The sequence below is a fragment of the Labeo rohita genome, chromosome 19 (assembly GCF_022985175.1).
Source record: "Labeo rohita strain BAU-BD-2019 chromosome 19, IGBB_LRoh.1.0, whole genome shotgun sequence".
Taxonomy (NCBI): Eukaryota; Metazoa; Chordata; class Actinopteri; order Cypriniformes; family Cyprinidae; genus Labeo; species Labeo rohita.
Window position 1 is genome coordinate 12,003,841 of NC_066887.1, and position 72,089 is coordinate 12,075,929.

The 72,089-nt window shown below is 36.5% G+C and overlaps 1 protein-coding gene across 1 annotated transcript; it reads right to left on the bottom strand.

Moving 5' to 3' along the window:
• Positions 1-219: 219 nt before the first annotated feature.
• On the bottom strand, positions 220-46,875 carry hpca (hippocalcin). Its single transcript, XM_051137415.1, has 5 exons — positions 46,670-46,875; positions 12,457-12,603; positions 10,063-10,344; positions 4,128-4,233; positions 220-1,914 (listed from the first exon to the last, which is right to left on the bottom strand). The coding sequence occupies exons 2-5, from the start codon at positions 12,550-12,552 to the stop codon at positions 1,817-1,819; spliced, it is 582 nt and encodes a 193-aa protein (XP_050993372.1). The 5' UTR covers positions 12,553-12,603; positions 46,670-46,875; the 3' UTR covers positions 220-1,816.
• Between the last annotated feature and the right edge of the window lie 25,214 nt (positions 46,876-72,089).

A 72,089-nucleotide genomic window follows, 5' to 3' on the forward strand; every position in this document is an offset into this window, starting at 1 on the left:
CATTTTAGGTTCTTTACAATTCCTATTCACATTGAAATTTTGCATTGTTTTTTGTTACCTTCAATCCAAAATCAGGAATCTTATGCGAATTTACAAGGCATTTTCAAATCCTGCTTAATACATTTGCTCTTAATGATCACATGACCAGGTTGATCAATAAGACACAACATTAAGTGTACGTACAGGTCAGCATTGTGTAAGAATCACTCTCAGGCGACATTCTAAACACAGAAGTATATTTTCAACGTCAGTAAAAGGGGACAATCATTATGTCCTCGCATGAGGTTTTCATGCAACATAATAGAGGAAAGTTGCCATAGAGGGTGCAGCATCAAATATGGTCTCGGTACAAATATGGAAGCAACATGGATGCCAGCAAAGTGAGAGGAGCTACACATGTATCGAGAGTGGGCATGTATGGAGTTCACGAGCCAATACTGTATGTTACAAAAGCAGGAGCACCTGGAGAATTCAGGTCATGGAATGTCATTTGTCGCATACAACGAAAAGAAAAACCAAAGCAGTGGCGTTCTCCTTAAACCTGTTCATTCAAGAGTGGAAATAAGCCCTTAGTGATCGCTTTCAGTATTCAGACTCTTTATCTAAAGGTGAGACATGATCATAAATTATAGCGTTGTACATTCCTGTCTATGTTTTTGATGGAAACCTAAGATTTGGAGTACCATATGACGCAGGGTAAAGGTGTCATGAGTTTGCTGCTTCGAATCGGGGTTCAAAAACTTACTTGCATACAAAGATATCGTATTGAACTACACAAAGTGATACTATAAAGTTAGCACAGACGCATACATACACCAAAACATGCAAACTGTCACTCTTGCGTACATACAAACGCGCATAACCGCACGCACACAAATGAAGCGCTTCAAATGATATGTGCTACCAGTGTCTTCCATTCAACGGAATGTGTCCCCTGATGCAAAAAATTCCCACGATGCACTGAAAAAGCCCCGAATGACTAACAACTTACTCCAAACGGCATAATACATTACCATGCGTCTCACGTCTCGGTTCGACAGTAATAAAATCACCCTTGGTAAAATAAACACCATAAAAATGCAAAAAATAAATAACGAAATAATGGAAGCAAACCACATATTTACAACAACAACAACAGAATCAAATGAACAGAATTCAAGAATGGGATCCTCAGCCTTCTCTTTGTAAAATAAAGATCATGAGCGCCAGAGCGGAAAAATCCCAACATTCAGTCCATCAGTCCACTGGGTCAACTGGAGGCTAAGATTTGGATACTGCCTGAAGCTACATAATACTGCCGTAAGATGCATGTGAGTAAAAAGACGTCTATATCTGCCTTCCTTTGTAGTCCTAACATGTCTCTATATGCATTTATACTTTATATACACATAAATATCAATATAAAAAGTAGATGGGGAACTGTGCCCTCACAAAACAATGGGGAAGAGAAACAAAACAGCACAGATATTAAACACAAGAGTGGTGGGGAAGGTCAAGAGCGCATGCACGATTCCTAAAAAGGAACATTCTTTTCCAAAAATCTGGATTCTGGAACACGATCGGCCGCTTTTTTTATCTATTTTTTGGAGTCGAGTGCTCCATCAGCTTCTGCAGAGACAAGACGGATGACACGCAGCAGACAGAGAATGTCCTGACAGGTGTTGTCTTTGTTCTTCAGATGTACGCATGTCCTTTCTGGGAAATAGTGAAAGTAAAATTGTTGCACGTTTTTTTCTTAAAACTCTTCCGTCTGGAACACAAAGAAGAATGAGATATAAGAGCTTTCATGCATTGGGCGCCGCTTGTCGGGAGCGACTCAAAACTGCGAGGCGCTGCTGGGGTCGCACTGCAGTAGCCGCACAATGGAGGGATCACTTTTGGCACCTTTTATGAACTCTTCCAAAGACAGCTTGCCTAGAATGAGAAGACAGAAATGGTGGAGAGATAAAAGTTGAGAGAACTGACACTTTATCTGATCTGATATTTGCTAGGAATTGGGGTGCATGGTTTTTTATTTTTTCCTTTGTTTGTAGGGTCTATTTACAGTGCAAATAGCCTGCCTTGTTGGCAGAGGCTATTTACACTAACTCCGCCCACCAACGTGTGGTTGGGCTAGACAACGTTACAAAAGCCACCTGTTAAACAAAAGCTCCAGCGTTGTAGGTAGTAAATCGCATAACAATGACTTTTTGACACAATCGACCCAAGTTCAAATCCACCTTTTTGCCAAACTCACTTTTCTCCCTTTTCACATCACATATTAGATCGGAAAGGCATTTATTTTCAATAAAATGAAGGAAATTATCTAAAAGTTGGAAACAAAGTGCCTCATGGGTGTTTATTGGTTAGGGTTAGGGGTAGGTGTAGGGAAGGCTTTACTGTCTCAATAAGACGGAATCCATTTAATAATTTTAATAAAAATTATAATTTACACTCAATGCGTTATTGCATACGGTTTTTGTGTTTTATAACGTACTATAATACGGAGGTGCAAATATCATAATGTAGTAGTATAAATAGTATCTAAGATACTGCTATTTTTACATAGTGAATATAGAGTCTTTTGCTATTTTCACTTAGTGCAAATGGCTGCTACCCTATTTATTTATTTATTTTTAATATTGACATTTGACTTGAACTCGATATGATAAAAGTTCAACATAAAAGTGAATTTTTGGTCAACTTTATAGTATGCAGTCAAGGTATTGTTGCATATATTATTGTAATATAATGTTGAGTTATTGCTGGTAATTGCTGCTAATTTTAATATTATTATTGGAAGTTAATTTGTAATTAATAAATATATTTCTGTTGTAATTTCTTCATTTGTAAGTACACTACCATTCAAAGGTTTAAGGTCAGTAAGAATTTTAAATGTTTTGAAAGAAGTCTCTTATGCTTACCAAGACTTCATTTATTTAGTTAAAAAAAAATACAGTAATATCAGTAATAATTTGAAATATTATTACAATTTAAAAATAACTGTTTTCTATTACAATATATTTGAAAATTTAATTTATTCTTGTGATGCAAAGCTGAATTTTCATTAGCCATTACTAATCTTCAGTGCCATATGATCTTTCATAAATCTTTCTGTTGGTTTATTATTTTAATTATCAATGCTGAAACAGTAGTGCACTGTAAAAAAAAGTTGTTTCAACTTAAAAAAGTAAGTGTTCATGCTGCCTTAAAATTTTAAGTTTAGTCAACATGAAATGTTAAAACCTGTGATTTGATGAATAAAAAGTTAAAAAAGAACAGCATTTAATCAAAATAAAAGTCTTTTCTAGAAATTTAAGTCTTTTTATCAATTTAACACATGAATAAAAGTATTAATTTCTTAAAAAAAAAAAAAAAAAAAAAAAACATTTTTAACGGTAGTTTATATTCTTTTAAAAGATTTATATTTCCAATAAATGCTGTTCTTTTTAACTTTTTAATTATTAAAGAATCCTGAATAAAGTATCACAGGGTCCAAAAAATATTAAGCAGCACAACTGTTTCCAACATTGATATTAAATCAGCATATTAGAATGCTTTCTGAAGGCTCATGTGAAACTGAAGACTGGAGTAATGATGCTGAAAATTCAGCTTTGCATCACAGGAATATATTACATTTTAAAATATATTCACACAGAAAACAGATATTTTACATTGAAATAATATTTCACAATATTACTGTTTTTATCTGGATTTTTGATCAAATAAATGCAGCCTTGATGAGCATAAGAAACCTTACTGATCCTAAGCTTTTGAATGCCTGTGTGTTTGTATATATTTTTGTTTGTATTTTGTACACCAGTGTCACACACCAGTATTAATTTCTTACAAAAAAAAAATATTTTTTTTACACCTGTATTTTGTACACCAGCACTGTTTTTATATTATTTTCATTTATATAGCTATATATAATTTATATAGCTTTTTGCAAGTTATTCAGTAATTGAAGCATTCTTATGGACCACCTTGAGATTGCTGAAAATGCATTTTCATGAGGCCTGCACATGCTCTGAATGGTAAATATTTAATTAAATCACACACTGTTGCTATTTAATAATCACATCAGGTCGTTTTGTGATTTCAATACGAAATGTATTCAAACAGTCAAGAACTGGTCCACATCTTACCGTCATTGTTCAGGTCCATTTGTCTGAATATCTTATCTGTCCTCTTCTCTGGTGTGGATTCATCCTCAGGCATTTTCATCACCGATGACACCATCTTATAAATGGCCTGTTAAAGATATGAATAATGAACCAGGTTAAAAGATCAGTAGACCACCTTTATCTGGCCCTCACAGGTTCAGCTTATCCAATATTCTGTTCCATTAGTATTTCATCCTGCACTGAGGTTCACCATGAGCCGTGAAGCAGAAAGCAAACCCGAGCAGGGAAACTTCACAGGCTTTTTCAGCTCATTTACCAGCCATACCCACTAAATCAGAGATGTCAGTTTTAAGTCAATCAATTTTGTGATGTTTTTGAGGGATAATGGTATTCACAGTTGGGCAGACTGCTGGTGCCGTACTCACGGCTTAGCCCTCCACCTTTAAAAGCAGCCGTCGCTGTGATAAAATATGCAATGTGCTGCAATCTCCGAGTGCCAGCCAACTGTAACCTCCATGAGCTAGTGGATAATCCCGCCGTTCTGCACACACAGGGATAAACCCCGGTTAAATTTAACTTGTTAATCCAACAGAGAAGAGAGCCAACGTGGGCGCTACGGCCCTCCCCCATCTCGGCGATCTTCCTCCCCACAGGCTCTGCTAGTCGAGGGGCATCGCGCAGACTGGAGCTTTGCCAAACCTAGCTGAGGGAGACTGGTACCAACTGAGCATGCTAAGCACATGCTAATAGCTTCTCTACTCCCACAGCACAGGCTGACAGGGGAGCGATCATCTGGGACAGTGCGCTAATGTTTGTGTTTGATCTCTCCAGCAGGGGTCAGGCTGCTCATCTCTGTGCTTTCTGCAAATTATGAAGACTTGTACTGTGTGTGCACTTCTGTACCAGCGGCTGCTGGTATAGAAGGAGAATATTTGGCTGTGTGCAGAATGGAAGCGCACAGTATAGTACTTGTTGTTTGTCATATTTGCTTTCAAAACTGTAATTGTAATTTTGTATAGTCAGAATTCACATGCTACTTTTTTAAAACCAGATGGTGTAGTATATACACTGTAGACATTTATACTGTAGAAATAGTAAGAGTATATGCTAGCTGTCTAGCTCAAAATCACTTGAATGCTGAATAAATAAGCTTTGCATTGATGTATGGTTTGTTAGGATAGGACAATATTTGGCCGAGATACAATTTAAAAATCTGGAATCTGAGGGTGCAAAAAAAAATCCAAATATTGAGAACATCGCCTTTACAGTTGTCCAAATGAAGTTCTTAGCAATGCACATTATTAATCAAAAATTAAGTTTTGATATATTTAAAGTAGGAAAAATTTACTAAATATCTTCATGGGACATGATCTTTACTTAATATCCTAATGACTTTTTAGGATAATTTTGACCCATACAATGTATTTGCTATTTGCTATTTGCTATTGCTACAAATATTCCCGCGCTACTTAAGATTGGTTTTGTGGTCCAGGGTCACATATTGTCTATGTCTCTTAAATATCAATTCTGATCTGATTAATCATTTCACACACATCAAAGGAGAAAAAATATTAAGGTGTGCTGCAATGAGAAGAGCATGAAAGGCTATGGCTGCACTGTTAATAAGTAATATATTAGGTGGGTAAAAAGAGACATGAATTAAAAATCGAGTCTGTTTCCTTCAAGTATTTTGATTCTTTCATTTCTTCAGGGATAAAAGCAAGCATTTTTCTTTCATCTGACATTATAAGGACACAGAGTCACTACAGAAGTCGACCAACAGGAGGATTTCTTGTGCTTGCGTGCTCAAAAAGCCTGAACTTTTAGAAATCACAAATCCTTGCTGAAAGCCTTGCTTGAAAGGTGAGCAGATTTCTGAAATAGAAACCGGGGACATTTTCTAGGTCAATGGTCAAAATCTCTTTGAAATGTCATGATATTATCTATGATTCTTTTTTTAAAATGGGTAAAATACTTGTTTTTAAATTGTCATAGCTTCCTTATACTATTATTATAATTAACAATTATTACATAGTTCGCTGATCAAACTGACCCAAACTGATTTTAATAAAATTCACCAAAAATCACATGCTGAAAAACAGACCTGAAGAGTATTATAATAGAAAACTTGTGACTTTACAAGGACACATTACAAAAATTTGACAGAAAATAAATAACACACGATAAATAAAACTGTATTTAGCTAATAGGTAACACTTTACAATAAGGTTCATTAGTTAACATTAGTTAACATGAACTAAGAATGAGCAATACTTCTACAGCAATCTTAGTTTCTGTTAATTTCAGCATTTACTAATGCATTATTAAAATCACAAGTTGTGTTTGTTAACATTAATGCACTAACATGAACAAACAATGAACAAATATCGAACAAAATATTCCATTTTGAACTTATTTTATTTATATAATTCTATGCAAAAAGTTTGGGAACCCCTTGCAGAATCTGTGTAAATGTGAATATTTTAACAAAATAAAAGAGATCATACAAAATGCATGTTATTTTTTATTTAGTACTGTCCTGAGTAAGATATTTTACATAAAATATGTTTACATATAGCCTACAAGACAAAAAAAAAAGCTGAAATTATTAAAATAACCCACTGCAAAAGTGTGGAAACTCTTGGGTCTTAATACTGTGTGTGGTTACCTGGATGATCAATGACTGCTTTTTTGTTTTGTGATGGTTGTTCCTTTGTTTGTTCTAAACAGTTAAACTGAGCACTGTTCTTCAGAAAAATCCTCTTCTTTTCACACTGAGGACAACTAAGGGACTCAAACACAACTATTAGAAAAGGTTCAAATATTCACTGATGCTCCAGAAGGAAACACGATGTGTTAAGCCGGGGGGGTGAAAATTTTTTGAATTTGAAGATTAAGGTGAATTGTACTTAATTTGTCTTCCGGGAAACATGCATGTATCTTCTGTTGCTTCCGAAGGGCAGTACTAAATGGAAAAAAATGATATTTCAACAAAATAAGAAAAATCTTCATCCTGTTCAAAAGTTTTCACCCCTCGGCTCATAATGCATTGTGTTTCCTTCTGGAGCATCAGTGAGTGTTTGCACCTTTTTTAATAGTTGTTTGAGTCCCTCAGTTGTCCTCAGTGTGCAAAGATGGATCTCAAATCATACAGTCACTGCTAATCTCTCTATGATCTCTGTTATTTTGTTAAAATTATTCACCTTTTCACAGATTCTGCAAGGGGTTCCAAAACTTTTGCATAAAACTGTATATATTCCATTTTTAACTGAATTTAATAACTACTGTAATTTTAGTTACAACTTCTTTTAAATTTTATGTTTGCGCTTTTAGAAAAGGATCTTTACTATGCCTAATTAGGCTTATTATTTTAGACTCATTTTAGGCACAGTGGATGGATAGTTATGTGAACACCTGGCAAATAGGTAGTATGTCTTGGTGTTTTGACACTATTTGCCTTTAATAAAGCTTCCAACCTTCTTAGAATAGATTCATGCAACTTTTGAATAGTCTCCAGTGAAATAGTGTCTATCAGAACATCTGTCAGATCTGAGATGTTTAAGAAGGGAATTGGCTTCTCACTCTTCTCACCAAAACTGCCCACAGTGGTTTAATAATATTCAAGTCAGGTGATTGTTGCAAGTGTAATTGTTTAGTTTTCTTCATATTTATTCATATCATGGTGTACTTTCTCCCATGTGGTATAATTAAAATTTTCATGTGGGAATTACACCATTGTGACTGCAGAAACTTCAGAAATGTTTACAAAATTCTGTGCAAAACAATCCCGTAAGATGTTCAGGCCCTGTTATATAGTGGAAAATAATCACTAAAGGACTGCTTTGGTAACCAGCGTATTTGTGGAGTGTTTCAATGGTCATTAGAGCTGCACGATTAATCGTAAAAAATCACGATCTCAATTCAAACACCCACGCAATCTTATTTTTAAATGACAGTGATTCGTCTGTCTATTAATCTGTGTTCGCGCTGCTGACAGAGAGAGCAGTTAGTATGTTTAAAGGGGTCATGGGATGCCCATTTTCCACAAGTTGATATGATTCTTAATAAAAAGTCTATAATATACTTTGGTTAAAAATTCTCAATGGTTGTGTAAAACAACACCCTTTTTACCTTGTCAAAATGAACTCTGCAAAAATCATCCCATTCTGAGGGATTTTTCCTTTAAATGCAAATGAGCTCTGCTTGCCCCGCCCCTCTTTTCTCTCTGCTGCTCTGAGAGATTGTTTACTTTAGCCGCATTTAGCCGTAAAACTTGCTAACTAGCACGTTATTAGGAAAGGTTATTGCAGAGATTCATAAAAAACCTTATACTCACTTCTACTGTAAGTGAAGCTGGATCACGAATGATTTGCGCGAACATAGACGCATTTATGTAGATCAGGAGGTGCACTCCCTTCACATCAAATGTAATCCACTCCATCTTCAGCGGCTCAGATGTTGGGAGTAAATGATGACCACTATGTTCATTATTACATCCAGCAACACAACACCTCAATCTGAGATATTCTTGTCTAACTTACATCCCTGCTCCGGCAGCGAAGCAATGGGGGTCGGACTGTTACAGCTGATCTGAGGTAAAACGTTCATGTCAATCAACTATCGTGGGAGCGGCCTCTGTCGGTGTGACGCTTCACAAACAGTCTTTTCAGCTATTTATAGTTCTGATATAAACACTGATGTCTATGGTAGCGATCAAAGTAGGCCACAGCAAAACATCTTTTGAAAGTAATTGGTGCTTCAAATAACGTTAGTTGATTACAATGTTGATTACGTTGTTGATTACATTGTTTCGCCACTAGGTTGCGAGATGTGATTGTTAAAAATGTATTTGTCACTGAATCATTCATTCAAGAGATTCGTTTAAACACGCTGATTCATTCAGTAATGAAACAAGTGACGTATTTATGAGTAAGTCGTTGAATCATTCATTCAAACATTACATTCAAATTAAACATTTTTGAATAGACTGCAGCGATTAATATTTTGTCACAGCCTCTAGTAAATTACGTTATTTTGCTTAGTTCAGAATCGTGGGAAAATTGTGATCTTCATTTGAAACAAAAAATCGTGATTCTCATTTTATCCAGAATCATGCGGCTCTAATGGTCACCCTACTGCAAAAGCCTAAGGCTGTTAGCTGGTCTTTCAGCCTGCCCAATCTGGATAGGCCAGTCTGTTTTAGTAGGCTAGTTGGGAGACCAACTGGTAAACCAGGTAAACATCTATTTGACCAAAAAGTTTGATCAAAAGTTGAGGATTACTGAGCACACTCTCCATGACAGTTAAAGGAACACTCCACTTTTTTTGAAAATAGGCTGATTTTCCAACTCCCCTAGAGTTAAACAGTTCAGTTTTACCGTTTTCAAATGCATTCAGTCGATCTCCGGGTCTGGCGGTAACACTCTTAGCATAGCTTAGCATAGATCATTCAATCAGACTAGCTTTTGTTAACTTTGCTGCCGTACCATGATTATACAGTGATTATTACACCATAACGAGAGTATAGTTCCTAGCCATATCTGCCTAGAAAATCGCAACTTTTCATTTTCCGGTAGTCTTAGTACACTATGTAATTACAGAAGTGTCAACTTTTAAAAAGGAAAAATATCTAAACTCTTTGGTCATTTTTGAGCGAGATGCTAACGGTCCAATCAGATTCAATGATCTATGCTAAGCTTTGCTAAAAGTGTTAGCGCCAGACCCGGAGATCGGCTGAATGGATTCGAAAATGGTAAAACTCAACTGTTTAACTCTGGGGGAGTTGTAAAATGAGCCTATTTTCAAAACAAGTGAAGTGTTCCTTTAACAGTTAGCATCTAACATCCAAAGTTTACATAAACCATTTATTTTTGTCAAAATCATTATAGCAGTGAGAAAATTAGTGTATGGATGCAATACACAGACTTTAGCACAAGCGGCCCAGAATGCCACTGACCTGCACAATCTCTAGCATTTCCTCACGGCTGATGTAACCGTTGCCGTCCAGATCATACATGCTGAAGGCCCACTTCAGCTTCTGCTCCAGTTTTCCCCGTGATGTCACACTTAGAGCAATGATGAACTCCCGGAAGTCGATGGTCCCGTCGTTGTTGGTGTCAAACGTACGAAAGACGTGCTCAGCGAACTTAGAGGCATCACCGTATGGAAAGAAGTTGGCATAGATCTTCTTAAATTCCTCAACGTTCAAATGCCCACTGGGGCAGTCTTTCAGGAACCCCTGTTTAGAGTGAACAACATATATTAGCATTACTGGCTTGCTTTAAGAGGTTCATTTATTAGAATATGACATCTCAGGTCAGATACAAGCATCCCAAAACCCCCAAACTCATAAATGATGTCTCATGATGGTGCTGTAATTTCCACTTAAGTCCTTAAGTTCTTCACAATCAGCCAAGGTATTTTCAGGTTTACTATCAAGAGGGAACATAGTCCTGGGAAGTTATGAATTATGATCTGATGTGTCTTCAAATGATTTACTAAACTATTAAAATAGACTCTGGAGACAGTTTCATATTTCTGTCTCTTTTTTACTTTCCAATAAAGGCAGGAACTGTTTTCAGTGCTAATGCAATTATATAATTAGTTTTTTTGTTTGTTTTTTTATCATTCTTGTGCTGCCATAGAAAATGATGAGAAAGTGGTTTGGTCAGCTCATAAATTCTGCATCAAAAGTACACAAAGTGTATACAAATTAATGTTACAGTCATTTCCAACAGCACTTGAATGCACAATGTGATCTGCTCTTTTTCAGCCCCAGGGCCACTGTGGCCCATAACAGAGTAGCTCAAATTTACATACATGTAGATACACATGGGTCCTTAACCTTCTTTTACAAGAAGCATTCATGTCTCCTCTGAGGCAACCAACTCTGGGATACATAATTTAGTAAAGTCATTTCCCATGACCTCCACTTATAGAGACATACATTAAATGCTATATTTAACAGTCTTTTTGGGTGGGGCTGACTTTTTTCATGCTCAAATATGCATATAGTCCAATACCATATAGGCCTACCTGCAAAATTTGTATCTTTGGGGTTTGTCACTGGGACAGTAACCTTAAAGGGACAACGTTGCACCTTTTTTTTTTTTTTTTACCTCTAAAAGGTTTATAGTAGTACCTTAAAGATTTCTTTGAAATTAATATTCTGATAGTGAAGTTCAATCATTTACACTTCATTTACAGTAAACATGGGCCCCAAAAAGTGTTTGGACTAAAGGCATCCACTGCAAAATATGACTTTTCCTACTTAGCATTTTTATGTTGCTTTTCCAGTACATCTAAATATATTCTCATATTCTTAATATCTTAAGCCATGATTTAAGAATGTTTAAATATTTTTTGGGAAAACAAAAGTATTTTTGCTGTACGTCACTGCATTAGCACACTACCAATCTAAGTGGCATTTATAATAAACATTTTTTAAGCAAGAAAAAAGAATATAATATTAATACCTTCAAATTAATACAAAAAATGCTAAATGCCTCAGTAATGTAAACAGTTCTGAGAAAATATTTAGAATAATTTGTAAATGCCACTTGGTGTGATATTTTGTTTGCAATTCAATGAAATTCAAATATTTTGTGTTGCTTAAAGGGAATCCCGGGGTATTATGACTTGTATGGCTTAATATAATGAAAATGATGCCTCTTACTGAAATATGTAGTAGAAAACCCATGAAAGACTTACTCTATTTACCACATTGTTTTATACATATTTTGGCTATTATTTCGATGATGTCAAATGGTTGCACTTGGTGAGCTACTGGTGCTACCTGTTGCTATGTTTACTGCAACACAACTCGGAAAACAAAATACTGATACAATGACCACAGCTACTGAAAGAGCTTACAGGTGGTGATGGATATAAGCGTAGGCTTAAACCAAATGCCACACAATCGATTTTCCCCATGAGGTGTCTTTAGGAAGTTTTATTCGTCCACAGGCGTCTTCCCATTCTTTTCTTCTCTTCTTATCGCTAGTAAAGCAGTGAAGACTTACACTGCTTCTCTTGTTGCCCTTCGACTGAAAATTACAACTGAAAGCCACACAATGTGGCATCATATCAGCAGTAGTTATTTTCCGAGTTGGGTTGTAAAAATAGCAACAGGTAGCAACCATTGCACAATTGCGCCCCCCTATAGTCCAAAATCTGTATAAAATTATGTGGATTTTTGAAATAACTTCAAACTCTTCAATGGGTTTTCTACTACATATTTCAATATGAGACATCATTTATGTTATATTAAGCCATACAAGTCTTAATAGCCAGGGTTCCCTTTAAGTGCACAGATACATGGCACCCGTGCATGTGCTAAGATGTTCCCCACCTTGTACCACTCTTGCAGCTCGTGGTCAGTGAACTCTGTGTTCTCCCTCAGGTCCTGTAGCATCTCGGGCCTGAGTTTGCTGTTCTGTTTTCCCATGATGATACGTATCTGTGTGTGCAATGACAACGCCGAGGCCCCGGGTCAGACCTGTCGGCAAAAATGATACGAGGACCAATGAGGTGAGACCTGAAAACATTTTAGAGTAGGTTACAAGTTCAAGTGGTGAGACAGAGTTTTAGTTATGAGGCCAGGGGTCAAGTGATTAGACGCCGTCACGGCATTGTGAACATGAAATTTCAGCTAATTAAAAACCACAGGCTTCTTCCAAATCATAACAACGTGTGTTTGAACTCTCTTGCTCTGGTGTGACACCCATCAGGGCTCACTGAACTCTAATGTCTCCCCTGACATTACATGGATAATTAGAGCCAGTGTGTTTGTGTGCGAACGCGTGTTCGTATATGTGTGTGTATGAACATATCCATTAGTGAATTAATAGTACCCTTCTGAGCTGACTCATTCTCACTTCCTGGGCACGAAAAGTGCTCTGATAAAAATACATAAACGTCTGTAATGCTGCAAAAGGAAATGCACAAATTAATTGGTCCAAATGTGAGGCAGAAAAACAGCCGTTCTCTCGTGATGTTTCGAGAACACAGTTAGCTATCTGAGCTAATTAATAACAGAGCCACCCACAATTACTGCGAGATGGGCAACGATCCGAGGCCGTGCAGTGCACCGCGGTAAAAACACTGAAGGAGGATCAGTACACACAAACAAGACTCTCCAAGATATATGAAAGCATCCAACACTGAGCACTAGGCGCATTTATCTCTAACGCACAGGGAGAAGTACGAGCTCAATGAAGAAAGATTATCTGACAGTATTTGACAGAGACAAAGCCCAGTCTGAGTTTAAGCTAAATTACCTTACATAAGCATTGAGAAAAAGAACATCCTCCAAACTGTATCACTTTCAGGGATGCTAATTTTTGCACGATTACGGCTGATAGCAGTCTGTCTGATTTGATTTTCCTACCCCATGCTGAGTGCATGTACTCTCGAGGGAGAAATAAACCCCAGCGGAGAAGGATCAGATGAGGAAAACCTAATTTAAAATCATTTTTGAGCTCCCAGATGCATGATCTCAGGAAGGAGTCATTGTTTTATGAAACAACACTCATCAAGTTCAGATTAGTTTAGGGGTGTAGCTAGAGGTGGGTCTGCAATAAAAACAGCCAAAAAAAGTTCTTGAAAATATCTTGTATTATGTTCCATAGAAGAAAGGAAACAATTTGCCAGGTAGGAAACAATTTGAGGGTGAGTAATTAATGACAAAATGAACATTTTGTCATTAATTACTCACCCTAATTTCATTCAAAACCTGTAAAACCATCACTTATCTTTGGAACACAAATTAAGATATTTTTGATGAAATCTGAGAGCTTTCTGACCCTGAACAGACAGCAACACAACAATCATGTTCAAGGCCCAGAAAGGTAGTAAGGACATTGTTAAAACAGTCCATGTGACAACAGTCAAGAAAACAAAAATAATTACTTTATTCAACAATTTCTTTTCTTCCATGGCAGTCTCCACCACCATTCATGAGAGTACCACCATGTATACGTGTGGTGCTGGTGACGCAGGAGCCGGCGTTCTGACATAGTACCTGGATATGCTACGCCTTGTTTGCAAGTGGAAGAATTGACATGCATGCATCATGTTGCTGTCGTGAAGAAAATAATTTGTTGAATTAAGTCGTTATTTTTATTTCACTCCCATCCGGATCACGGCACCAATTAGGGCTGTCACTAACATTAGTGACCCGTGCTGACAAAATGAGTTGAAATGCACACAGTGAAATGTTTTGGTCGATTTTAGTCATATTTAAGGTTTTCAGAAAAATGAGTTCAGTAACTCATCTAGCAATCCCAATGCACCAAATAGTAATTAAACATCTTAAATTGTCTTTATTTGTACATTTTCTGAGAGGAAAGCGCGTACATAAAGATGACACAGATTGCACGCAATCCCGATACATACACACATACACACAGAATTACAGTATTTAAGTATTAAAGGGGTCATTGGATGCCCATTTTCCACAAGTTGATATGATTCTTTAGGGTCTTAATGAAAAGTCTATAACATACTTTGGTAAAAAATTCTCGATGGTAGTGTAAAAAAACACCCTTTTTACCTTGTCAAAATCACCTCTGCAGAAATAAGCCCATTCTGTTGCATGTTCCTTTAAATGCTAATGAGCTCTGCTCACCCCGCCCCTCTCTTCTCTCTGTGGAGTGCTGAGCCGATCTTTGAGGCTGTTTACTTCAGCCACATTTAGCCACGAAGCTTGCTAACAAGCACATCATTAACAATGGCGATTTGCAAAGATGCATAAAAAACCCTTATACTCACTTCTGCTGTAGGTGAAGCTAGATCACGAATGAGTCGCGTGAACATAGACGCATTTATGTAGATCAAGATTAATCCTCTGTGTCCACAGCGGCTCAGATGTCGGAAGTAAATGATGACTGTTTTGTTCATTATTACATCCAACAACAGAACACCTCAATCAAAGACATGCTTGTCTTCACCTGCACCGGAGTCATCAGGGCGGGTCTAAGGTAAGACGCCAGTGTCGATCACTATCGTGGGAGCGGCCTCTGTCGGTGTTACGTCACACAGACAAGAAGCTGAGAATGGCTTCATTTGAAAAAGGGGATATTATTTCTACAAATTAAATAAAAACCACTGGGTGGATTTGTATCATTAAAGGGTGGATGTGTACACACACTGCCAACACACATTTATGTTCAAACAACATGTAAAAGTGAATTTTGCATCCAATGACCCCTTCAACACACATAATCTGTTATGTCTTAAGTGAACATTTGGGGAACTGTTGGGGAAAATCATCTAAGGTGTAACATTTTATTAGATCCATGCATTACAGTGAGTCTGTCCGTCTGTCACATTAATGTAATCTAACAATTAAAGAAAAGAGAATCACTCGCTACAGTTGACTGAACTGCTTTTGTAGCTATCATAATTAATTCATTTGTAATGAAGATACTAAAGTGATTTTTACAGTTAGTTATGTTTTTCTTACTTGAGTGCTTTCGCTTAGGTGTAAAATGAATAAAGTAATACACTATACACGTTTCCTTCTTATATTTGTTCTTTTTTGCATCTGTTCTTATTTAGTTATTTATTAACTGACTTTGCTCACTCTGTCGACTTCAAACGTGTAGCTCAGTCATTTATTTCTTCAATTCAAACAACTCATACATCATTTTGAAAGTCTTTTAGAGACCTTAAATATAAAAACAACTAATATGTTAGAAATTGCTCATTGTGATTCATTTTACCAGCACAGGTCACAATTATTTTGGTAATCCAGTAACCGGTCAGTTATTCTGAAGATCAACTGAGTAATCGGATCATTATAGTCAAGTTTTTAGTGGAAATAAAAATTGACCTAAGTGAACAATACACTTTAAAATTACATGCAAAACTGCGTAACATTAATTACATGAACAGAGCTGCTCTAACATGCCTGTAAACTACAAGCATGTAAATGCACTTATATTAAACCTGCATCACATATATTTATTTATTTAATTGAATCGTAGCATTTGTGAATTCACAATAGTATTATGCTATATTATGATTTTTAAATGGGTTTAATATTTAATGTAGCTTTGGAAAATGGTGTAATAATGCGTTTCATGGATTGTTGTCCGTGGAATGCACTACTTCCTGTATTTGACACTTACTTGACACAGGCAAACTGTACTCGAATTTAATCAATGAATCATGACACCCATGCTTAAGGCCTCCATTACGTAATGAGTGCTACACAATTCATCAAAATAAATCTGCAATGTCATTACATTTATTCAAAGTGAGGCATGGCACTGTGTTCATTTGCACGTGAGCAACTCATGTTTTTAGTTTCTTGGTGAGGCTTGGTTGACAGTAAATGCTGCTCCACACAAACTCCATCTGCTCTGTATTTGGGGTGCCTGTAACGTGCATTTGGGAACACAACATGCACTGATCATCTTGCCAAACTTGTAATGAGGAGCACTTAAAAACCGGCTGTTGTCAACAAAAGAGAAGCTATAATTACTCTCTGCAGTTTTCCACCAAAACTAATGCTTGATGTTTAATGTTCGAAAAAGAATAAAATTGTCTAGCTATAATTATTAATACTGTAATATTACAGCTGTATTATCATTATAATACAGAAAACTGTTTTATCACAATTGCAATTTTCCCCCAAAATTGCACAGCCCTAACTGCAATTATAGTGATTGTACATTTACAAGTTAATATGTGTTGTTCCTTGCAAAATCAAAAGGCCCCCACAGGATGTCATCCGAATAATGCCATTGGTTTTTGTCCCCCCGCTTCATCAGGCTCCAAGATTCAAAGTCTTTAACCTCAGCTGAGTCTTGTGATTATATGTCCCAAACACTTTATACTTATAGCTTGAGGCTGAACTCCAGACTTAGCCATTTAGGGTTGAAGCTACAGCAAATGATTTAGCACAGGGATCACAACAAGGCCAGCGAGGGAGTATGGGTGGGGAGGGCTGATGGGAAAGAAAAAAATAACAACAATGGCAAGAATGCAGAGCAGGAGCAGCTTACACTGGCGGCAGGCCCAGTGGTGATGAAAGAGCATCACCGCCGAGTGTTGGTGTTGGACTGACCAGCAGACGCGCAAGTGGCTCTGTGCCGTGCATGTTGTTTTCATTAAGCCGCTCGATTATGTGCCTTAACCAGCCCTTTGGATATTTGCTGCATTTCTTTAGCATTTGTGTTCTATGTTGCCTTCTGTAGAAACCAGATAACAAGGCAACATAAAACTGAAACTACAGGATGAAGTAACTGTGTCTGCATCTGCACCTGAAAAAACTCCAACTGGGTAGCAGTGCAATGTCAAGCGACATGTCTCTCTTTCTCTGTGTAGCAGACACCTTGCTTATATACTGGAAGGACTGCCGTTCCCCAGGGCTTGAATGTCATCACTCACACCGAGACATGTCACGCTAGTTTTAGCACTCTACGCTCATTAGACTTTATAAAAGAAGGCTGAACCGAGCCTGCCTAAAAAAATGTCTTCAGCTCCAGCCAAGAAGACTGGAACAAAAGACATCTGGAGTAAGACGAGGGCAATATATAAAGAATGAAATGACTTCATCCACTTACACTTTCTCACGTAACTGTCCCTTGGCCAATCCCAAAGGGAAAATCACGAGTGAGAGCTTTTAAATATCTTGTGTCTCCTTAGAAAAGAGGGTTAAATATCCTGCTTCTTATAATTTTCACTTGCAATAACACCCTAATTGTCTTCCCTAGGGTTTTCAGCAAGCCTTCAAACTATGCTTAGAGTAGCCAAGATCGCACTCAGCATGATAAGAACTGTCTTTTATGCTATTCTCAATTGTGTTATTACCAAATTTGGGGTCAATATGATTTTTTGATGTTTTTTAACCTCTTATGCTCAAGTCTGCATTTATTTTCTCAAAAATACAGTAAAAACAGCTATATTGTGAAATTCAATATTTTATTAATATATTTTATAGGGTACCCTGGGTATTAAGACTTGTATGGCTTACTATAACATAAATTATGTCAGTTGTATTAAAATATGTGGTAGAAAACCCACAAAAGATTTTTGCCTGTGGACGAATAAAACTTCCTAAAGACCCGCGTCTTTGTTCTCTCCACTTTAGCCCTGATGCCTTTGAGGCTTTTAGTAGACCACAGCTACTGAAAGAGCTTACAAACGGCAGAGACAAGAAATGCTAGATGCCATCCTGGCAGGATGTAAATATGTTGATGCTTGTCATGTTTTCAGTGCAGCCACTGAAAGAGTTTCCCAGCATGGATTTCACTCGATAGCCATGGGTGTTTAAACTCCTTGTGGGGAAAAATAAATGGTACGGCATTTGGTTTAAGCCTACACTTATACGCTTTTATCCATTGCCACTGTAAGCTCTTTCCGTAGCTGCGGTCATCGTATCAGTTTTTTATTTTCCGAGTTGTGTATTTCAAGTTGTGTTGCGGTAAAAATAGCAAAAGGTAGCGCCAGTAGCTCACAGAGTGCAACCTTTTGGCTCCCCCCATAGTCCAAAATAAGTATAAAACAATGAGGATATGTTAAATAAAGTAAGTCTTTTATGGGTTTTCTACTACATGTTTCAATATGAAACATTTATGTTATATTAACATTTATGTTATGTTATATACAAGTCTTAATACCTTGGGATCCCTTTAAAGTCAAATTAATTCCTTTCTTGGCAAAGTGTCAGTCAATGTCACACAATCCTTCAGAAATCATTCTAATATGCTAAAGTGATGCTTAAGAAACATTACAGTTCCTTCCTAATATTCGTATGCAAACCATGACATTTTTTTCAGGTTTCTTTGATTAATCTTTTCAAAGGACAGCATTTATTAACATAGAAAAAAGACATCTATTATAAAAGTCTTTACTTTGTGGAATACTGTACACCGATAAATCATTCTCTGTGATACCAGACAAGAGCATGAAAAAAGTAAATGGAATAATATCTGATTCGTGTTGACTTTAAGCCTCCTGTGTTATGAAAGAGCAACCTCTGAGCAATAAAATGTTCATCTGGAAAAGCCTGCAAATACAAAAGTGCACAAAAAACGAAATTATACACAGAGCTTATTTATGACACAGAAATGGGACAAGTGCTCTTGAAAACCCCTGATGGCAGCATATATAAGAAAGTCGAGTATGCCGAAGCACGTTGGCGTGCACACCCCCTCGCAACCTCAAACAGAATTTCTCCTTTTCTTGTTCTTTGCAGTTTCTCTTGTTCCTCCCTCTGGATGTTTGGGCTTAAGGGGTAATCCTCTCTCTCTCCACAGTATCCCACATGTGTTAGTGGTTGTTCTGACTGTTAAAATCCAGGACAGCCTTCCCACCCCATCCTGGAGACAGCTGTTCCTCTCCTCTATGTGGGTCAGCAACATCTGGACTGCTAATCCAACTGTGGATGGATGGATGAAAAGCAGAGTAATGCTGTGCTCTCTGGGAAAAAGGGAAACTGCATTGTTTGCTTTGCGTTTGCACAACGTTGCATCCGCACCACCAGGTGTCAGTATAGTAGCAACGGCAGAATCGGTCAGCACAACATAAACAAAAAAAATCTATAAGGAGCCATATTTGTGCTGACAAAAAAAATGCTTCATTTAAATAATCAGCGCATTTAGCAGCCGTTTAAAGTGGATTGTGAACACTCAAAAGTGCCGCAACTGTTCAGTGAAATCGCCCCAGTGTTGTTTTTGTTGTGTGGGAAAGCCTGAGGGCTGAGGAGGCTGAATATCTGAAACACAAGAGCCTCATTAAAATCCCTGCCAGCAAGAGAGCGGAGAGTGAATGAGCCACTGCACACCAGTGAAATAAAAGTGCAAGGCCGAGAGGAGAAAAAAGAAATGAAAGGAGGGAGTTAGAGTGCATCAGAGGAGGGGAGAAAGAGCCAAAAGATGAATCTCACAACAAGAGTATCTTATTCCTGCATCTATAAAAAGGCAGAGGAAAGAGGATGACAGAATTGATTTTTCTCCCCGCTCCTGCGTTTCTATCTCTCATCCATTTATGAGAAACAGAGGTAATCAGAGAATCAATCTGACCCGACAAGCGACTTTTGATCTCTCCAAATCAGCCGCCATCTCTTTCTCTGCCTCTTCCTTTATAATCCGCCAGCTATATCCCTTCCTTCATTTCATTTGCCTAAGACCCTTTTAATTCCTCTAAAGTTTAATTCTAATTGCGCAACCTTTGCATGAACCATCTCCCTTTTTAAATTCTCTCTCTCTCCTTTTTCCCAAAAGTCCTGTTCCAAAACCTATTGAGTTGTCTCTGTAGGCAGCATTTTAAGAAATCATAGCTGCCCAGCTGTTCGAAAAAGAAGATCACATAATTATGCTGCCTGTTAATAAACCACCATTTTGGGATGCATCCCTTGTGAGGAAGGCAATCCCATACTGAGGCTGTCAATTGAAACCGTTGTAATCTATTTAATAACATCACTACATACAGCATTTCAATATTTGAAGATCAATAGACAACACATCATTAAAGATGGATAAAATCAATGAACAGACATTATAAAGTAGCTTTAAAAGTCTATTATTATTTTTTATTTTCATTTCATTGCACATAAGTCTATTACTGGCCCACAGTTTACAATCAACCAAAATTTACATTTTACAATTAAGTTATGTTTATTAATATGTTTGATGGGGACTTCTACACTGTAAAAAAAAAAAAAATGTTGAGTCAACTTAAAATAATGTTACCTGCTGCTAATTTTAAGTTCAGTCAACTCAAAAAATGTTAAGTTGTAATTTTAAGGCAGCTGGGTAACAAGCCCAGCTTTTAAGTTTAACAAACCAAAGTTTCAAGTTAACATGAACTTAAAATTTTAGTTTAGACAGCAGGGTAACAAATTATTTTAAGTTGACTCAACAAATTGTGTTTTTTTTTACAGTGTATATAACTGATCAAATTAAATTAACAAATTATTAAATGATTATAAATATATTTCATTCAAAAAAGAAAACTATTCCATTTAAAACAGAAAATTATAGGGCTGCAAAACAATTAATCACAATTAATCACATTCAAAATAAAAGTTTCTGTTTACATACTATATGTGTGTATATATAAATACACACACATACATGTTTAGTATATATTAAGGAAAACTGTTAGATTTATACATAAAATATTTATATATGATACAAATTATAAATATATATACATACAAATATTTTTAAAATATATATACATGTATGTCTGTGTATTTATATATAGATAATATATGCAGTACACACAAACATATAGGTTTAGAAACTATATAGAAACTTTTATTTTGAATGTGATTAATCATGATTAATCATTTTGCAGCCCTAGTAAATTATCATTCAAAGTGGTCTATATTGCAATATTTGTGGGTGCTTTGTATTTTTAACATTTTTATTCCCCCAAACCAGTTAAGCGTAAACCCACCGTGCACCTGATTCTCAATATTTCAGTCACAGCGATTGTCGACATAATGCTGAAACAAATACTAAACCTTATCCCTAACCTTAACCTTAGTATAGCATTGGTAGCACATCCTGATAAGTAGTATTACTGTTTGTCACGACTGGATGTTTTTTCTAAGCTCTGAGTTGAGTCCATGAAGTCTGACCTTTTCTTGACAGGTAACTACGTGATTGAGCTAACCAATGAAAACGAATGAGGAGTGGGGTTTGCACTTATCTGGTTTGGATAAAAAAATTTTTTTAGAACACTATTTGAGTGGCTGGCATTGTAGAGTGTTCCAGATCATTCAGGTCAATCAGTCGGAAGTTCCATGAGGTTAGTATGCATTCTTAGAATGCAAGTAGTAGACAATAAGGTAGCTCATTGTGTTTTGGAACAGAGCCATTTTCTCTTTTTTCCAGTCTTTCCCCCCTTCTGTGTGGTAGTGAGGAGAGAAATTACAACCTGTTTTTTTCACCTCGCACACACATACACACCTCACAAAATGAAACCTTGCGCTGACATTTTGACAGTATACAAGAACATCTCCCATGAGCCAAAGGACAGACCTTCTCCTTAAAAACACTGTGCTGAAATCCCCAATCCATCAAATTTCGGAGCTTACAGAGGCTAAAGGCTGCCTGCCAATCTCATTCCACAAGTGTAGTACTACACGGTAAATCACTATATCTAAATGCAGATTTCAAATCACGGTTTAGCAGCTAAACAATCCTGTGATGTGACATCGGTGTCTGAAAAGACTCTAAAGCCATTTCTAGATGTTTCCAGCTTTGGTTTAACATTTGAGCGTAGCATTACACAGCAGCGCTCCGTTCATACAGCTGTCAGGTATGGCTTTTAATAAAGACAGCAGGGGTCAAGCCCTGACCTGAATCAATGAATCGTCTTCACGCTACTCAAGAGAGAAGGAGGAGCTAGAGGACATAATGACAAGAACAGACTGAGAAAAAGAAAGAGAGAGAGCGAGAGGAAAATGGAGAAAGAAAAAGAAAATGAGAGGAAGATGGAGAAAGGACGCTAATGAAGGAGGTAAAAATAAGAATGAGGCTGTGTCCTCGGTGAGTGAGGTCCCTTCAGTCAGCTCACATTGTAGACGTCATTTCATACCTCTTGCCAACAGGGAATTCAGCTGATCTCAGCTGGCTGTCCATCAGAGAGATGGAGGAGCACTGGCTGAGTCTGTATGGAGAGACATTTGGCCTTTTTACCATTTTTATTGATGGGACAGTAGAGAGAGGACAGGAAATGATGAAGAGAAGAGAGGAGAATAGCATTGGGAAATGACGCAAACTGCTGTTGTACCATATCCAAGTCTCTGTCATAACCCCAGCCTCACTGAATGGAAGATTCCACTGACTGAAAGTACATATATATTTGAACAACAGTTATTTCTGCTTCTCGAATCTAATCGGATGAAAGCTTTTTCCAGGCGTGTGATATTCTAGTGATAACAGCACTCCAACCATTTCACCATTTGTATCACTGTCACGACATTTGCCCAAATCTGCTATAATTGTAAGAAAAATACTGTTTTTGTGTCACGGAATGTAGTTTTCAGAGTTTTTTAAGGCGAGAATGTACTTGTTTATACTTCAAATATGTGTTTTTCAGTAAAGATAACGTCTATTTGAAAATTTGCTTTGAAGTTTTCAGAGATGTGAGCACCAGGGTGTCAGCAGCCATTCAGTGCTCATGAACCCGCTGAGAGCAGCTTCACCTCGGCCAGATCTTCTGGAATTTTCCACTGGCTCTGATGTCTCTATAGTGGTTAAACATGAGATATAATTTGTTTTGGGTAAAACTAACGGCCAGTCTTTAGTCTCATTAATACGGAAGAGGATTAGGGCCACGCAATAAAAAAAAAATAAAACCATCTCGAGATTAAAGTCGTTAAATTGCGAGAAAAAAAGTCGAGATTAAATGTTGAGATTAAACTCGTTAAATTGCGAGAAAAAAGTCGTTAAATTGCGAGAATAAAAGTCGTTAAATTGCGAGAAAAAAAGTCATTCAATTTCGAGAAAAAAGTCGTTAAATTTCGAGAAAAAAGTCGTTAAATTTCGAGAAAAATGTCGTTAAATTTCGAGAAAAAAGTCGTTAAATTGCGAGAATAAACACACTTGTGTCATGTTCATTTCATCTGGTCGGAGAGAGTCTAGCAGTGTCTGCAGTGGCGTAGTTTGTAGAGCGATGCACACAGATTTGGCGCATGGTGCGATCGACTGTGGTTCAAACCCGACTTTTGCAGAACTCGCTTTTCTTCCTTTTCTCATCACGTCACATCGGAAAAGTGGGAATCAACTGCTTAACGAGCGTTTTATAATAATGTATTAATAAGGGGTAGGTTTAAGCAAATCCACTGTAAATAGCTATCGATTTGTGCGTTTAAAAGGATTCTTGCTGTCGCAGTGTTTCTGCTGTTTTCCGCGTCAGTGTTGTTGAGAATAGCAGCCCTTTTTCATCTGCCTTAAAACTAGTTGAAATCTGTTTAGTGGTCGTCTGATCGAGACCTGCGAGTAAACGCATTTGCTCTGAGTTGGCGCTGCGCTGTCTTTAGGCAGAGAGAACAATATAACGGTCCGTGCAGCGCTGTTCTGCTGTGCGCTTAAGTCATGACAGGAGCTCGTGAGTTAGCAAATTGTTGTCACTCGGGTTTTACTGACACATGATCTGGCTGTCACCTTAACGGCGTAGCCCTGTACCCACTTCTTTATCAGTCTGCTTTGCGTATACCCACTTCTAAATCCCCTCTGATGCGCATTATTCAGTAGTGCCCTGCATTAGCCAAATCACCAGAGTCCACCACATCCAGTCATATGTGAATAAATAAAACCCAGTAAAGACAGTGATGATGCGGTCAGGACCGTGGCGCCGGCTTCCTTTGAAATATGTTCGCCTGATGCGCCCGCGCCCGCTCCTTCTCCCGCAGTCCAGATGTTAATAAAATAATAATAATTATTGATTACTGATTTGAATCAGTACACAATAACGAAAACAATACCTTACAAATACAAATAAGCAGTTTTTACGATCCAATATTTCTTAAACCAGTGAACCCCAAACGTTTCAGTCAAAGGATCCAGTAAACGAAATCGTTCAAATAGTAAGTTCAAAACAGAGAAATACAGAGAAAACCTGACTGATTTAATCAGAGATTGCGGAGAGTCACGTCCAGAAGTCCAGCCGGCTTCGTTTAAAATAGGCTGTATTTGATAAATGCGCCTGATGCGCCTGATGCGCCCGCGCCCGCCCCAGTGGTGGTAAATACGTTATAACGAAGACAATAGCTTAAAATGAAAAGAAGCTGTTTTTCTAAACATCCTGCTGTTGTCATTTAGTGTAGCCTATACATATCACTATTTTCACTTTAAATAGCATTGGCGGGTGCAAATCTGGCCGCGGACCAAATACGTCTCGTTGTTGAATTTCAAACGAACCGCATCTTGTCTTGGAATGTAGGAAATTATAAGTGGCCCAGCGGTCATAATATACAAATCATGAAGTTTCACGATGTCAACTCGAGGTGACAGCCAGATCATGTATCAGTAAAACCCGAGTGACAACAATTTGCTAACTCACGAGCAACTGTCATGACTTAAGCGCACAGCAGAACAGCGCTGCACGGACCGTTATATTGTTCTCTCTGCCTAAAGACAGCGCAGCGCCAACTCAGAGCAAATGCGTTTACTCGCAGGTCTCGATCAGACGACCACTAAACAGATTTCAACTAGTTTTAAGGCAGATGAAAAAGGGCTGCTATTCTCAACAACACTGACGCGGAAAACAGCAGAAACACTGCGACAGCAAGAATCCTTTTAAACGCACAAATCGATAGCTATTTACAGTGGATTTGCTTAAACCTACCCCTTATTAATACATTATTATAAAACGCTCGTTAAGCAGTTGATTCCCACTTTTCCGATGTGACGTGATGAGAAAAAGAAGAAAAGCGAGTTCTGCAAAAGTCAGGTTTGAACCGCAGTCGATCGCACCATGCGCCAAATCTGTGTGCATCGCTCTACAAACTACGCCACTGCAGACACTGCTAGACTCTCTCCGACCAGATGAAATGAACATGACACAAGTGTGTTTATTCTCGCAATTTAACGACTTTTTTCTCGCAAATTAACAATTTTCTCGAAATTTAACGACTTTTTCCACGCAATTTAACGACTTTATTCTCGCAATTTAACGACTTTTTTCTCGCAAATTAACGACATTTTTCTCGAAATTTAACGACTTTTTTTCTCGCAATTTAACGACTTTTTTTTTTAGCAATTTAACGACTTTTTTCTCGCAAATTAACGACATTTTTCTCGAAGTTTAACGACTTTTTTCTCGCAATTTAACGACTTTTTTCTCGCAAATTAACGACTTTTTTCTCGAAATTTAACGACTTTTTTCTCGAAATTGAATGACTTTTTTTCTCGCAATTTAACGACTTTTATTCTCGCAATTTAACGATTTTTTTCTCGCAATTTAACGAGTTTAATCTCAACATTTAATCTGGACTTTTTTTCTCGCAATTTAACGACTTTAATCTCGAGATGGTTTTATTTTTTTGTTTTATTGCGTGGCCCTAATCTTCTTCCGTACATTAATCTATTAGCCTGTATGTTCCCCACTGCGCAATGTGACGTCGTAGTGACGTCTTTTCCATGTCATTTTTGGACGTCCAATTTCCGTCCATTGATGGGGTTGTTTTGTAACGCCAGACGACGTCTTTTTTCGACGTCTACCGCACGTCTAATGTTGACGTCGGTGGGACCTCCATGTTTATTTATAGTCCAAAAGTGGTCGTTTGTGGACATCTTTTCAACATAAAATTTTGACTTAACACGTCATTTTTATACAACTTCTATGTAGTCCTATGTTTCAAGAGGGTGGATGACATGTTTTCTGTATCATGTATTCATTTTCCTGTACCTTTGTTTGGCTCAGCAGTTTGAACTGGAAATGCATTACACCTTAGTATGCTTATCACCTGCTGTTTACAATAAAACGTATAATGTTAATTTCATGAACGATTAAAGTGACTAAGAGACGGTAACATCAACCAACCTTGCATTATCTGTAAACCCCGTAGCTAGCACAAGTAACAAGCTAATGTAAGACGAAAAAATGCGTGCTGTGACCCTTGACCATTCGCAGCTTTATTGTAAGACAATAACGCCAAAGACTATACGTACACATGGCCATTGAAATAAATGCTGACCGAACTTAGCTTCAATTTCTAGGAAACGGGTTCACCAGTGATCTGAAGACCTGTGCCGTCCAGAACACTACGGCTTGACTTTGCCTCGTCTTGCCTCGGCCAATCAGAGTGGCGTTTATGATGATGTGCTCGTTTCAGCCAATCAGAGTGATGCTGACTGGTTTTTGCCTGGTTGAAATCCTCCTTGATCAAAGAACTTATATTGTTGCCTAGCTTGATAGAGAGCTGTCTGTCCTTGACTTTTTTGCAGCTGTTGGTTCTTTTTAAGATAGGAATAAGGTGGATAGGCTAGGCTACCATGATTTTTTTAAATATAAAATATATAAATTCATACAAATATAATTTATATATATATATATATATATATATATATAATAATACAATATAAAATAAAAATAAATAAATAACTTGATTATAGGCTTGATATATAGGATTATAGGCTTTAAATAAAATAAAAACTGTTAAAGGAAAACAGGAAAATGTAAAACAAACAAACAAAAAAAAAAAAAAACATATGGGCTACCAAATAAATAAATAGTAATACAGATAATAAATCTTGTTTGTTTATAAATAATCTGTATTCATATATATAATCATGTTGATAGGCTCTATTTTGTAAAACACATTTACTGCAACTGCCATAGACGTCCATATGACGTCCAAAAAAACCCAGATCAAATGTTGAACGTCAAAATGACGTCCAAGTTGGGTCATGGTTGGACGTCCAAATAGTGGACCTAGTTTGGACGTCGAATAGATGTCCATAATTGGTCATGGACCGACGGACCCAATATAGACATGATCTGCACGTCTATCCGACGTCCAATGTTTAGTGGGTCCAGAACAAATAGTTCTGGCTAAGAGCAAAGTCTCGTATTTTATATAACTTTAATGCTGTATATCAGAGTGCTGCCTTTGCACTTCTGACTGAATTGCCTTGCAACTTTTACAATGGCTGGTATTGTTTATTAAATATTATGCAATAATATTTAATAATAGTATTTAGTATTAAGAAACGGTGTGTGTTCGTGATGTGATTTTAGTTACATTTTTATGAGTGAGTCAGCAGTAAAGACTTATACTGAAAGAGACTGAAACATGGTTGTAAACAAGTAAGTTATTTTTACTTTCAACAACACATTGTAAAACACAGCCAACAGATGCACTGAGCAAGCGCTGTCATCAGAAATCACCCTTAAAGGGACAATATGTATGATTTTTTTATTAATATATCCAAAAACCACTAGAACACACTCAAATCTATCTAGTATGATAAAACAGCATTGCTTTTTCCTACATATGCAGGGCTCAACGCTAAGGATTTTTTCTACTGGCCCTGCCACAAAAAAAAAAACAGTTGCTATTATTATGGTTTTTGACTCATGTTATCTTTTATTTTAATAAATAAGCTTATATGACACCAAAATGTTACATACCAATTGAACTGTACAATTCCCAGTTCCAATTTTGATACCACATCAAAACCTACTAGCCTAACAAATATAAAGTTCAAACATTATTTGTTTGTTCAAAATTCCTTTATTATCATTGATATTTTATTATAAATGAAAAGATGCTTTACGGAAAAACAGCAGATATAATGCAAACTCAGTCTTTGTCAGCAGGTGGCGCTTATGGAATAACAGTGATATTACGTTTCTCTTTTGCTGGAATAGATCGGCTGAAATATGTCTGGTCAATCGGTCATCTGTACTCCATTGTGAATCAAATATAAATTAATCATTGTTAAAGCTACAAAGTTACTCATCAAGATGGGTATTTTGACATTTGGCTATCTCAGAGACATGTCCCTGTAATCGCTTGAATTTTTCAATTAACAAGGCTTAAAAACATATGCAAATGATAAACCTTCATGACGACATGGCAGTGGCCCGATTGGGCCAGTGACAAATCCGTCAACTGTCCCGAGCGTCTTTCACGTCTTTCAGCAATCACGTTGTCTTCATTTTGCTTCCACGATTTTTATCCCCACCCTGCATACTCTCATACTACATTGACCTTAATAAGTCTTTAATACATCATCAATGAACATAATTTCTGCCGATTCCTGTCGGATTGCATTGGCTGTGAGGATGAAGACAACAACTCCCATGATTCCACATTCAATTACGGGGTCATCAAACTATCCCTTTGTTTCTTGTTTGTTTTAAATATGCGCCCTCTAGTGACAAAAAACATATATTGTGCCTTTAAGATATGAAAGGATAGTATGACAAAGATATTGCTTTCCTCAGGGAACATTCAAACTAATGTTTTAATGTGAATATGAGATTGATCTGAATAATGAATGCTGTAGCAGATGCAGGTAATCACACTCGTTCAGTCCATCTCTCTCTCATAATACTCTAACTTACTCTACATAATACAGCTTGTAATACAGCAATACAATAAGATTTCAATAAAGCAACTCAACGTTCCTTCGTTACAAGTTCTAAACTGACGTTTTTGAATTAGTAACAGAGGCCTGGGCTCAGCTGTTAAACTGTCAGGTTAAAATTGTAATTAATGGTGGAAAAACGCAGTTCTGCACAAAATAGGGTTTTTAAAAGATTCTCTGTTGTTTCTTATTTTATTTACACACTCTTGCTGTCGAACTGTTGTATATAAACTGTTGTATTTTGCATGGTAAAGCAGCACTCACAATTTCCTAAAACAAAATGAATAAACATTAAAAAATAAAAATCTACAAATTATATCTCACATCATCTAACTGATGATCTAACTCCAAACAATCAAATTTACCACATTTGTGTGTTTCAGTTTCCAAGTTAACCACAGGACAAGCGCTCTGACACTAGTGTTGTTTTCAGTCATGACAGTTAATGAGGGTCACACAGAAATCACACACTTATCTCTCAGTCTGATTACAGTAGGGCCATATGATGGCACGAGCATTGTAGATATTACTGTGTGCTAGAGATAAAGAGAGAGAGAGTGAGAAAAGAGATTATATGCAGGAAAAATATGGCATAAGCAGACAGATGGACACACGCGCTATGAGCATCTCCCCCAGCGTATGACCTACACCTCCATTAACAAGCTTTCAGACACGTCGGCTATAGTGTGCCGTTATTACACTATCCCTCCTCCACCCTCACGAGAGATGCATAAAGAAAGTCCTGCCATCTCTGCCAGCATACTGTAGGCAGATCGCTTGATCATAATAAACAAAAGCGACTAGGACTCGCTCTGAGCGTGTAAGCCTGATAATCATCGGAGACGGGATGACCTCTGCGACCCCTGCGTGAGCGCGTGTGTGTGTCCACACGTGCATATACAGTATGTGTGTGTGTTGCATCATAAGCTGGATAGAGTTGCAGATGGTGCTGAAAGAGTATAACTGCTCATCTGTCGTTTATTGTTTCAGGAACAATAATTTGGTTTCACTGTGGCTGCAGAAGAAATGCAGTCTATTATATACAATGATGGAGTATTATTCTATTCAACAAAAGACAATATTGACTAGGCTTTAAATGAAATGCTTTCTTGCAGTGACTCAGTGAGTAAGTTGTACATGCACATCTCTCAATTACAAGAATGATACGATAATGAGTAAATGATGACTGAATTCTCATTTATGTGTGAAAAATAGTATCTAAATATAAGCAACAGCGATGCTTGTGTTAGTAAGCATTGCTAAAGCATGAAAAAAAACACTCACTGTTGTAAACACCTACAGTTATCAAGTTGGCCTGAGCCTTAGAGATTGAGGAGATTGAGTGTGTGAAAAAGTGGTACATCAAGGTCAACCCTGAGCACGTCTCCTTAGAGGAACTCAGGCTTTTAGAAGCACTTATGGTTATGTGGGTCACACAAAAAGGGACCAGCGGCCTTCATCCACGTTGGCACAGCATCAGAGCACAAGAGGAAAGAATAGAGACATGAGAGAAGGACACACGCACAAAAGCTCAAAAAAACTATTTCACATTCCACTTCAAATGAGTTAAGTGCTTCTTTGAATATACATAGCAGCATAAATTACTAATGTAACTGAGAGCTGACATATGAAATCGAGATCTTAACCTATAAAACATTTGGGCTGAAGTGTGAACACCAGATCATGACGTTGAAAGACAATAGACAGGCACCTATTGGAAAGGAATGCTGTTTATGACCAGCTGTACACTCATGATCACTACAGTCTAATTTATTACACTGGTACTGGCTTTAAACAGCATACACTTAAGGGAAATTAAACTAGTGATGCACAATATATTAGTACTATGACTATTATTGGTTAATATTGGATTTTATATTTACTTTTTTTTGTACTGGTCAACATTGTATACTTAATTGTTTATACCCATCTGACAGTTTAAATGGATAGTTCAACCAAAAATGAAAATTACCCCAAGATATACTTATCCTGAAGTCATCCTAGGTATATATGAAAAATGCAAGTTTTAAATAAGGATATTTTTCTTACACAAACGCATTGATGAGCTTCAGAAGGCCTTTTTTTTAGCCATGTGGAGTACTTTTTATGATGGATGGATGCACTTTTTTTTGGCTTCAAAATCTTAACAGCCATTCACTGCTATTATAAAGCTTGGAAGAGCCAAGACATTTTTTAATATAACTCCGATTGTATTTGTCTGAAAGACAATGGCTATGATGGCTTGAGTGTGAGTAGATCTTTTTGACACTGAGGACAACTGAGGGACTCATATGCAACTATTACAGAAGGTTCAAACTCTCACTGATGCTCCAGAAGGAAACAAAAAAAAGATGATATTTTGGCAAAATAAGAAAAATGTACACATTCCGTTCAAAAGCTTTCACCCCCGGCTCTTAATGCATCGTTTTTCCCTCTGAAGCATCAGTGAGCGTTTGAACCTTTTGTAATAGTTGCATATGAGTCCCTCAGTTGTCCTCAGTGTCAAAAGATGGATCTCAAAATCATACAGTCATTGTTAGAAAGGGTTCAAATACACAAAATGGCTAAAAAACCAAAGAATTTGTGGGACCTGAAGGATTTTTATGAAGAACAGCTGGCAGTTTAACTGTTCAGGACAAACAACGGATTCATGAACAACTACCACTAAGCAAAAAAAAAACACCGAATTAAGAATCAAGTGTATGTTAACTTTTGAAAAGGGTAATATTTCACATAAAATGTCTTTTTTGTATTTTTTTGCATTTTGTATGATCCCACTTATTTTGGTAAAATAATTCACATTTTGCAGATTCTGCAAGGTGTATGTAAACTTTCGACCTCAAATCTATACATATATATATATATATATAATTCCGACTTTAAAAGAACATTTCAGGCTAACATATGTGAAAATGTAAGTTAAAATAATTATAATAGTAATATAATTGAGTCTGCTGAGTTAAAATAATTATATATGAACAAAAGCAAAAGGTATCATGAAAGTTATTATTGACTTACAGTATCTTTATCGGCCTGAATTTTAATATCAGTGCATCTCTAAATGAAAGTCTTCAAGAATAAAGTATTTCTCCAAACAGACGTCAACCTTTTTGAATTCTTTGAAATACCTTTTATGCCACAAGCAAAAGCCCAGATGGAACAGCAGTGTTTAAAGGCTGTTTAAAGCATTCGGTTTCAAAGAATTCAAGAGCATTGAGATGTTCACATTCATGAAAAATTCATTCTCAGGGACTAATCAAGGTTCGCCTCTTTAGCGTTGCTCGTTATAGATGTGGAATTCAATAGATAACAATAGGACCTCTTAACAGCTTGTTGACCTGAGTCTGTAGCTTTATTACCTGCCATCTTACTAAAGTGTATTTGGCAGGAGCTTTTACGTCGCAATATACAATTTATAAGGAGTCTGGAAGTGCCAATCCTATCCTCCATACATCTGCCTCATACTCAGGCCAAAACATAATTCATCTTGTTATGTCAGGTCCCAAACTTTCCTGTGCAGTCTGTAAAGATTGCAAACACACACACACACAAATACTGCAGCACTGCAATGGCACTCATAAAAGTCAGCTTATCTACTTCCACTGAAACACTGTTCTGAAATACTGCACAGATGAGCAACCCCTCGACCTGAAATCTCTCTAAATGTGTTTTAAAATTCAGATAATATGCGCGTTTGCTCTCAGCCGGAAAATAAACATTGATCACGTTTAACTGGAAGAAATGCTCTTTGACAGAAGCCACTGGAGCTGCGAGAGAACCACACCTAAATAGCAGCTGGACCACGACCACAGTTTGACTCCCAGCCCCTCAGGATCTCTTCCCGAAGTGGAGATAATGTGTAAAGGAGTAGGAAACAACATAAAGGTTTAGCATTTGTCTAACGACCCCTCAGGCAGTAGCCTAAATAGAAAGAGTATGTATTAGATTTCATTCCATTGTTTTCCCAAAGGGTATAGAGTGGTGATATCTTTTACAGAGTGCCTAAAAGGAACAAATGAATGATGGCTAAATTACCGACACAGACACTGGAAGTAACCTAAGGACTTATTTAAACTACAGAGATGTTAAAAACTACAGTGAGTGTGAAAGGAAAAAATACTGCAATTCTAAGACTCTTTAAAGCTATTTATTTGTGTTATTGAGCTACGTTTCTTGATGCACAGGTACTAAAATGTGCTTAATTTCAAAACAGATATCACTGAGAGTAATCATTATTTACTGATTAAAGGCCTGTTTAGACACAGAATGATAATTATAATGATAACCATCCACATCAATGCAAGATAACATTCTGTTTGTTAAAAGCATGCTGCAGTCGTTGTCTGCCACTTTAAAGGTATAGTTTACCCAAAAATTTAAATTCTGTCATTAATTACTCATCCTCAAGAACTTTGTTCATCTTCGGAAGACAAATTAAGATATTTTTGATGAAATCCGAGAGTTTTCTGACCCTGCATAGACAGCAATGCAACTGACACATTCAAGACTTTGCTAAAATGCATTAAAACATGCATGTGTCATGATACTCTCGTGAACATGTGTCGAAGACTGACATGGAAGCAACATAGGCTCATTAGAAATACATTTCTGGAAAACTGAAAAAACATACCTATATGAATGAATCACTGCAGTTACCAGTTTAAATGAACAGGTACAGAGTTTTGATTAATAAAGCATAATTTTCACACAGTGACTTGCAGAATATTATGTTATGACTTCAAAACTATTTTAACATCCTGCTCGATTTGAAAACTGATACATTTGAACGTTGTCATCATATATACAGCCTCATATGTATGAGTTTTCTAATTCAGTAGGTTTGCTCAGTAGCTTATGCGATACGGCGTTGCACTTGAGTGATAAAGAGCTCCAGTACAAACCCTGTGAAACTATGGTTTGACAAAACAGCTCAAATCTGCATAAGTAAGTTAAAATAGCACTAATCAACAAATGTGTTTTTAAAGGGGTCATCGAATGCAAAGTTCACTTTTACATGTTGTTTGAACTGAAATGTGTGTTGGCAGTGTGTACACAAACACCCTATAATTATAAAAATCCACCCAGTGGTTTTTATTTAATCTGTAAAAATAATTTCCCCTTTTTCAAATCAAGCCATTCTCAGCATCTTATCTGTGTGACGACATCACACCAACAGAGGCCGCCTTCTGATCTACATAAATGTGTCTATGTTTGTGCGAATCATTCGTGATCTGGCTTCACTTACAGCAGAAGTGAATATAAAGTTTTTTTTATGAATCTTTGCAATCGACTTTCCTAATAACGTGCTAGTTAGCAAGTTTCCTGGCTAAACGTGGCTAAAGTAAACAGGCTCGTCACTCCACAGCGAGAAGTGAGGGGCGGGGCGAGCAGAGCTCATTAACATTTAAAGCAACATCCACCAGAACAGGCTGATTTTTGCAGAGCTGATTTTGACAAGGTAAAAAGAGTGTTTTTAAAGTGATTATTTTTGTTTTCTTTGCACACAAAAAAATGTTGTAGCTTCTTAAAATTACAGCTGAATCACTGATGTCATGTGGATTACTTGAACAATGTCCTTACTGGGCCTTTAACATTTCAGCTGCGTTGCTGTCTATGCAGGGTCAGAAAGCTCTCTGATTTCATCAAAAATATCTTAATTTGTGTTCCGAAGATGAACATGTCTTATAGTTTTGGAACAACATGAGGGTGAGTCATTAATGCCAGAATTTTAATTTTTTGGTGAACTATCACTTTAATACTAGAGCTGCAGGGTGGATTCTGATTGGCTGATAACTTCTATCATTCATCAGCTGGAAAAAAACAGTTTGAGAGTCTTTTTGAATGATTCATTACAAGAACTCGCTCATAAGAGTCATTTACTAATATCTGGTTTTGCATGTTGCAAAAAAACGCCAATATACCGCAGTATTTTTGCGTACATCACTTCTTTTTTTTCTCAATTTAGACTTCAGTCTCACAACTCATGCCCCAAATTTTTTTTCTGATTCCAGTACAGCTGACATATAGCAAATCAATGCTGCTTGACGTTCAGCCACCAAAAACCCCTCTACAATTTGTTTTCACTTTGCATGATCCAATCAATTCCTGATGCATAACATCAACTCTCACTGTACATTTTATTATTATACCCAGTTTGACTCCGAAAGGTCAGATTACATAAGCAAAATGGTTTGTGAATATCATTTCATGTTGACTTTAAAAAAAAATACTTCAGTGCGATCAGCTGCACCGTGCAGTTTAATAACTTTTAGCCATTTGAAATGTCACTTTACTCTTATCAACTCATATTAATAAAAAAAAATCCAGTGACAAGATTACAGAGACGTAACAGAACTGGGGAGAAAACGTATCCTAGTTTAGCCTCCATGTGGCTTTTATATGAACATAACATCAGCATAGAGATATGTCAACTGGATAATCTCCCAGCTGTACAAGCACAGATTAATTCACATAACACCTTACTCTGCACAGCCTGCTTACACAAACACACACAGAAGGTCTGCTATTCTGTTACTGTTGATGGATTAAAAATATATGGCAGTGCTTATCAAAATATTGCAATTAGCACGATTTGGATTCACCCCCGAGTGTTACTTCAAAACCTCTGCAAAACCACTGATGTTTAACAAATTCATTAATTTCAGCCTCAAACGTCCACCTGCTTGAAGTTGCTGAGGGATCGGTTTGTGAGTTCCTGTTGCCAGATTTGGTGGCGGTCTCCTGCCAACCAGTCTAGCGCTGGCTGACTGTTCAGCCGCGAGAAGACACAAACACATAAATCACCTCGCAGGGCTGTGGAGCCGCCTGCTGCTGCCCATTCCTGAGATCTACAGTATCTTCTCAAACTGGGCCTGAAGGTCATTAGTCATGATCAGTGTAGAGAAACAGACAGGGCAGCCAGGGCACGGTTTCAGTAGCCTCGTTTTTAAGGGTTTGGGTTATGGTAATTTCCTGCACTGCGGTCCGCCTGTTAGCTCTGGAGAACCTGAATTATGGAGGCGACATAATTAGAATGTAACTTCTGCTTTGGATTTCCCATTTTTCCTCTGGGACGTGCAATGCAGTGGAGTGAAGCAGAGGCAGCGTATCATTCATCCCTCTGGAGTTACCTGTTGCACGAGTCCTTCTGCAGCTGTAAATCCCACTGACTGGGATTTGGGCATCAGCTCTCGGTGTACTAGCTCGAGGAACACAAATAGCTTTTCGCAGAGAGTCTGATCTTATTAGTGAAGGAGGTGATCAAGGTTGTAAGCAATTCAGCTTTCAAAGACATTATTCTGTTTTTGCTTAAAATGTTGAAATTATACAATCTAATTTACATTAAAAACTGCTAATGCCACGTAGCATGTTTGTTTGGATCGTGGATGCAGCAGTTCTGAAAATAAATAGTTGAGAAAACTTTAAAAAGTAAGGCAACTTGATGCAGTAAGGCTTTTGAGTTCTCTTAACAATAGTTTTTCTCAGTAAAGATACTTTGTTTAGCCAACATAAATTGTTTGTTCATGCAATGCTGATTGTCTTATTTGCTGATAGAAAAAAGTCTTGTCACAGCCACTGAGACAACAATTACTGTCATTGAGATTATTTTTTTTCAAGTATCAATTTTTTGTTTATTTACAATGCTAAACAGTGAATTATGCAAACAGCAAAACAATAATCCTATAACAGTAACTGCATAATTTATTCATGCTGCAATGTATGCTGGGAACTCACAAAGTCTTAAAATTTCAACAATATGAAATTCTTTGTTCAGACAACTGTGTTTGACTAGTTGGGACAACATTTGTTGGTCTGACAAGGGTTTTTATGTTGTTTCAAGAAAAGAGCATTTTTTAGTATTTGAGTCTCAAAATGTTTTGAAAACTGGAAAATATGCATTTGCATTTTTTTACCATGTGCATTCTGATTCATATAAAGGCACAGTCAGGGAAAAACCGTGAAAAACTGCCAAAACCACAAGAATCCTAAAAAGGTGATACAGATTTTTGGTCAAACTGCCCAGGATTACAACAATGTGAAATTTTATTACAGTTTAAAAGAATTATCTTTGATCTCATTCTTGCGCTACTTCAGTAAAGTCAGAAGTTGGTCAGGTTTCCGTAAGGCAAGAGGAACAGCTCGTCCCGCTGACAATTGCATAAAAACACCAAGACTGATTGAAACATCTCTGCGCTCTAAGATTCTGCCTGCAGTCACTTGTCTGAGCTTGTGAATTCTGCTAACCTGGTTTCTGGTGGTCTTCAGGCACTTAACAACTGCTAGGCACACAAATCACATCTGTTCTTCCGACAGACGCTTATTCCAATTGCCATACTGAGCCGGGCTATGGACATGTTCCCTAAGCCTCCATTACTAACATTTCAGAATGCACTAATGAGGAATGAGAAAGCAGACAGTGGAGAGAGCATTAGCAGAAGAGCACCAGCTGTAGCCTCTGTGGCTACAGCTAAATCACATCAGTGATTTTCAATTCAAATTTATTTAAACTATATTTAACCAATCTGACAATGCAAATCATTCCGAAGCAACTGTACATGGAATAGTGCTTTGAAATCCCCAACAGGAAACCCACAGCATCGACAGCAGCAAGGAAAAACTCCCTAAAATGCCTAAAATGTTTAGTAAGATCTGTAAGAAACCTTGGTCCACATCCTCAGGCTGGCACGTTTAAGTGAACAAAAACAACGTAAACAAGCTTGTGGGTGATCTTTATAGAGCTTTATTTAGCTTTGTTTTGAGGATTTTCCTTTTTTGGATAGAATTCATGAAGGCCCTTAGTCCAGTGTCATACTGCGTTAACTTCAACTTAAGATGATGAAACCATGTAGACAATGCTAGCTTTTAAGTTTCTTATTTGTCTTGGTTGACAATATTTTTTGTTAAGTTTGCATGTGACTTTTATGCTCATTTTCAGTTAAAACCTACACAAAGGAAAAGTTGGAAAAGTCATGTTGAACAAGAATATTTTTTTAGAAATTAGTGATATACCAATTTATCATTCAGACCAATTAATTAGACAATATTTGTATATTTTTAACAGATTTTTAATCTCCACCTGTGTCAAATCCAAAAGTATTGCATTCACTCATGAACCTGTATATTCTCCTGCAAAACTATTGCACTCCCCTGAGTATCTTTGTATTTGCTTGCAAAAAGAACTGAAATACAGGCCTTTCTTTTTATATAATATCCAAAAGTTTTGTCAACCTGATCTCATGATAAAAATATACCCGTGAGAACTTTTTCACAAAACGCAAAATGTATGTGTTCATGACATATTCGATGTGAAGTGGCTCTAAAAGAGTCTTTGTTTTTTCTCCCGGAACAGATTAACCTACATATGGTTTGTTTTATATTTGTTTTATATATTTTTGTATGTGTCGTGTCTGCAGTTCTGACCTGAACTGTCCATTGAGTGGTGCGATAACTCCAGTGCTCAGTGACTTTTTAAAATAACATACCATCTGCACTACACCTAAACCTACCCGATAGTATGAACAAAAGGGAATATGATATAAAAATGCAATCGCAACCATGCCGTTTTAGCTTGTTTTTGAATCTCTCATCTTTCAGCTCTTCCATCGTCAGTCATGTTTTTCACAGGATTTGTACCCAAGGATTCCACATTCGAAGTCCAATCCTGTGCCGGCTGAGCTATTGAGCTTGTTACGTCCGGAAAGCGAAACATATGGAGCTGTAATCTGTGTACAAAAGCAATTACAATTACACAGGCTGATGGGTCGTTAACGCAAAGTGATGATGTTCTCAGCGTTAAACTACTTGACACAAGCTGGTTCATGTTGCAAATGCAGCCAGTGAGCTTGCTGCTTTACATTTAAATGGCTGGTTAGCATTCTCTAGAGCAGTTTACAGCATGCTTTTAGAGTTTTTCTAAAACCCTCCACCTCCCTAGCTCCACCTGTATAGCTGCTGCAGGTTAATATGTATGCTGTTTGTGCAGCAGTATTGGCGTATGTATAGGTGGTAGCAAGTTCCCTGTACTTGCTTTGCAGCAGCAGCAAAAATCTATAGAGGATACTTGCATGTTTCCCAAAAGATGAAATAAGTTAAATTTACCCTGATCTTCAAATTCAAAAAGGGCTGTTCTAAATAAATGAATAAATAAATAAAAATGATATTTTTCCAAAATAAGAAAAATGTTCACATTCCGTTCAAAAGTTTTCACCCCCGGCTCTTAATGCATCACAGTTGCATATGTGTCCCTCAGTTGTCCTTAGTGTAAAAAGATGGATCTCAAAATCATACAGTCATTGTTAGAAAGGGTTCAAATGTTCAAATACACAAAAGGCTGAAAAACCAAAGAATTTGTGGGACCTGAAGGATTTTTCTGAAGAACAACAGGCAGTTTAATTGTTCAAGACAAACAAGAGACTCAGAAAAACTAAACAAAAAAAAACCCACACACACAGCTGTGGTTCATTCAGCTAACAACACAGTATTAAGAATCAAGTGTACGTACACTTTTGAACAGGATCATTTTTATAAATTCAACTATTATTTTCTCATGTGGACTATATGTAAACATCTTTTATGTGAAATACCTTATTCAGGTCAGTACTAAATAAAAAATAACATGCATTTTGTATGATAATTAACATGCATTTGTAAAATAATTAACATTTTGCAGATTCTGCAAGGTGCATGTAAACTTTTGACCTTAACTGTATATCAGACATATTGGTCTTGGTCAAAAACAAAGGCATCCACTAATATCCAAGACACTGAATAACCCATATTAGTGGACTAAAACCAAAAAAGTAAAGCCTTTTCATGTTCATAGAGATAATCTGGTCTCAATTTATTCTGTGATATTTTTTGTCACGCCAGAGAGTACAGCAGATTTTGTGGAAGTTTCCATTAATGGAAACAGAATGTAGCGCAGCTCATTCCCATTTTTAACACTATACGCTAAAATGTGCCAGACTCAGAGGACATCCTCCATCCCACATCGTAATTATTCTCACCACACCTTAATTGCCCAGGGCATCGTAGTATTCAGGTCAAGGAGAACTGATCTCTCGCTTCGCAGGTCTCTGGCGATGAACAAAACAGGCTTCAAAGTGTCCAGTCACAGCCAGATTTTCAAAGTGCTGACCCTTATGAATGTCCAGACATCAGCACGGCATGCCAACCTCAGCACGTCCCATGACAGGACAGCAAGACAAGTAACTCTTTCCTATCACACCTGAAATTTGGTTACAAACTCGTGGTTGAAAGACGATACACTTACAAGAATTCATTATGATGAGTGTGTATTACTCAAGACAGCTATTTCAATTCAATAAATATCCCATCAAATTCACAATACACAAATATATATGCTAAAGCTGTATGAGGTCTTCACACTACTGCAGTGATATTCCCAAATAAGGATGAACTGTTCCGTCTATTGTTTAGTGGGAGGGCTTGGGAAACTGTGTTAAGGGTTGGGAGAAAGGGAACCAGAAATGTCTCAAAAACTATGTTATTTGAGACATTATGGAGCCCACTATCCCATTTCCTGTCGTGATGAGGCCAAGACTAAAAATACACATCCCCTTTCGTCAGAACGCAAATTGCCCCCTCAGCACGAATTTCTCCTTCAACCGCTATCATGTAGCACAGCACAGTCTCAGAACAGGAAGCGAACCCCCACAATCCCCATGCCTGGGATCAAATGTGCCACACGGTTGGCTTACTTTGATCCTGTAATGGGTTGTGTCTGTGTAAACTGTGTTGACCTCAGTAGTCTACTAGAACACCGTCTTGGCATGACTCAACAGCAGTGTATCAGACCATGGGTGTCTGAAAACTAATTGCGTGCGTTGACCTTCAACGGTTGCTCTCATTTTGTATATTAGTATGCATAGATCTTTTGGGAATACTGACAATATACACAGTATATAATGAAAGTAGAGGATGAATAGATTTCAAAGTTATTTGTGATTATTTGAGTCCTTGTGATTTACTTTAGAGTGCCCAATGGTGCGCCTCGAGGGCCAAAGTCCTGCAGAGTTTAGCTTCAACTTTAATTAAACACATATTAGCCAGGTAATCAAGCTTTTCAAAAGTAGAAACTTCCAGCTGTGTTGGAGCAAATATGCAGTAATGCTCAAGGAGTCATTTGCTATCAGCATTTCAGTTCTCATGGATATTTTTAAAAGTGCACTGTTTCTTTTGGCTTCACGTGCTTCCATTCATCTTCCTAAACAACTGATACAACAGTGGTCTTGAACTTTATACTGACACCTAGTGGTATGGATGACTAACCACGTAACAACAGAAGGTTTTGCATTATGCATGGCTTTGTAAAAATTGGTTGGTCATGTGATCTCAACAAGGCAGCCTACATGAGGAGGCACCTTTTCTATGTAACAGGGTTGGGCGGTATATCGGTAGACTCGATTAACTGGTAGAAATCCGTCAACCGGTAGTGATTTTGGACTATCGTCTCTCTACAAGCTGACGTGATATTGCTGTGCTACGTGGTCACGAAAACTTCATATGCACGTGTTTTTATGCATTGCAAGTGATTTTAGTTGTTGAAGCGCAATCAGCAGTAAAAGAGAACACATTTCATTATATGCGCACACTGTCTGAGAGCATGTGAACAGTGCTAATAGAGCGCGGGAATACTAAATGTTATTTGCAAGTTATTTGTCTTTGCAAGTATTCTTGTAAACACAGTAATTCAGGTCTTAAGTGAAAGAAAACAGCTGAGAAAGAAAACACACATGTAACAGTTTATTGGATCCGGGCAGCTCTTAAAGTGACAGGAGTCTGATATTCCTGCTGTCTGTCATTCTTGTTAATTAAACAATAAAAGAGAGAAAATCTTTCACTTTCGTAACTTTAGTAAAAAGAAATATATATTTAATTTACACAGTGAAGAATATGCAGTGTTACATTTGATTACTCTATACAATGTATGTAGCATTTCTTATTTATTTGTTCTATTTTTTTTGTCATATTGTTTGTAATTAGTTTCTTATTTAATCGCCGACTGTTCACTTGTCTTCAGTGAGCTTGGTATGAAAATTTTTGATATAATAAAGACCTTATTTAGAGCAAAAGTAACTATATCGTGATATTTATTTTTAGCGTGAAATAAAATTACTTGTATCGTAATATAAGATTTTGAACATAATTTTTATAAGCCACTGACTGGACTATTCATATTTGTTAAAATCGCCCAAATTGAACAAAATAATAATGATAAAATAAAAAAGAAAAAAATCTAAATAATAGTAAAAATATTAATTTGATCATTTCTTTATGTGAAAATCTTATTTAAACAGTCTATATTTTCACAATTTCATTTAGATTTCACTTTGAAGACATGATCATTGGCTCCTTTTTTTTAAATGACTTAATTCATTTTTAGCTTATGCAACTTCTATTTGAAATTGCAACTTGAATCCACTACACTCTTAAAAATAAAGGTGCTTTAAAAGGTTCTTCACAGTGATGCCATAGAAGAACCATTTTTGGTTCCACAAAGAGCCATTCAGTCAAAGGTTCTTTAAAGAACCATCTCTTTCTTACCTTTTTATAATCTGAAGAACCTTCTTTCACCACAAAGAACCTTTCGTGAAACAAAAAGTTTCTTCAGATGTTAAAGGTTCTTTATGGAACCCTTCAAACAAAAAAGGTTCTTCTATAGCATTGTGAAGCACCTTTATTTTTAAGAGCGTACACTGCTTTCTTTTGGCAGTTTCTTTTGTGAGCTTCTGTTGGTCTCTAAATTTCTGAAATGAGGAAATCCCTACGCAAATGACTTTTCCTCTTCTTATCTCCGTCAGCAGCTAAGTCATCCTGCAACACCAAGTATAGCACTCATCAACTTCAAGAGGTCCTCCTAACTCCCCAGTGTAAATGAAAGGTCATCCAAGACATGACAGCAAAAGGAACTGACTCACCAGGTCGCAGTTCATGCTGAATACAAGCCAGTCCATCTGAACAGTGGGAAGATCCACTAAAAGAGCCAAAACTACGTCAGAATGGACGTACAGAAGCACTGCTGGTCAGCATGACCTCACAGAAAAGCAGACAGAAGTACTTGAGACAACTTCACATTTCGGTCCAGAGGTTACTATACTTAAGCAGGGCACTCATGCATTTTCCGCAACAGCCACAGACTTTATGTGGTCTTAAGTCTCTATGCAGCCGGCGAGCTTAGAAAACAGCATGACACTGATTGCATTTACTCACACCAAGAAACACTTGAGCCCACAAAAACACACATCCTACCACACACACACGCTTTCCCAGTAGAACAACATAGCGATTCTGTGAGAGCCCCTTAGAATCAACCACAGCACGGCTGCTGGGAGTAATTGGCCTCTCTTTCAGCAGCCTAATGGAAGGCGCAGGGCAAGGCTAGATCTGGGTATACTACGGAAAAAGGAAGCAAGAACGTCTCAGTAGGGGGGCAAAAGCCACATCCTCCCTTGAAAAGGTTCTCAAACTCACAATCACATCCCACAGCGAAGCCACAATCGGGTTGAGTGGAACGCAGTGGTCAGGTGAAAGGCACATGTGGGGCTTGGTTACTCACAGTGTTCAAATGAGCAGTATAACGCTGAGTCATACTACAGTGAAAAAGCGAAATCTGAAATTCTCAAAATTTCAAATGCCTCTGAGAACTTTCTGTAGGACTTTTTGATTGCAGTCTCCCTGCTGCATCGGAAGTAATGGCACGATCTGATTTCCATATTTTTTATCTTGATGATCTTAATTACAAAGGGCACTTTAATTTATTCTAACAGCTACCATGAACGTCATCTTTATCTCAGATTAAGTGCCATGACTAATATTATCACTAATGTCCATTAACTAATGTGGATGTTTTATGGACCAGTGTTTCCGCTATAACGTATCATAAAGTTACATTTTATGTGCAGCAAACCACAACTTCTCTGCAGTGAGTGCATATACCGTCATTTATTGTTGAAAATGAACAAAGTGGATGAGACCCACCTTCCATTCAGCCTTTCACCAGTGCCAAAGAGGATCATGTGCTTCGAGCCACTAAAGAAAACAGCAGAGTGAGAACTAATGAGACAGCTAATGAGATCACGAGATTTCTAAGAGAAATCCAAGGAAAAGCCCCGACGGGAGATTCTAGCCTCACAGAGGCAATGCATCATGTGTCTCAAGCACTGATCACATACTTTAAACGGTGCTGTTAATGGCAAGCAGAAACTACAGAGCCCTTGGGTCACTGTCATCTTCTATTTTCGCAGACTACACAACTTAGAAACAAAGTCAATTTCAATGGAAAGCATTTTCTTCGAAGAAGTGGTTCATCCAAAAATCTAAATTATGTCATTATTCACTGTTACAAACCCACTTTTTCCATTGAACACAAAAATAGAGATTTATGAAAAATTATTATGCTGCTCTTCCTCTTCTTCTGTTTGTCAAACAAAGCTAGCTGACTTGGAATATAGTGCAAAAGTGGACTGAGTTTACAATACATTTATGTTGTAATCTAAATAAACAGTCTTTATAATGAAAAAAAGCACAACGCACACAAATCCTAACGTTGTGTTCAATGTAATTTTAAAAGAAATTCTGACAGCTCAACCACCACCCGCATGTATAATTTGAGCCCACACGCAAACATTAATCTCACACACTTATCAGCACATCTGACGTAAAAAGAAATCCCTAACCCCACCCTGACCTGATGTCATAACCCGCTTCATCGATCAATGTGTGACTTTGAATAAAGCATGTCCGGAAGGGATTCAGTGGGACCAGCAGTCTGATTACAAACAGACTGCTACAGATGAGCCCGCCTTTCCCACTATTATCTTCTTACATAACCGTAGCCTTCAACAACATCAATGGCATGGAGAAACCACCATTCATATGCAAGTTCAATTTGAATGTATCACCTAGATTTATAAAAGGAACCAAAATCTGATATGTCAGATATATGAATTGGGTTTATTAAAGAAAAATCTGGTACCACTAAGACCTGTGGGCCCCTAGAAATGTTTTCATATGTGACCCTGGACCACAAAACCAGTCATAAGGGTCAATTTTTTATTAGAATTGAATAAATAAGCTTTCCACTGATGTATGGTTTGGTATGATAGGACAATATATCTGAGGGTGCAAAAAAAAATCTAAATATTGAGAAAATCACCTTTAAAGTTGTCCAAATAAAGTTCTTAGCAATGCATATTACTGATCAAAAAGTGCTGATATATTTACAGTAGGAAATTTACAACATATCTTAATGGATCATGATCTTTACTTAATATCATAATATTTTTGGCATAAAAGAAAAATTTTGACCCATGCAATGTATTTTGGCTTTTGCTACAAATATACCTGTGCTACTTAAGACTGGTTTTGTGGTCATGGACCACATATAGCCTACATAAAAAATGCACATAGAAATGTCAAAAAAATGACCATAACTAGAACTATCCAATAACATTTCGTTTATTTTATGTGCTTATTAAAATGTTTATGCAATCATGGCTAAATCGCTCAAATTTGTTTTAAATAAACATACTTACTGTCGTCTTTTATGTTATAATATATTTTATTTTTATTCAATAACTAGGAAGCAATACGAAATATGCTGCCGTCTGTTGGTAGAAGGGGTTTCATAAATATCGTACAGTAGCCAATGGTACACTTGCTATTAGTATAATATATAGCCTGCTCTTAGGTTCTTTTTATCTTTAATCGAATCGATTAAATAATTATCTAGTTATTTTAAAAGCATCGTAAAATTGCGTCATAAAATACACACTCACTCATTCGTGCTGCAGCACAAACGTAAATATGTCACTTTTTTCCAGATTTTTGTTGATTGTTGACATCGTGCTGTTTTGGAGTCTACTGCAGGTTGCTGAACACTACGCTACTCTTCATAATAATTCAGTTTACGTTGTAGGTAATTGCTTCAGAATTATTGTGCATTGGCTACTTTTTCGAGCAGGCTAATGACTGATCCCAGCAGTCTGCGCAGGATTCGTGTCCCGCTTCCTCAGGCTCTTCAGAAGCTCAGTTTGAACAATAGCATCGCCTGACTGTCCAAACAGAATTACTGGAAGCGCGCACATCCGTCAAGCGCGACCCCTGACCCATCTAAACATTCCTTACGTCCGTCATAATCACAAAACTATCGATTCATTCATAAAGTACTGTTCGCACGACATGGAGGCTGCACAATGACCCCAATCCTGTGTTGTGAACTGTCCATCAAATGCGTTATTTTGCATTTGCGTCTTCCTTTTTAATTACATTTGTTTGCAACTACAGGCTTAATTTTCAACCGTTCTCCGTATCCCAAACAGAGCCCGTTATTTCCCCCGTGCTTATGATGGGATGCTGTTTGACAATACAGACTCGCTGCAAAAGGAGAGCCAACGTTCCGTCATTAAGAATTAAAATTAATTATTAATATTTTACAGTAAGTAAGCAGGGCGCGTTGATTGGCCGTCATATCTGGCTTACCGTGTGCAAGAAACGCGAAGTTTCCCTCGATGTGTTGATATGTTGTGGAAAGAGAGCAGGACAAGCAGCGTGAGCGCCTTCTCTTACGGTCCAGCGATACTGTCTACTGCTGCCGCGCTCTGCACACCATGTTACCGTAGGAACACGAGCCGCGGCGCTGCTCTGCTGGAGGAGGAGGCTGTGCGTCTACGGAACTGCACCGGACGAGCGGATTTAAAGCAAGGGAGGGTGTTGGTAGGATTACGTGGTGCCGCTTTAATAAGATGTCACTACGCCGAATGGGACCAATGCTACTGTGTCAGGGTCCATAACGCTTCTTTTAGATGGGTACAACAACACCTAAAAAAGAAGCTGATATAAGACTCAAGACTAAAAACTGACTGGAAACATTGGCACGTTTATGTTGGGGTCCCAGAGAACATAGTGCATTATGTGAGAGATATATAAACAGACAGATAGATAGATATTTTACCTACCAAAAACACTAAAAATGTATATGGGGCCCTTACAGATACATCAAACAAACAAAGGTGGCTGTGGCAGAGTGGGTTGAGTCGTGTTTTACTTTTAAAGGTGACCTTTTATGCCCCTTTTTACAAGATAGGTAAGTCTCTGATGTCCCCATAGTGTTCATTTTTAGCTCAAAATACCCCACAGATAATTTTTATAGCCTGTTCAAAATTAAAGGAGACGTTCACTTCCAGAACAAAAATTTACAGATAATTTAGTCACCACCTTGTCATCCAAGATGTTTGTGTCTTTCGTTCTTCAGTCGTTAAGAAATTATGTTTCTTGAGGAAAACATTTCAGGAATCATCTTCATATAGTGGACTTCAATGGTGCCCCCAAGTTTGAACAAAATGCAGTTTAAATGCAGCTTCAAATGGCTCAAAACGTTCCCAGCCAAGGAAGAAGGGTCTCATCTAATGAAACGATCAATCATTTTCAATGATTATTTTCAATGAAAATTATTTTCAATGAAAATAAAAAGTATATCAATGAAAATAAAAAAAAGTATATATTGTCAGTTTGTTTAGAAAATAATCAATCTTTTTGCTAGATAAGACCCTTCTTCCTTGGCTGGAATCGTTTAGAGCCATTTAAACTGCATTTTGGAAGTTCAAACTCGGGGGCACCATAGAAGTCCACTATATGGAGAACATTCCTGAAATGTTTCCTCAGAACATAATTTCTTTACGACTGAAGAAAGAAACACATGATCATCTTGGATGATAAAGAGTTGAGTTAATTATCTGTACATTTTTAAGGCCCGGGCCACACACCAAGCCGTCGGTTGGTTGTTGGTCAATGTCAAGCTAGTTTGTTTGGTGAGTTCCACACGTCGCCTCTCGTCGTGCTCATGTTGGCGATTTGGCGTTGGGGCCGTCAACGCAAGTGAGAACTCTGGTTGGCTGTTCAGTTTAGCGAAAGACACATTTTGCTAGAGAATTAAAGCAATAGTGATGAAAACGAGTAAATAACTGAAGGCGGCACAAACAGAACACTGTTCTAATATTACGTAATCTTTCCCAAGCATTCCAATATGTGAATATTTTCAATAACATGAGCCGCTTAAAATAAAGAAAGTTATTAACATAACTGATATTCACAATGGTAAGCAAGCGCTGCTTTGTTTATGTTTCATATATCTACATATATATATATATATATATATATATATATATCCTTATTTCAGTTTCTCCTTTTGAATGACAAATACATACTATTAAAAGCTGCTGATACAGACAGCTCATTCTTCTCACTTTAAATGCAGAACACACATATTAGTTCATAGTCAGCTGTAGTGTGTGGTGTGTTCAAAGTGCAGCTTTTTGGTCTGGATGCTGTCGACATGAGGCGACAACACTTTCAGCTTTTGTTGCTGCTAGTTCTTTGAAGTCGACTTGGAGTGTCCCAGGCTTTAGGGTATAAGCCAAAATGTGCCATTTTTCTGTTTGTTCCTTTAAATGCAAAGGAGCTGGTGCTCCGTCCCTTTTTCAGAAGAGAAGAGGGCAGAGCTTCAAGATCTGGCAAAGGAAAAACAATCATGTCAGAAACTCTTAGTAGGAGTGTTCAGTCTTATATGTTCGAACCGGCATCGGTTTAAAAGTCAGTCATCTAATTGTACTGCGCATAATAAATGCGCATTTATAAATTACACAGACGGTGCGATAAAAATAACGACACAGCTGGTCTCATGGTGCCATTGCGTGCTATCACAAACTTTAAAAGTCCCACTTGTTATTATGAGCTTGACAAATTCAAGCAGTTGACTTCACATTACTTTCATATGCGATTTTAACTACCACATTCCTATTTACACATTCCAGAGAAAACAGGCAGAGACAATGGTAGCTTTAGCAACATTAGCCTTACAGAATGCCAAGAAACGTTCACGCATAAAGCATTGGTATTGATCCCTAAACATATAGGGGACTATTTTCTAGGACATTTGCTTTGAAAATGAAACTTAACCACAGTGTCCTCCGCAGCTCAGGTGGAGGGAGTCTATGGAGATTCGTTGGTGCATCAGAAAACAACACTTATAATGCCTCTTTGGCATTGACATTGTATACCTCCAGCAGCTACAGCAAGAAAACAGTAAGGGTTGCAGACTGCTGCTTCTCACTCAGGGCAGAGATCGTCATAAATGACAGAAATATGGAATGCTGTGTTCAAAGAGACCGTTTATGATTTATTAGGATTATAAAAAAAAAAACAAGTGGGTGGATTTTTACCGTTATAGGCTAGTTGTTTTTACACACTGTGGCCCCACACCTGTGTTCAAACAACTTATAAAAGTGATTTTTGCATAATAGGCCCCCTTTAGTGACGCCTCTGTTTGATTTATACGTGATCTCACTGCATGAGTCCCCTGAGGGTCCAGGATCCAGGGTGTATGCCTCAAACGCCCAATCTGTAATCCTGCCTTGCCTATGAGGAGGTATCATGACAACCACTGAGAGGAGAAGAATAACATAGGGACGAGATAATGGGAAATCTGTGGCTCTAATAGTCTCATTAGACACTAGTATGTAGAAAACACATTTTCCTTTTACTAAACAAATGACTGTGAAATACAATAAAGCAAGGTGGATCCAAACCATGAGATCTCTCTGGTGTGAGCCTAAGTAGCTTTAAAACCTCTTAATGCATGATCTTAAAGGCTACCAGGTGGGCAGAGCTTTGACAGAGATCCGGCTAATTAACAGCTTCCCAGCAGGATCGGCCAAAGAAGCATGATGACCCACCAGGAAGGCAAATATCAAGACAAAAATCTTGCATTTTTTCTGACACCATGCAAAAATGTTTGTTAACGTGAACAGTTTTAACATGTCAATTTACCGTGTATTATACAAAACCGCTTATTATTAGACAAAACTGAAATGCCTAAGAAATTATAATTAAAGGTGCCAACCGGTGCAGAAAGCAAACTGGAATGTAGCAGCTATTAATTAAAATGGAATAAAATGTAAAGAAATTCAACAACTGCTGTTTGGTTTTTAATAATGTATTTTGTATTTCATTCTAAAATGACCCAGAAATATATACACTCCCAGAAAAAAGGTCACTGTCACTGGAGGTAATATGAACACTTTAGGTACTAATATGTCATTTTAAAATACTAATATATGCCTTTAAGGTATGAATATGCATAATTTAGATGTAAATAAGATACAAAGTGTCCCTTTTAGCTTTTTAACCTTAGGGTACTTTTTTTTTTCAAATATAATATAATACTGTGATCCATCATATATATGGGTACCAGTCAAGCTTTGTACTTATTTATTGAGAGTGTATAATTAATGACAGTATATTTCAAAAAAAAATTTCACTGTGATCCATAATATATATGGGTACCAGTGAAGCTTTGTACAGATTTTTTTTAGTGTGTATGATTAATTACAGTATATTTTATAATAATTTTCCACTGTGATCTATTATATGTATATATATATATATATATATGTGTGTGTGTGTGTGTGTGTGTGTGTGTGTGTATAGGCTATATATATATATATATATATATGTTAGAGAATATTTCTACAAATAAATATTCATCTTTAAATTTAAGAGCTGTTTTTTTTTTAACATTGATGTTTTACATTGCAGTTCTAACAAATTAAAATATCAGTGTCCACTGAAATGAATAGGTTGAATAGTCTGCTTTAGAAAATCACGCTGCTGGTCATTACTAAGTCTGGTCTCTAGAAGCATGACTGAAGTGTCTCATGGAAGACTGGGCAAAGAACTTGAAATAATATTAATCAAATCCTGGGGGAATAGATCTTGAGGATGATCACGTTATGATCTATGAGAGCAAGTGTGTGTGTTTTGAGTGGCCGTGTTGCTGGTAGGTGGAGACGGCTGGTGTGGAGTCTTATCCCAGGCCAAAGCTCTGACTCAGCTGATGCTGATTGCATTAGTGTTGCTATATCTTCAGCTCCCTCCTCTCTCTTCTCTCCCTCTCTCTATGTGAATAAGAAACTGATGTGATTGAATTTCTCCACTGCTCCTCATCCAATTGCACCTCTTGGTTTGTTAGCTGTGTCAAGGATTATTCTGTTTCTTAGCCAAGCTCCAGAGACAGGGTTGCTTTTTCTCACTCCTTATGTTACAGGCATTGCCTGTTTTCATTGTTCTTTTTCTTCCAGGGCATTTTTGGCTTAGAAATACACTGGACTCAGAAGCCTAGGGCATATCACAACAGTTCTTCCACAAAGAAGAAAGCACCCTCATAGGAGTCTCAAGGCCTAGAAAAAAACATGACATGTTCTGTCCTGATTTTAAGCAGAAAGTCTGTGCATCTCAAACAGTAAAGTATGACACCGCAATACCAAGGTTAAATAGGCTTGATTTTCAGGTATTGTAAAAATCAATTAAAATCTATATTTTTAATTCCTTTAAAAAACTGCTAAATGTTTAAATATTTAAATAATGTTTAAATGTTTAAATAGCACTAGATAAAATATTGATTTTTTTGGCTACTTATTTAAATCTTGATATTGATTTGTTCAAAAGAAATTACTCTTATGAGCCAGTTCTTGTTAGTGAATCAAAAACATGCTGGCAATCGTGTAGCCTGATTCATGAAACAAATTACCCTTATGATTCGGTTCTTATAAGTTACAGATTTGAATCAGTCTGAAACTGTGCTATACAGCTTCAGCAGAGAGAGGATTTCTTTCACATGTAAGGTAAATGGACATTATAATTATAGATATATAGAATCGAATAGAACCGCTGTGAATCTGAATCGAATCAAGAAATCTGCATTAAAATTCAGTCATAAGAATCAGTGTAATCAGTCTGAAAAGTTCCCTGTACAGTTTTAGCAGTAAGCAAATTGGACACAGAAACTGAAAAACACCCAAATGAGAATCAAAAATCAGAATCAAATCAAAATTAGAATCAAATAGAACTGCTGTGAACCTAAATCGAATCAAGAAATCTGTATTAATATCCAGTCAGAAGAATCAGTGTAATCAGTCTAAAAATGTCTGTGTACAGCTTTACCAGCAAGCAAATAGGACATGACAACTGAAAAACACCCAAATGAATCAAATCAAAATTAGAATCAATAGAACTGCTGAATCTGAATGGAATCAGGAAATCTGTAACAATAACCAGCCATAAGCATCAATGTAATCAGTCTGAAAAAGTTCCCTGTATAGCTTTAGCAGAGAGAAATAATATTTAAGCAAATTAGACATTTTAACTGAAAAACACTCGTATGAACCGGAATCAAATTAAAATTAGAATCTAATTGAATCACTGTGAATCAGAATCGAATAAAAAAATCAATTAAATCAATAAATATTAATATCCAGTCATAAGAATCAGTGTAATCAGTCTAATAATTACCCTGTACAGCTTTAGCAATAAGCAAACTGGACATAAAAATGGAAAAACACCCAAGTTAATCAGAATCAAATCAAAATGAAAATCATATAGAACTGCTGTGAATCTGAATTGAATCACAAAATCTGTACCATTAATGTAATCTGAAAAAATTCCCTGTACAGCTTTAGCAGAGAGAAATAATTCACATATAAGTGAACACATTATTTTTTATTAGAATAAAATATAACTGCTGTGAATCTGAATGGAATCAGGAAATTTAGTAACAGTAATCATTAGCGGAGAAAGTAATTATTTCATATGCAAGCAAATTGGACATAAAAACTGAAAAACACCCAAATGATTCAGAATAAAATCAAAATTAGAATCAAATAGAATCGTTGTGAATCAGAATCAAATCAAAAAAACTGTATTAATATCCAGCCATAAGAATCAGTGTAATCAGTCCCTTTACAGCTTTAGCAGTAGGCAAATTGGACATAAAAACTGAAAAACACCCAAATGAATCAGGATCAAATAAAGTCAAAGTGAAACTGAAATGAATCAGGGAATATCAATATCAAAGTTCATCAATATCAAGCCCATCAATATAAATGTGCAAAACTGAGAGCTCTACACTCTGTATAGTTAAAAGCTTAATCAAGTTAGGCAAAATATATAATAAACGAACACAAAAGTGGCAGAGGATGTGAAGAATTTTTCAATTAAATTATGTGACCACAGATTCAATCATCACTATGAAAACAATAATTAGCTCCCACTATGAATCCTCAACATTATATTAGCACACAAGAAGTGAGCAAGCCCTTTTGTTCACAGTACAATTCCCTTGCAGCTCTGCAAGGTAAAACACGGTCAAAGGAAACCGTGCACAGGGTTACTGGTGTTACATTTCTGCCTGACTCAGAGACCTGTGAAGAAGGCGGCACTTTCACCTGGCCACTGTCTCACTCTGCGACAGCTAATCCTTACGCCGTTCATGTCACCTCTGCTCAGTTAGGGGATTATCGGGTTGAGCTATTTCTGGTGAAACAGGACGAGCTGCTCCATAATCTTAGTACAAGCTTGACCAACACAGTGGCCACTGAAGACAAGCACACAGGTCTTAACTCATTGCCTCCCAGAGCGCAAGGTGACGATTGATTTAATGTGCTTTTCACAGCCGTAATGCTTTGACTAGGTGCTAGAACACCTTTCAATAATCGCCTCTGAACTTGAATAGAGCGGATGTTCTTGTATAAACCAAAGAGCGCAAAGGATTATGAATGAAGGCACGAACAGCTGAATGAAACTAACGGATGAATGAGAACAGAAGCTCTCACTCTACTTGTGCATTTGGATTATTCACAGTACATTACGTGTTTGAAGAGAAATATTCAACTCTACTCACTACGCAGCCTTAAAGGTCAAAATAGACACATATTTTGCATGGAGTTCTGTGTTCTTTGTGATTCACAATCAGTGACCTTAGCAGAAGCTTCTTAGTATCATAAAAGCATGTCTTCTGTCAAAGGCACCTGTGGCCCACGTGGTCTAACCAAAACAAATGCTGGGTAGAGTGGAGGAAAGTGCCTTTGCCATGTGTTCTTCATGAAGTGGAAGTCATTTAGACTCTGCAGCCTCCCTCCATATAGGATATTACTGTAATTACGATATTGGCAGGGCTGGGTAATGTCCAAAGGAGATCTCTTTCAGCAGGGCAGGGCAGAGGATGAACCTCAGTGCATGGTGGCACATTAGTGAGAGTGCTCACAAAAGCAGATTAATAAACCTCCATTTGGTCCTCACACCCTTTCTCTCAAATTAATAAATGAAGGGTTGAGAGTGGAGAAACGAGGCTTATTCAGAAAAACAGGTAAAGGTTCTTGCACACATTCTCATGCTGAGATGTGAATGAAATACTGTACTAAAATATATTTCTGTACTGAATCTACAGTACAAAATATACAGGCCAACCAATGACCAGTGGGTCTAAACCAGGAGGCCCCATGTGTTCATGTCTTTCTTTCTTCAGTCGAAAAGAAATTAAGGTTTTTGAATAAAAAAAAACAATCCAGGATTTTTCTACATATAGTGGATTTCAGTGGGGATCAGCGGATTGAAGATCCAAACTGCTGTTTCAATGCAGCTTCTAAGGGCTCTACATGAATCCAGACAAGGAATAAGAGTCTTATCTTGCAAAACAATTGGTCATTTTCTAAAAAAACAAATTTGTATACTTTGTTAACCACAAATGCTCATCTTGCACTAGCTCTGCGATGCATGTCTATGACTTCACGCATTACGTAATTACGTTGGAAAGATCATGCATGGTTAGTCCTTCACCTGTGTACTCCGGTTCACCCTGTTGTAGCCAACCAAAGTGTAAATAGTTCAATATTTGTAATAATTATGCAGTGGTTTTGTTAAGATTGAGCGAAAAAACTAGAACTAGTTTGCAAAAGTACACTTTATAAGTAATCTTAAATATTTAATGAATAATTTGGTTGACAACAGTGATCCTAGAGGCAAAGTTGTTCAGAATGAGGAGATCTTTCATATGATATGAAGATCAAGTGTGTGTGTGAATATATGAATATGTTTTGAGGTAATTTACCATATAAATATTGTGTTTTTGAAGCCTTTTTGATTGTTATAGCGCCACCTATGGACCAATCTCCCAAAAAATTGCATGCTTGATTAGAATCATCTGATGCACATGATCACCTAGTTTCAGGAAGTTTTGAGCTTTCGTTTAGGACTTTTTATATTATGTTACCCAAGAGGTAACATTCAGCATTTATTTATTTATTTATTTTTTGATAATTATTGATCTAGAGAGTCCAGAGAATTGCACTGCAGTGTTTTTATTGAGGTTGAGCGAAAATACCAAGATTAGTTCGCAAATGTAGGCTTTTAACATAATTAAGAATATTTAATGAACAATTTGTTTCTTGGTGCAAAGTTGATTATTATGAGGAGGTCTATTGTATGATACAAATATTGTACATGTGTATCAACAACTGTGCAATGAAAAATGAAAAATGAAATTGAAATTGAAAAATGTGATATCGCTCAGTGGCCAATTTCTTTCAAATTACTCACAGACATTTGAGGCCCACCGAGTTTCGTTCAGATCAACCTCCATCAGGCTTGTTTAATAGGTGCTCAAAGTTCTCAAACATGGCCTACAATGGCTATGTTTTTTGAGATACGTAAATGTCCCCACTTGTGGCACTTTGGACCAAAACCGTGTGTACCGTTTTTTATGTCTAGAGGACAAACGGATGCATAGTTATGGCAGTTTTTTCCCTCTTATAGCGCCACCAAGTGGCCAAGCTCCGAGACTTTTTCCATGCGACTCTCATTTCGTTCAAAAGTTATAGCTGTTTTAGTAAAAGCGCCCCTGCCCCTTTCAAACGTTTTGGCGTCCCTTTGCAATGGAGGGTCGAAAGTTCAACTTTTTTTGATAATTCACTCAGAGAATCTCAGAGAATCTTCCTGCACTGGTTTCATTCCGATCAGGTGAAAAACCTAGGACTAGCTCACAAAAATACCCAAAAAAATACCCATGTGTTTTGTCCAGCGTGAAGCAAGGATTCCGACGACATAAGAGACCTGAGCCTGCGGCGAACAGTTTAGGAGTTATAAGTGATTTCGTACTTTTGATCATTGTAGTGCCCCCGTCAGGCCGATTGGGGCAAGCCTTGGTGACATTGTAGATGGTGTGAGTACTACCATCTCTCCAAGATTCACTTCCCTATGACTTACGGTTTGGTCTGCCTGATCTTTGGCCATTCTAACAATTACAATAAGGTTTCAGCCTAATAATATGGGGACTTCAATGCTCACTTCAACAGGTAAACAAACACCAAAACCTGGACATTTTAGGCAATTTAGAAATTTTGAAAAAAGAGGGCATATGGTCAGGTTGAGAACCACTGGTGCAGACTTGTTACAAAATGAAAGACTCTTATGAATTGGCTCTTTTTGACAGAGTCATAAGCATACAGCATAGTACAGTACAAGTATAGTCAGATTCTCTGACTATAACCCAACGAGTTGTTTCTGTGCACTGAATAAAGCAAATACTTAGAACTGTGATTTACCTTAATTAAGTAAAAATGAACATAAAAATAATTGAATATTTTGTTGTTTGATGCACACATAAAAGCATCTTACAACATTTACTATCAATTAAATGAAGAATCAACAGAGGGAAAAAAACAGTTTGATAATGGGTAAAGAATTAGCATAATGAGTCATGATAATGAGTAATGAATTAACATAATGAGTAATGAATAATGTATTATCTGTAATTTGGTGCAACAAAACGTTCATTACAACGAAAGATGAGATGTCTAACAAATGTACCTTAGTCATAATATGTTAAAAGCTACATCAGACTTAGTTTTTCTCAACCTTGTTTGTCAGCCTGAGGATTTTACATATGGCAGGTTTACAACTCAACACGTGTTGCGCAACAAGGACAATCTTCATGCTCGACATCAGGATCGATATCGAGTACCTGACGATTCTCTTCCCTCAGTACACAGATGGGACGATGACACCGGTGCATATTAATGGGCCATCAGCGACGCTGGAGAAATAGGATGGTCAATTTCTATTGCAATGTCAATATCAAGGTGGCGCCATTCTGAGCATTATGAGCATCTAACGTTAGCCTATAAACAAAATCATCCATTATCAGTTACATTCAGCTGTATGTGAGAACGAATTTAGAGGCAAGTGTTAAGAGCATTTGCGGTCGGACTGTTTGAATTATTAAAGTGTTTGTCAATGTCACTACTGCTTTTAGCAGCAGATTGCCTTAAAGGACAAATGTTGATGTAATGTTGTGGGAAAACCCTCTGTCACGATATATATTCCACTATGCAAAGCCAAGAAACACTAAGCATCTGCAATGCAGCCCGGAGTCAGCCTAAAGTCTTGTATAACAGCAGCTGAGCAGCAAGAGACTGAAAAATTGAAAAAAAGAAAACAAAGCTAAATTAATAATGATGGTGGAGCCCACCAGCAGCAGGAGAGTGTTGCTGCAATATTGATGAGATCTGAATAGGAACAGAGTCTGAATTCTAGTCTGTGCCGAAGCCTAGAAGCGCCATGAAAAGCTTGTTATCGCTATAACGTATACTGTTACTTGCTTATTAAGCTACATAAGGCTTGTTTTAGACAATGCAATGGTATTTGCATGCAAAATCAGCTCACAAACCTCCTCAGAACACAAGAAAACCAAACAATATTTTTCTCTCACTTTGACGTTAAAGCATAAAAGGGATGTGCACATTGAATAACCTGCCAGAATGCAAAGGTAAATGTGTTTACATGGTGAGTTAAATCGTGGTAATTATCTCATTACAGATTGCAAATGGCAATTACCCAGTAAAAATAACATAGTTTAGAGTGTTTTCTCACCCAAACACATTGTTGGGTTACATGTAAATGCACTTACAGTGCTTTTACCAAGAGAATTTGCATAAAAACTTAATATTTGCTGCAAAGTTTCCTCTAAAAGTTAGACTTGAATTATTCCTGCTCCTCAAGGATATACAATAACCCACACAAGCGCTGAATATCAATTCATTTGCTTGGGTTGCCTTTCACAAGTTGCAAATCAATATGCGCCATCCTTAAAGTGACCCGTCAGTGTTTGCGAAGCATATCGCCGGTTTATATAACCCATAAATGCTAAATAATTTATACGGGGTAGATGGATGAAAGTGTTGATGTAAGAACTCTGAGAGAAGTGTTGAGGCAAATAAGCAGCAGTTCTTGATTAAATACAAAACTTGCTACAGCTAAGACAGAGACATTTATGAAGGCTGATTAAGATGAACGATGGTGTCTAAGCTGTTTCCTCTGATTTACTGTCTTGCTGCTCTCTCGAGACCCAGAATGCCCCTCGTAAACTGTATTCCTCACCTATTATCATTCAAGCATACAGTGGCCGTTTTACTCAAATGGGTGTAGTGTTTTTCGCAGGAGCGAAAAATGGCCACTTGTGACAGTGATTATTGATGCTAATGAATACAGTTTTGACGTGGCAGTTTGTTTCCCCTGTTCATTCGCACAAAGACACCAATCAGCGCGAACCCCTCATCAACAAAAGTCACATACACACACCCATGAGAATTCAGTTAACAGTCACGGAAAATGAGAGGAAATTAATCAAGTTTACTGGAGCGCATATAGGCCTATTTATTGTGTGTTTAAACAGCAGAACACAGAAAAACATTCAGATTAGTAACTTTATGATCATATCTGATTCAGTCAGTGGCTGGCTAATGTTGGGGCACGACCAACAAATGGGTTGGAGGCCTGTTTCTCTGACAACAGGGAAAAGACTGCTAAATGCCAATAATAGAAAGCTATTAAATATGAAAATAATCTAATGAAATAATATTCTTTTAAAATTAACATATTAAATTATAATGAAAAAAGTTTGCGTAGTTACATTGTAAAAGTGTTTTGTATTTTTCATAGAAAAATACCTTTTTTTTAAAATGTAGGTTATCTTATGGTGTACCGTGAATTTAAAATGGTTTAACGTGAAACATTGAACAGTAATAAGATGGTGTTGATAGGATAATGTTTTGTATAAGGACGGTAACAGTTTAATGAAGATCATGATACTAAGTATAAATAATTAAAATATATAAATATAACAAAAAAATCATCAAAAAGTCATCACGGAATATTATCGTTATCATCACCATCTTTAGTATTATTATTTAGTATTATTATTGTTTTTATTATTCTTGTTCCTATTATTATTATTATTATAATTGCTAAGTACTATTCAAATACTATTACTAATATTCAGATTGTCATTTTTGATTATTTTCATTACTGTTACTATCATTGCTGTTCCATTACTGTATTTATTATTATACTTGCTAGTACTACTCCAATACTACTAATATTATTTAGATTGCCATTTCTGCTTATTTTTTATTACTCCTATTATCATTGCTGTTCCATTACCATTGCTGTTCCATTGCTGTATTTATTATTATATTTGCTACTACTGCTACTCACATACTACAAACATTATTCAGGTTGTCATTTCTGATTATTGTCATTACAGTTCTATTGATGTTTTTGTGTTTTGTGTTTACCGTATGTTGTATGTTGTGCACTAATACTAACAAATAAAATAAAATAAAATAAAAAAAATGGTTTAACATCACATTATGTCATTTTACTGTACTGTCAAATTAATGGTTTTTGCAATCTCATGACAAAACGTACCTGTGGGAATTTTTTCACAAGACGTGAAATACGTACCATTAAGTAGATTACATATCACAGCAGTTTCCAACAGAAATGAACACTGGAAGTGGTAAAACCAGTGTTCGAATTGTGTCAAAGCTCTTGGGGTGATGTATTTACCCACTGTTTAGTGCAGGACATGAATGCATTTAACCTGCAGATACAAATGCATGAAAAATGTTTTTATATGTTTTAATGCTAAAACGTTGAATGCCAAAGTGAGTCATTGCGATTGAACCGAATCATTTAAACGGTTGATTCATTAAGCAACGAGTCACCGCAAAACAGTGCAGTGGCTGTGTTTGGAATGATTTTTGTTGGTGAAATAGAGCAAAAATAGGCAATATGGTGTCTAAAACGTAAGTCACTTAATATTAACTTATAATTTATTGAACTGCTGTATAAAATCAATATCCCATTTATGATTTTTTTTTTTTTAAAAAAAGGCACTCTTCGTGTGATATTGATTAACTATATGAAATGATATAAATATACATTTTCTGCCCCCATATCCTGAATTTTGGGAAAATGCATTTTGTTAGACTGAATCATGCAGCGAAAGAACGCACTCTAAATGAGCACAGTCTAGCCAGTGTTTAAGCACTCATAACTCCTCTTATAATCAGTGAAGCTGTCCATACTCTGTATGATAAATATGTATTACTTACATAGTTCGTACATCTGCACTTTGTTGCTTATGATGAGGGAATTCTTGAGCTCAATCTGAAAAAAAAAACTCCAGGTTTCAGCAATGACTGTTCTGAACGCCTCTGATTGGCCACTGCATTCTAAACTCAACAGAGTCGTGTGTGATTGGTTATAATGAGCAATGCTGTAAAACGCGTAAAAATAAAATATGATTAACGTGAGCAGGTCTAAATTTAATACAGCATCTTTTCATTTAATTTGCACTAGTTTTATGTTTTAAGTTTTATATTTTATTGAAAATATAGGGGACCCCCCAAGTATATTTTTTTGGGTGTTATGGGGGGGTCCCTTAATGCTTATGGGAGGTCCAGGCATAATTCATTACTGAAATGTCCTTGCAATGTGAATTATTTTAAAATGAATCCTTATTTATAACTTAACACACTGATCAATAAGAGATTTGTCTATTTAATTAAATACTCCATAAAGCAGAAATATCCAGTGACACTCCAGAATATTAAAACGTGTAATTTTGACTAATGAAAGTATCACCACCAAACAAATCAGTCATTTCGAGCACTTCAAAGCTTCCTTTTTTCAACTCTTGATCAAAGTGACTTTCCTTTCCAACAACTGTCAAATCTACAGAGACCGAAATGATTATCAAAGCACAAGTGACATGCACAGAGCTGCCCTCTTGCTGTTGATGATGGCAAGATATCACAAAGCACTACGTGACAACTTTCTTATGAAACGCATGTTAAGGATTCAATCAAGTACAAATTATGCATTAATGTAAATTATAGGGCTCGCTATGCAGCAGACACCTACAGGACACCAGACTAGCTCATGTCTACAGCAGTAAATCCTGTTAAAGTGATGCTGTAGTGGAGTAATTGGCTTGATGTCTTCCCACAACTCTGGTGCCAAAATGTGACGTTCAGCTGATGCCATACCTCTACAGAAATTCACTGAGGTGGGTTAATGTGCTCAGATAGAAATCTTCTTGTGATGGTTCTCATGACTCATCCTCACGCTGAAAGCACCTTTGTGCTCAGATCAATATTCAGTATCTTGTGTGGATATAAGAATGTGTTTCAGCAGTGATCTTAGGAGGATTGCTGGGCAAAAACAGAGTGCATATCTCTTTTCGCACACTTCTCAGCTGTTCAGTGAGTGGAACATCACCCATCAATTATGCATGGGAAGTAATGCACACTTTGTCTATACTGCAGAGTGTAACTGCTAAAACTGCTTGAAAACACCTTGGCAGGTAATAATTATAGAGAGGTAATAATTACATAGTGTATCTTCATGTTCAAACCTGTACCAATGTCACATTCATAAACAAATCATTATTTTCAGTATTTTCACAGAACTAAAAAAAAAAAAAAAATAGTTCTCAAGCAGTGAAAAATACATTGTGGATCAAAGCAAAAACTGATACCGTACCAGCAGCAAAGACAGAGCAGGCTACTTTATGCATTAAGCAGTCTCAGCTTTCAAATGTTCTAATTTTTAAGAAATTCAAACAATAAATACCATTTTAATGTGTCGCAACAGATCGCTGTAAGTCAACAGCTCATCTCTCCCTCTTTGCTACTTTTATAGCATGAAATAAGCATGAATGAACATCAGAAGGTATCTTGTTTCAACTGCTGAACAACGTCAATATACACCATGTTTCAAATTCAAGTCCACCAATGTTAATCTACTCTCCTGTCTGGTTTGTTTGTTGGACATAAATGGCTGATTCGGTGTTATGATTGGTCAGATCGCCTGTCAATCAAACTCCCTGCAAAGGGTCAATTGTGTGATTTTTCTGCTCAGAATTGCAAATTTACACCTTGTAATTTTCAGTTTGTATCTTGTAACAGAATTAGAAAGGAAAAAGTCAAAATTGTAAGATACATTCACAAGTTACCTTTTCTATTTATTTTTTTCATGGAAGAAATGGGCTACCATAGGTTGGACCACTAATATGATACTTGCATGTTTTTTTTTTTTTTTTTTTCATTTCGAAGCTTGACAGTTCTAGTCCTCATTCACATAAATAGTCCATAATGATAAAACACAAAAAAAATTATAACATGCAATATGAAAAATGGATACTGATTTTGTGATTTGCTAAAATTACATTTCAACAGTTTCATTAATTTATAAGTTTTTTAAAAAGCGTTAAATGACTGTAAAAGGTAATCTGTATCTACAAATAGAGGAAAGATAAAATTTCAGCTGATACCAATACAGTGATTCCCATATGTGACCCCGGACCACAAAACCAGTCTTAAGTCGCTGGGGTATATTTGTAGCAATAGCCAAAAATACATTGTATGGGTCAAAATTATTGATTTTTGTTTTAAGTAAAGATCATGTTCCATGAAGATATTTTGTAAAATTCCTACTGTAAATACATCAAAACTTAATTTTTGATTAGTAATATGCAATGTTAAGAACTTTATTTGGACAACTTTAAAGGTGATTTTCTCAATATTTTAATTGTTTTGCACCCTCAGATTCCAGATTTTCAAATAGTTGTATCTCAACCAAATATTGTTCTATCATAGCATACCACACATCAATAGAAAGCTTATTTATTCATGATGCATAAATCTCAATTTGGAAAAATTGACCCTTATGATTGGTTTTGTGGTCAAGGGTCACATATATTGATTTATTTGTGGCGGCCTGCCACATTAATATCAAAACTGACCAACACAAATAGATTTTTCAAAAGGCTTTGACTTTGTTAAATAAACATAAGCATGTTTCAAAATCAAAACATGGTGCTATTGTTTTTATATTACACTCTTAAAAATACAGAGGTTCTTCACAGCGATGCCATAGAAGAACCACTTTTGGCTCCACAAAGAACCATTCAGTAAAAGTTTCTTTAAAGAACCATCTCTTTCTTACCTCTTTATAATTTTTCCATGATCTTTTTATAATCTACCTCTTTATAATCTTCTTTCACCACATAGAACCTTTTGTGAAACAAAGAGGTTCTTCAGATGTTAAAGGTTCTTTATGGAACCATTTAGTTAGTGTACTGTATATCTGAAGGAAACCGTCCGGCTTCAGGAAATATTCGATTTCATTTCCATGTCATCATGCCTGCATTGCCTGATAAAGTAGCGTTTGTGAGCGCTGTGCTGTTTTGTGTACAGACGTTACTGGAGAAACTGCTATTTTTGCTGCCCCAAAAGCGGCACCTAGTGTGCAATAAATAAAAAATATTGGCTGATAATAACCAATATTTTACAAACATATCATGCGGCCGTAATAGTGTCTTATTTTTTAGTCTGGGAAAGACTGCAGTGCTGTCAATACTGTAATAACTGTAATCATGCTGATCTCAGCATCTCATTCACTTTACCAAAAACATTTCTCTGTTTGACGCTATTTACTCAGAAGACTTCACTGTGAAATCTACTGTACAAGAATCTCTCACCCTTTCACCATCTCCACCATCATTTCATTAAGAAATGCCATCAGTTCTTGTCACTTGTTTAGAAGAGTGTCTCTTTTTATTCTGGACTGAACTGTCAGATCACAGCCTGGACCAATTTCACATCTGACTCCCTCATTTGTTATGAACAATGGTTTTGACATAATCATGTTGACTTTCAATAAGTGTTAATCTCATCACTACATCCTTTTATGTACAAACACTTTGTAATGTGCTCTATTTACAAAGCTATCAGACTCTGTCCTAAATAATTAAACGACGAATGAAAGAGGATTTGAAATCAAACCACAGCTTATGGGCTAGTCCCTGTAGTGCTGTGCAATATATGATTCAAGACCGTCTATTTAAGAGGCTCATGATCAAAGAGCAGAGCGCTGCATAGGCTCTATCCATGTAAACATCAATCACATTTGCACCAGTCCTTCGATTTAAGTCCAATTTGAGACCAGCTTCACATGGGAGCGATTTTAATTAATGTGGATTGCCCTAATTAGCCTCTTTGTGACTGTCTTAATTACCAGGACAAAAACCGGGACACCCCAGTCTGAATTAGCGTCATGCTAGTGGATTCTGAGCTTTATTTTTATGCAGCAAGGTCAAATGTTTCCGTTCTGCTCTCCTTGCATTAATGAGAGTGAATTTGCATGTGTATTGAATCAGATCTGACAGATTATCGTTCCTCTGGTAATCTCTGCCATTGGTATCCAGGGAATATTTTTTCAAAACAAAACTCCAGACTCCACCATTAACACATTATAACGACAAAGTACCCATAGGATTGGAAACGCCACAATTTTTCCAATGGGAACAAAGTTCCCATCTGTTTTTCAGGAGAAAGTATGGAAGCCTGTTATCACCTAACAGTAAAACTTTAAAATGTAATCACATCAGAGTCACAATTATGAGATGTAAAGTTGAAATGAAAAGAAAAGAAGTCACACTATGAAAAATAATGTCACACTGAGATATAAAAAAGGTTGCAATAAAAAGTCTCCATTACAAGAAATTCATAATTACCAAAAAAAGTCTAAATATAAAGATAAAAAAATAATGAAAAAGTAATTTTTGTGAGATACACTACCGTTCAAAAGTTTGGGGTCAGTAAGACTTGTAATAGTCTTTAAAGAAGTCTCTTATGCTCATCAAGGCTGCATTTATTTGATTAAAAATATAGAAAAAAAACAGTAATATTGCAAAATGTTTTTACAATATAAAATAACATTTTTTATTTTAACATACTTTAAAATAGAGTTTATTCCTGTGATGAAAAGCTGAATTTTTATCAGCTGTTACTCCAGTCTTAAGTGTCACATGATCCTTCAGAAATCATTCTAATATGCGGATTTATTATTAGAATGATCAATGTTGGATAATATCAACAGTTGTGCTGCCAAATATTTTTTGGAACCTGTGATTTTTTTTTTTCCAGGATTCTTTCATGAATAACAAGTTTAAAAAGTACAGTGTTTATTCAAAATATAAATATTTTATAACAATGTAAATTATTTATTATTAACTTTTAAGAAACTTTTAATTATTAACTTAATACATCCTTGGTGAATAAAAGAAAAAAAAAGAAACAATAAAAATGTACTGACTCCAAACTTTTGAACGGTAGTGTATAAATTCGCAATGACAATGACAAATAAGTCACACTGTGAGATATATATGTACAAATAAATTCGCAATTACAAGAAAAAGCTGCAACAACAACAAAAAAAGTCACAATTACAAGAAACTCACAATTCCAAGAAACAGGCTAAATATAATGATGAAAAATAAAGAAAAGTTGCAGCTGTAAGATATAAATTCACAATGACAAAAAAAGAAGTCACACTGTAAGATATAAATTCACACAAATTTCTAAATTACAAGAAAAACAAAATTACAAGAAAAAGTTATGATAACAAGAGGTCATAATTACAAGAAATATACAATTACAAGAAATAATGTATACAACAAAAAAGTTGCAAATGCGAGATATAAATTCACAATGACAAGAAAATAAGTCACATTGTGAGAGAAATTTGTACATAAATTCGCAATTATGAGAAAAAGCTGCAATAACAACAGTCGCAATTACAATAAATTTGCATTTACAAGAAAAAACACAAAATTTGCAAATGTGAGATATAAATTTACAATGACAAGAAAGTCACATTTTGAGATATAAATTTGTACATAAATTTGCAATTATGAGAAAAAGCTGCAATAACAACAGTCACAGTTACAAGAAATTTGCATTTACAAGAAATAGTCTAAATATAATGAAAAAAATAAAGAAAAAGTTGCAGTTGAGATATAAATTCGCAACGACAAGAAAATAAGTCACACCGTAAGATATAAATTCACACAAATTTGCAATTACAAAAAAAGGTTGCAATAACAACAGAAAGTCACAATAACAAGAAAAATAAAGTCTACGTGATAAAAAAAATAAAGAAAGTTGTATGAGATATAAATTTGCGATGTCAAGAAAAGATGTCACACTGTGAGATATAAATTAACACATATTTGCAATTACAAGGAAACGTTGCAGTAACAAGTCACAATTACAAGAAATTCACAATTATGAAAAATAGTGTCTAAATGTGTTAGACTGCACAGTTGCAACTGTGAGATAAATTCGCAATGACAACAAAAGACGTTACAGTGTGAAATACATCACACTATGAGTTATAAATTCACACAAACTCGCAATTACGAGAAAAGTTGCAATAACAAAAATTCAGTTGCAACAGATGTAAATTCGCAAGGACAAGAAAATAAGTCAGGCTGTAAGATATAAATTTGCACATAAATTCATAATTATGATAAAAAGTTGCAATAACAACAAAAAGTTACAATTACAAGAAATTCGCAATTACAAGAAATAAAGTCTAAATGATAAAAAATAAAGAAAAAGTTACAACTGTGAGACATAAATTCACAATGACAACAAAAAATGTCAGTGTGAAATACGTTACACTATGAGATAAAAATTCACACATAAACTCGCAATTACGAGAAAAGTTGCAATAACAACAAAAATTCAGTAATATGGATATAATGCTAAAAATAAAGAAATAAAAAAAATTGCAAATTGAGATATAAATTTGCAATGGTAAGAAAAGAAGTCACACTGAAATATGTCACACTGTGAAATATAAATTCGCAATTACAAGAAATAATGTCTAAATATAAATTTAAAAATAATGAAAAGGTTGAAACTGTTAGATGTAAATTTGCAGTGACTGTGAGATATAAATTAAAAAAATTAACGATTATGAGAAAAAGTTACAAAAACAACAAAAAGTCACAATTACAAGAAATAGTCTAAATATAATAAAGAAAAGGCTGCAGCTGTGAGATGTAAAATCACAATGACAAGAAAACAAGTCACACAACTACAGTATGAAGAAAAAGTTGCAATAACTACAGGAAGTCACAGTTACAAGAAATAAAGTCTAAATGATAAAAAAATAAAGAAAATGTTACAACTGTGAGATATAAATTCACAATGACAAAAAAAGATGTCACAATGTGAAATATAGTGTCACACTGTGAGAATTCACACAAATTTACAACTATGAAGAAAAAGTTGCAATAACAACAGAAAGTCACAATTACAAGAAATAAGTCTAAATACAATGATAAAAAAAATCAAGAAAAAATTGCAGTTGTTAGATATAAATTCGCAATGACAAGAAAAGTAGTCACACTTGGAAATAAAATGTCACAAAAATTCACAATTAATGAGAACAGGTGCAAGAACAAGAAAAGGTTGAGAAATAAAAACAATTACAAGAAATAAAGTCTAAATATAAAGATAATAAAAAGAAAAGTTGCAATTGTGAGATATAAATTATATGACAAATTCTCAAATAATAAGGAATAAAGTCACAATTATGAGAAAGATGCAATTACGAGATATACAGTCTCAATGAGACAGTTATGACATATAATGTCACGTTGTGAGATATAGATAAAGTGTTTGGGCTTCCATACACAAGTGAGAGTCTGATGAAAGGTCTACTGAAAAGCAATAGATTTTCAAAGTACAATGAAAACTTGTGGCTTTACACACCATATTTATGCATTTTAGTTGCAAGCCTGCTTCTCTAAAGAGATGAGAAAATATTAAAAAGCCTCTGAACCTCAGAATTCCCAGTATTGCCCGGAGCAGAGGATTTGCGGCGTTCCGGAAGTTTGACGGCCACGTAGCAAAAGTCAAAACAAACATGACTTGACAGAGCTGATGTACTTAAATCGTATGCCGAACAGCCTTTGGCAGCTCAGGAGCCTTAATTAAATGGAGATTGAAGAATGAGAAGCTTCGCCAAAAGGATTGAGCTTCCATGGCAACAAAGTTGGGAAGGTTTAATTTATGTGAGAGGATTTTCTTTCTCTCTCTCTCTCTCCTTCCCCACATTATGGGGAGTCTCAATAAAGCATCAGTGAATAGTGATGACATTGCTCCTATTGGAAGGCCTTGTCACCCAGGGCTACTCATTGGTCTGAAGATACAGCTCATCAAGCACTGTGGATTTGGTTATTGGTATGGCCTAAATATAGCAGCAGGGCCGCTAACAGATGAGAGCAGACAACTGGTCCCTGGAGTAAAGGAGCATTTGCGGAAGCATTCAGGCAGTGGACATTGAGCTGACACTTAGATAGGATGCAGGAAAATAAATTGGGGTTTGAATTTCATTTAAGAGAAATATTGTTAAGAGACTTTCAAATCCAACATAATGCCAACCATTGATTAAATGGCCAAAAGAATGCATCTCAAACAGTGCTGCTCACATTTCCTGGAAATGTATTATCAAGGCAAAAAAATAAAAACAGTGAGGACTTGAAGTCTGAGACCTCCAGAGAAAATGCTAAATTATTTTCTAATTTAATTTAAAAAATCTAAGTATATTATCAGCATACAAATTCAATAAAAAGCTGCAAGTTGTATATTGGCTTATTTGGGTTACACTTTATTTTTCTAGTTCACTTTAAACATTCTTTTGACAAGTAACTCCGCTGCTAACTCTCGAAGTATTAGTAGAATGTTAGATTAGGGTTAGATTTAGTAGAATAAATTGACATGTGGTTGCAAAGTTGCTTACAGTTAACTAAATGTCCAAAGGAGACCATCAAAATAAAGAATATTTACACAACATTTCTTTCTGGTTCTCAAATCTGATTAGCTCAGAGCCTTTTCCAAGCTAAGCATGCAATATTCTACTGATAACAGCACTCCAACCATTTCTATCACTCCGCTTGGGTAAATATAACAGGCAGTCTTTGGTCTCATTAATCTATTATTTGTTTCAGAGTAAATAGTTTTGGCTGAGGGCAAAATCTCCACACGTTATATTTTATGTAACTTTAATGCTGCATAATCAGAGTGCTGCCCTTGCACTTTTGACTAAATTGCTTAGCAACTTTTATGATGGCTGTTGTTGTTGTTGTTTATTAAATAATATTATTTAAATAACAATATTTTATATAAATGATAGAAGTATTTAATAACAGCATCTAGCATTGAGAAACAGTGTATGTGTTTGTGATGGTGATTATAGTCACGTTATTCTGCCATTAGATGGTGACAAGAGACTGTTTTTATGAGTGAGTCAGTAGTAAAGACTTACATGAGAGAGACTAAAACAGGGTTGTAAATAAGGAAGTTATTTTTAATTTCAACAACATCTGGAACTGAGCAGCACTGTCATCGGAAATCACCTTTAACAGGTGAAATAATAATACGACAAAGATATCGCTTTCCTCAGTGGACATTCAAATGAATGTTTTATTGTGAATATGAGATTGAGCTGAAGAATGAATGCTGTATCAGATGAAGATAATCACACTCGCTCAGTCTATCTCTCCCTCATAATACTCTACATAATACAGTGAGCTTTTAATACAGTAATACAATAAGCTTAACTTTCAATGAAGCGTTCATTTGTTACTAGTTCTAAAGTGACGTTTTCGAATAAGTACCTGAGACTTGGGTTCAGCTGTTAAATTGTCAAACAGAGATTTGAATCTGTGGTGGAAGAAAGCAGTTTGCACAAAAGAGAGTTTTTAAAGACACTCTGTTGTTGTCTTATTTATTTACACACTTGTGCCATCGAGCTGTTGTATAAATGCAGTATCACACTCATAGCTGTGCGATACGGCTGTATATCAGCACGCTGAGATTACCGATTGCCGTGCTTATAGACACCCATATTGCACTGCTACTTGTGTGATATTGCTCAAGTACAATGCTTTGGATAAAAGCAGCTGGAATACTGATGACTCATTTTGTGAGTCGCTTTGGGCAAAAGCATTTGCTAAAGGAATAAAAGTAAATGTAGAAATCGTGCATAATCTTAAACATTCTTCATTTTACTGTGTAACAATTTTCATTGAGGTCTCTTTTTAGAGCTGTATCTCTGACCTTCTGGACTTCAGTCAAATATGATATTGTAACACTAAATACTTGTTGATCATGGATGCATTTGTATATTGTAACACACATGTAGCAATCGCTCAGTCTTGAAATACAGCATTACTTGTGAAAGATTATGTTTAGTTTATCATTTACATAAAAATCCCCAAGAGTGGCCCAATAGCAAAGGTATGCTGGAGGTCTTTATCTCTGACTCATGTTGACTCACCGTGGGAGTTGGTCCTGCTTGGGTTAAATAATAGGAGGGGAGTTTCTGATGTAATGCATTTGACATATTTTATTAACGTCCCTCATATAGAGGAATAAACATGATACTATTTACATTACACAGTGTACTGTTAGTCAGTACTTTCTAGAAGGGCTGTCTAAACAGATTCTGTGAATGAACCTCACACCATATGATCTGGAAGCAGCCCAGTGCACAAGTAGGTTGCCATGGTGAGCAGTGGAAAGGTTCTCCCCATGGAGACTGACTCAGACAAATTCGAATCGGGCAAAAATCTGTTCTGTTGCTGTTTGAAAGATGTTGGGTCTGGGGGACTAATTAATTTACAACAATGCTTTGTCTTGAGAAAAAGAGAGAATCTACTTTAGCCTTCCACAGGATTAATCTGAAAACAAAAATCTCACGTATAATACAACACAAGTCCACAATCTAAATTTAAACAGTTCATGCAAAAATGAAAATTCTGTCATTAATTACTCACCCTCATGTCGTCCCAAACCAATAAGACCTTTGTTCATCTTCGGAACACAAATTAAGATATTTTTAATGAAATCTGAGAGCTTTTTGACCCTGCATAGACAGCAACTTTCAAAGGCCAGAAAGGTAGTAATGACATTGTTAAAATAGTCCATGTGACAATCATGTTATAAAGCTACGAGAAAACTTTTTGTTTGCAAAGAAAACAGTAACTTTATTTAGCAAATTCTTTTCTTCTGTATCAGGCTTCGACGTTCGTTCATGACAATACCACGACTAGTAATAGCAAGTAGGCTGGTAAATCATGGTTCGTGGGGTACTGCTACTAGTAATGATGTTATTGGTCAATTCATGTGATCTTGTATTTTAAAGGGGTCATCGGATGCTAAATTCACTTTTACACACTGTTTGAACATTAATGTGTGTTGGCAGTGTATGTACAAATCCACCCTGTAATGGTAAAAATCAATGCAGTGGTTTTTAATTACTCCGTAAAAATAATACCCCCTTTTTCAAATCAAGCCTTTCTCAGACGCCTGTCGTTGTTGCATCACACCCACAGAGGCCGCTCCCATGATAACTGATTGACATGAGTGTCTTACCTGAGATCAGTTGTAACAGTCCAACCTCCATGTTTTGATGCCGGAGCAGGGATTTAAGTTAGACAAGAACTAAGCGATTGAGGTGTTGTGTTGCTGGATGTAATAATGAACGTAGTGGTCGTCATTTACTCCCGACATCTGAGCTGCTGAAGATGCAGTGGATTATGTTTGTTTGTGAAGGGAATGCACCTCCCGATCTACATAAATGTGTCTATGTTCGCGTGAATCATTCATAATCCAGCTTCACTTACAGCAGAAGTGGGTATAAGGGTTTTTTTATGAATCTTTGCAATCGCCTTTCCTAATAATGTGCTAGTTAGCAAGTTTAGCGGCTAAACACGGCTAAAGGCTTGTCAATCCACAGAGAGAAGAGAGGGGCGGGGCAAGCAGAGCTCATTTGCATTTAAAGAATGGGATGATTTTTGCAGAGCTGATTT

What these genes read in the sequence shown, in the direction of transcription:
- hpca (XM_051137415.1), bottom strand. Translation starts at nt 12,552, where the DNA reads ATGGGAAAACAGAACAGCAAACTCAGGCCCGAGATGCTACAGGACCTG. An exon ending in AGCTGCAAGAGTGGTACAAG is followed by an intron (nt 10,345 to 12,456) that starts GTGGGGAACATC and finishes CACTCTAAACAG; the next exon opens with GGGTTCCTGAAAGACTGCCC. An exon ending in AAATGCTAGAGATTGTGCAG is followed by an intron (nt 4,234 to 10,062) that starts GTCAGTGGCATT and finishes TATCTTTAACAG; the next exon opens with GCCATTTATAAGATGGTGTC.